We start from the raw sequence: 71,772 nt of genomic DNA, 5'->3' as shown, positions 1-71,772 counted from the left end.
CACAGAAAGAAGGAAGTGCAAAGGGGATTGGTAATTTATTCAAAAGTTGGGCTGGGGAGGGGGAGCTGCCCCTGATGGGGGTACTTACCGTTGGCTGTGAGGCCTTTGGCAGCACGCTGGGAGCCTGTGGGGAGAGAGAGGGTTCACAGGCTCCATCCCAGTCGAGAAGTGAAAGCTGGATGGGGCCACAGTGTGGGTGAGAGGTCTGACATGGACAGCTCAGAGTAGCACCTCAGGGAATACTTGGATTTTTTTTTTTTTTTTTTTTTAAACCATGTTGCTTTGTAGTCAGAGAGATATAGGACCAGATTGCTGTGGGAAGAGGGAACTGTAGGAAGTAGTTCTGCCGCCACCCCCTCCCCCAGGCTCCCACAGTTCTCTCTGCTACCTCTGCCATCACTGTACACTCATTGTTCTATCTTGGTATCCCCCACCAGACCGTGAGTGTCCCGGGAGCAGGCACTGTGTCTGATTCACCTCCTTCTGCCTCACAATGTGGCCCAGCATGGGGCTTGACACTTGGAAGTTTCTCAAAGAGTTACTTGTTGAATGAATGAACAAATGAATGCTTTCTCTGAACTGCCCTGAACTCTAGATGAGATTTACAAAGAAGGGAAGCCCTGCTTACAGTTCTCTGCTCCTTATACCCGCTTCCTAAAGGCATTCATGTGCCTCTAGGACTCAAGGAGGCTCCCTTCCCGCCTCAGCCTCCCCAGCAGCTGGGACTACAGAGACACCCCACTGTGCCTGACTTCATTTACACACATTTTCCCGGTGAATTTCTGGAGTCTATATCCTTCATCAGATTTTCCAAGAGGTGTCTGTCACCTCAAAAGATTGATTGTTATTATTTAAAAGACTAGTTCCAGACAGATATTTTATACAAATTTTCTCAGCATTGATATCCCTGAACCAAACTGTTTTTCTTCCCAACATTGCTGTTGTCTTCCTTTCCGCTGAGTTTGTTGTTTTGTAATGTCAGAATCTCCAGCTCACCTGAGTAAATGGTAACAAGTTGCCACCACCTTTGAATTCTCCCAGAATCCACCCCACCCTCCGTCAGAGCCACTGCCAAGGCACTCTTCCTGATTTCTCCCACACTGCTGGCTCACTGCAGGTGGGAAGACAGCTTGTGGAGTGGGTGTGGGGCTTATTAAAGTGGGAACTCAAGGGCAGAGGCAGAACCAGGAAGAGAGCAGTGAGATATCCTGCTACCTAATCCAATTCTCCTTTTTGTGCATTTAGCACCCTCCCCTCCGTCTGCATAACAATGGAAGGAAAGAGGAAGTGGGAAAAAATAAGGTCATGTAATTGAGTTAGAAGAGGTAATGACCAAGACCCTGGAGCAGAGGGAAAGCGGGTCACAAAAGGTGGGTTAAAGAAATCACATAAGTATGAAGAGCTGGAAAGTTACTAACAAATATTTGCTTTTGTGGGAAAGCAAAAAAGTAAAAACTTAAGCGCTGAATTGGGGCACTGAGCCACTGGGGGAATTTGAGATTGGCATCAAGGACTGTGTTGAAGCAGGGTGGGCAGAGAAGGAGGGAAAACTACCAGCCAGCCTGAGATTTTGCAGCTAGGCTGTGACCTGATACCGAGTATCGATGCCGCAAGGGAGGGATGAGTCAGTCCTAGCACATCCAAGTTTAGAATAAAAGAGTGTTTGCCACTGGGAAGGCAAACACCTTTCCTGTGAGAGGGCTTGCCAAGGGTTCCAATGTCCAAAGTCCAATGCCGACCCAGAAAACTGAGGAGGCCCTGGCCCCTGCAGGAAGGGCTCATTTACATGGAGACTGAGTAAAGAGCTGTTTTAAACCCTCCTTCCTTCCCCCACTGGGAGGTTTCAGCCAGATATGCCACCCTTTGTAGGATTTCATAGGGTTGTCTAAAGTGAGGGTTGGTACAGAGCAGAAGTCACAGGGCTAAGTACCAGATTATAATTGTCAATATTACACCTTACTGCAGAAGCCAGGGAAGGGAGCTAGGAAACTGAAGAGCTTTCTTGGTTATGGGCAGGGCTGTGAACGCGGAGTGTGCCCTGGTGACTCATGGGAGACAGTGAGAAGCAGTGTGGGGATCTGGTCAACCGGGGACTGATTCCTTTGAGGAAGGTATACTCCATCATGCCAACCTGATACTCATGGCTAGTGAAGCGATATCAGGATTGGGTTGCATCAGCCAGCCTAACTCTACTTGGAAACACAGAAAATGACCCAGAGCAGGTCTCAAGCATTGCCTAACCTTATTAGTTCATGGCGGCTGAGCAGTCATGTTTAGGGTCTGTTAGAGGAAAGAGTTCCTTTTTGGGAAGAAATTTGTGTCAGGTAACTTTGATCCATATAATTTTGTGTTCTGTTTTGTTTTGATTTTTGAGACAGGGCCTCACTGTCACTCAGGCTGGAGGGCAGTGGCGCCATCTGGACTCACTGCAACCTCCACCTTCCTGCCTCAAGAGATCCTACCATTTAAGCCTCCTGCAGAGCTGGGACTACAGGCACCCATCACCCAGCCCAGGCCCAGCAAAGATTTTTTTCTTTTTTTTTTTTTTTGGAGGTGGAGTCTCGCTCTGTCGCCCAGGCTTGAGTGCAATGGCGCTATCTCGGCTCACTGCAACCCCTGCCTCCCGGTCTCTGCCTCCCGAGTAGCTGGGATTACAGGCTCCTGCCACCATCCCTAGCTTGGCTGATTTTCTTTCTTTCTTTCTTCTGAGACAAAATTTCGCTCTTGTTGTCCAGGCTGGAGTGCAATGGCACGATCTCGGCTCACCGCAATGTCCGCCTCCCGGGTTCAAGCGATTCTCCTGCCTCAGCCTCCCAAGTAGCTGGGATTACAGGCATCTGGCACCACGCCCAGCTAATTTTTTGTATTTTTAGTAGAGATGGGGTTTCTCCATGTTGGTCAGGCTGATCTCGAACTCCCGACCTCAGGTGATCCTCCCGCCTCGGTCTCTCAAAGTGCTGGGATTACAGGCGTGAACCACCGTGCCCAGCCCGGCTCGGCTAATTTTCTTATTTTTAGTAGAGATGGGTTTTCACCATGTTGGTCAGGCTGGTCTTGAACTCTTGATCTCAAGTGATCCGCTCTCCTCAGCCTCCCAAAGTGCTGGGATTACAGGCGAGAGTCACAGCGCCCCAGCCTGGCTAATTTTTAAAGGTTTTTGTAGAGATGGGATCTCCCTGTATTCCCCAGGCTGGTCCCCAACTCCTGGGCTCAAGCAATCCTCCCACTTCAGCCTCCCAAAGTGCTGGGATTACAGGAATGAGCCATTGTGCCTGGCTCTATTTTCCCTACTGTTTAAACAACTTTTCTCTGCAATATATTTTTTCTGTGCTCGTACGTGGGACCATCGTAAGTCTTGCCTAGCCAAGAGGTCTCTTGCCTGAGTTTCATCACAGGCAAAGAGACTGCTGTGAGTTCTCTTTTGTGTAAACAGCAATGCTACTTTCCTTCTATATGTGCACACCTTTTTTTTTTTTTTTTTTTTTTTTTGAGACAGAATCTGACTCTGTCGCCCAGACTGGAGTGCAGTGGCACGATCTTGGCTGACCGCAACCTCTGCCTCCTGGCTTCAAGCGACTCTGCTGCCTCAGCCTCCTGAGTAGCTGGGATTACAGGTGCCCACCACCATGCCCGGCTAATTTTTGTATTTTAGTAGAGATGGAGTTTCACCATGTTGGTCAGGCTGGTCTTGAACTCCTGACATCAGGTGATCTGCCTGCCTCGGCTTCCCCAAGTGCTGGGATTGTGCACACCTATTTTAACAAAATAGAAACAACATCGAACTAGCCCCAAATGTAGTAGTGAAAACTACAACTATTTAACTTGCCATTCTGTGATGGCATCAGTTTGGGCTGGGCTCAACTGGGCATTTCTTTTGCCATTATAAACTAAGGTCATTCTGCTGTCTTCTGGTGCTGGATATGGGGTGGTGGTGTTCAGCATAGCATCTGGGCAGCTGGGTACCAAAAATAGGAATAGGGCTGGGCGCAGTGGCTTAGACCTGTAATCCAAGCACTTTGGGAGGCCAAGGCAGGAGAATTGCTTGAGCCCAGGAGTTGGAGACCAGCCTAGGCAACATGATGAAACCCCATCTCCACAAAAAAAAAAAAAAAAAAAAGATGAAAAAAATTAGCTAGGCATGGTGGCATGTCCCTGTAGTCCCAGCTACTTGGGAAGCTGAGGCAGGAAGATTGCTTGAGGCCAGGAGTTTGAGGCTGCAGTGAGCTGTGATCCTGCCACTGCATTCCAGCCTGGGCAATAGAACAAGACCCTATCTTGAAAAATTAAAAAAATAGGCCAGGTGCAGTAGCTCACACCTATAATCCTAGCACTTTGGGAAGCTGAGGTGGGAGGTCACTTGAGGTCAGGAATTTGAGACCAGCCTGGCCAACATGGTGAAACTTTCTGAAACTTGTCTCTACTAAAAATACAAAATAATTACCTGGGCATGGTGGTGCATGCCTATAATCCTAGCTACCTGGGAGGCTGAGGCATGAGAATTGCTTGAACCCTGGAGGCGGAGGTTGCAGTGAGCCTAGATCATGCCACTGCATTCCAGCCTCGGCAACAGAGCAAGACTGTCTCAAAAAAAAAAAAAAAAATGGAGAAAAGAAAAATTAAAAAATAAAATAAAGCGGCCTGGCATGATGGCTCACGCCTGTAATCTCAACACTTTGGGAGGCCGAAGCGGGCAGATCATGAGGTCAGGAGTTTGAGACCAGCCTGGCCAACATAGTGAAACTCCATCTCTACTAAAAATACAAAAAATTAGCTTGGCATGGTGGCGGGCACCTGTAATTCTAGCTACTCAGGTGGCTGAGGCAGGAGAATCACTTGAACTCAGGAGGTGGAGGTTACAGTGAGCCAAGATCGCGCCACTGCACATTAGCCCAGGTGACAGTGGGAGATTCTGTCTCAGAATAATAATAATAATAATAATAATAATAATAATAATAATAAATACTAAATAAATAAAGCAAACGTCTCTTTGACCAGCTTAATCTCACAGGACCATTTTCGTTTCTTTGTTTTTTTTCTTTTTAGGCAGGGGTCTCAATGTGTGTGCTAGGGTGTACAGTGGCACCATCATAGCTCACTGTAGCTTTGAACTCCTGGGCTCAAGCTATCCTCCCACCTCAGCCCCCGGAGTAGCTGTGACTACTGGCATGTGCCACCATGCCCAGCTAATCTTTAAAATTTCTTTCTTTTTTTTTTTTTTTTGAGATGGCGTCTCTCTCTTGTTGCCCAGGCTGGAGTACAGTGGAGCAATCTAGGCTCACTGCAAACTCTGCCCCCCAGATTCAAGCAATTCTCCTGCCTCAGCCTCCTGAGCAGCTGGGATTACAGGTACCTGCCACCACGCCTGGCTAATTTTTGTAGTTTTGGTAGGGATGGGGTTTCACCATGTTGGCCAGGCTGGTCTCGAACTCCTGGCCTCAAATGATCCGCCCAACTCAGCCTCCCAAAGTGCTGGGATTACAGGCATGAGCCACCACACCAGGGCTAAAATTTCTTTAATAGAGACAGGGTCTTGCTTTTTTGCCCAGGCTGGTCTCGAACTCCTGGCTTGAAGCAATCCTCTTCCCTTTGCTTTCCAAAGTGCTGGGATTACAGGCATGAGTTATTGCACCCAACCCACAAGACCATTCTCTATTTCTGTAGTTGTAGCTGTTACTTTTGGCAGAGGGATCAATGATAATTAGAAAGCCAAGTGCATGACCAGGGAAAAAACAAGGCAGCAGACCTGTAGCCGTGTTATTGGTATGGTATAAATTGGGATCATGGCAGTGTGCTGGCCAAACTTCTGGGTCTGCTCACAATCAACAAAAAAACTCTTGTTTTACCAACCAAAGACAGAATGTGCTGACTGAGCCTTCTTTTTCACTTGAGATGGAGTCTCACTCTTGTTGCCCAGGCTGGAGTGCAGTGGTGTGATCTCGGCTTGCTGCAACCTCCGCCTCCTGGGTTCAAGTGATTCTCCTGCCTCAGCCTCCCAAGTAGCTGGGATTACAGGGACCCGGCACCATGCCCAGCTAATTTTTGTATTTTTAGTAGAGACAGGGTTTCACCATGTTGGCCAGGGTGGTCTTGAGCCCCCGACCTCAGGCGATTCACCCGCCTTGGCCTCCCAAAGTATTGGGATTACCAGTGTGAGCCACCACACCCGGCCGACTAAGTCTTCTATACCAGGAAAACTGTATTACATTTCTCTCTGTGATACAAAGGTTAGAATAACAATATGTGACCTTACAGTCTGGGCACTAAGACTACACTATATTGGATATGAAAAAACAGATGTCCCTGCATTCAAGTGACACACTTTATTTGTCAAGTTTATGTATCTTTGTGTAAAAAGATGAAGGAGATTTTTTAAAAAACCAAACTCCAGACTTCCTGTCCTTAAGGAGTTTATAATCCAGTTGGAGAAATAATGCCAGTCCCACTACAGTTATGGATCATAGGACTAAGGAATGTTTTATTTTGAAGGTTGCCTAGAGACCCACCAGGTCTGAAATTTCCTACCACAGTGGAACTCCCCCTACAAAGTACTCTGCAGATAGTCTTTTCAACTTTATACCAACGTTTCTCTGGGGAAGAAGCCACCATTAATTTTTTTTTTTTAATTTAGAAAAGTAATATATACTTAATGTGACACATTTAAACAACATGGCAGAATGAGTATAAAAGTCAAACTTCACCTTGGAACTCTTGCTTCTGCTTCCCCACTATCTGTGAAGGACTATCACAGATTGGTGAGGATGACTATTTTCTATACTGTGCAAACACATACTTGAACATTTACACCCCACATTTTATTATTTATTTATTTATTTATTTATTGAGACAGAGTTTTGCTCTGTTGCCCAGGCTGGAGTGAAGTGGCACGATCTTGGCTCACCGCAAGCTCCACCTCCCAGGTTCACGCCATTCTCCTGCCTCAGCCTCCCGAGTGACTTAGGACTAAAGGCGCCCGCCACCATGCCTGGCTAAGTTTTTGTATTTTTAGTAGAGACGGAGTTTCACCGTGTTAGCCAGGAGGGTCTCAATCTCCTGACCTCGTGATCTGCCCGCCTTGGCCTCCCAAAGTGGTAGGATACAGGCCTGAGTCACCATGCCCAGCCCAATTTTAATCTATTTTTAAAATTAAATAACGTGTGTAATGTAAAAGTCAAATAGAATAAGAGAATATGGCCAAGACTCACACACACACACACACACACACACACACAAAAACAAAGCGATACCCCCTCTCAAAAAAAAAAAAAAAAGAGAGAGAGAATATACAATGAAGAGAAAGTCTCTTTCGTCTCCTTCCTTTCCCTCCTGCGCCTCGGTTCTCCTCCCCAACAGCAATCCCTGTTACTACTTGCATGTGTATCCTTCTGGAAATAGTCTATGCATTTACAATGCTTATAAGTTTATATATGTATACATATATAGTATGTGTGTGTGTATATATATATTTGAGACAGCATGTCACTCTGTCACCGTGTCACCCCAGCTGGAGTGCAGTGGCACGCTCTTGACTCACTGCAACCTTCGCCTCCTGGGTTCAAGCGATTCTCCTGCCTCAGGCTCCCTAGTAGCTGGGATTATAGGCCTTGTGCCACCATGCCTGGCTAATTTTTGTATTTTTAGTAGAGATTGGGTTTCACCATGTTGGCCAGGCTGGTCTCCAAATTCTGACCTCAGGTGATCCACCCACCTTCGCCTCCCAAAGTGCTGGGATTACATGAGTGAGCCATCACGCCGAGCCTTTTTTTTTTTTTTTTTTTTGTGGAAAGGGTCCCCCTCCGTCCCCCCGGCGGGGGGCGGGGGGTCTTGTTTCACTGCAACCTCCAACTCCCAGGTTCAAGTGATTCTCCTGCCTCAGCCTCCCGAGTAGCTGGAATTACAGGTGCATGCCACCACACCCGGCTAATTTTTGTATTTTTAGTAGAGACGGGATTTCACCGTGTTGACCAGGACGGTCTTGATCTCCTGACCTTGTGATCCGCCTGCCTTGGCCTCCTAAAGTGTTGGGATTATAGGTGTGAGCCACCGCGCCCGGCCCACACCGAGCCTATTTTTTAAATGCAAGTATTAGCATACAATATATAATATTTTCCCTTAATAATATATCTTAGGGCCCAGTGCAGTGGCCAATACATGTAATCCCAGCACTTTGGGAGGCAAAGGCAGGAAGATCAGTTGAGCCCAGGAATTTGAGACCAGCCTGGGCAACGTATCGAATCCCCATCTCTACAAAAACGAAAATTAGCTGGGTGTGGTGGCTGATGCCTGTAGTCCTAGCTACTCAGGAGGTTGAGGTGGGAGGATCACCTGAGCTGGTGAGGTTGAGGCTTCAGTGAGCTGTGATTGGGCCACTGTACTCTAGCCTGGGTGACAGAGTGAGACCCTGTCTCAAAATTAATAAATAAAATAAAATAAAATAAGAAAAACAAAGGCCGGGCGCAGTGGCTCACGCCTGTAATCCCAGCACTTTGGAAGGCTGAGGAAGATGGATCACTTGAGGTCATGAGTTTGAGATCAGTCTGGCCAATATGGTAAAACCCCATCTCTACTAAAAATACAAAAATTAGTCAGGCCTGATGGCCTGCGGCTGTAGTCCCAGCTACTTGGGAGGCTGAGGCAGGAAAATTACTTGAACCTGGGAGGTGAAGTTTCAGTGAGCCGAGATTGTGCCACTGCACTCCAGCCTGGGTGACAGAGCAAGACTCTGTCTCAAAACAAAAAAAAAAGAAAAAGGAATAAAAGAAAGAGAGAGAGAAAAAATATATCTTAGACACCAAGCCATTACATACAGTTGTTTTATTCATTTTAATAAGTGTATAGCATTTCATTGTATTGATATATCATAAGTTATTAAATTAATATCCTGTATATGAATATTTTGATGTTTCCAATTTTTTGCTATTACAAACAAGGCTGCAATGAATAACTGATTGTACATCTTTTGTTTTCCATGAGTGTATGCAAACTTGCAGGATGAATTACCTCAAGGCAGAATTGCTGGATCAAGGGGCATATTCATTTGTTATTTTGATAGACATTGCCAATTGCACTCAATAGAGGTTGTACCAATTTAAACTTCTTCCCTCATGAGATACTTTCTCCCTATTTCTATCAGATTGTTAATTACATTTGTTTTTAGTCTTTGCCAGTTTGGTAGGTCAAAAAATGTTACACCTAGCTGTTTTGATCTGCACTTCTTTTGTTTTTTTTTTTTTTTTTTTTTTTTTTTTTTTGAGACGGAGTCTTGCTCTGTCGCCCAGGCTGGAGTGCTGTGGCCGGATCTCAGCTCACTGCAAGCTCCGCCTCCCGGGTTCCCGCCATTCTCCTGCCTCAGCCTCCCGAGTAGCTGGGACTACAGGCGCCCGCCACCTCGCCCGGCTAGTTTTTTGTATTTTTTTTAGTAGAGACGGGGTTTCACCGTGTTAGCCAGGATGGTCTCGATCTCCTGACCTCGTGATCCGCCCGTCTCAGCCTCCCAAAATGCTGGGATTACAGGCTTGAGCCACCGCGCCCGGCCAACTTCTTTTGTTTTCAATGAAGCTGAACATTCTTTCATAGACATAAGGATTGCTCATGTTTATTTTTCTGTACATTATCTGTTCATATCCTTTACCTGTTTTTCTATTTGTTATTTTTCTTTTTAATATATTTGTTGCATTTCACTTAATTTAAATTTAAGGCCGGGCGCGTTGGCTCACATCTGTAATCCCAGCACTTTGGGAGGCTGAGGCTGCTGGATCATTTGAGGTTAGTCATAGCAGTCACTTGAGACCAGCCTGGCCAACATGACGAAACCCCGTCTCTACTAAAAATACAAAAATTAGCTCAATGTGGTGGTGGGTGCCTGTAATCCCAGCACTTTGGGAGGCCTAGGCAGTTGGATCACCTGAGGTGAGGTGTTTGAGACCAGCCTGGCCAACATGGTGAAACCCCGACTCTACTAAAAATATAAAAATTAGCAAGGCATGGTGGCGCATGCCTGTAATCCCAACCACTTGGAAGGCTGAAGTAGGAGACTAGCTTGAACCCAGGACGGGAGACGGAGGTTGCAGTGAGTTAAGATCACGCTGCTGCAACTCCAGCCTGGGTGACAGAGAGAGACTGTTTCTCAAATAAATAAATAAATAAATTTAAAACATTTCCCCCAGTTTGTTACTTTTCTTATGACTTTGTTCATTATATTTTTCTCCATGTGGGAATTAATTTTTTTCTTTTATTTTTTGAGACAGAGTCTCGCTCTGTCGCCCAGTCTGGAGTGCGATGGCACGATCTCAGTTCATTGCAACCTCCACCTCTGAGGCTCTAGCAATTCTCCTGCCTCAGCCTCTGTAGTAGCTGGGATTACAGGTACCTGCCACCATGCCAGGCTAATTTTTTGTATTTTTAGTAGAGGCAGGGTTTTACCCCATTGGCCAGGCTGATCTCAAACTCCTGACCTCAGGTAATCTACTTTCCTCAGCCTCCCAAAGTGTTGGGATTACAGGCATGAGCCACCACGCCCAGCCCAAATATATATATATAAATTTTTTTTTTTTTTTGAGATGGAGTTTCACTCTTGTCACCTAGGCTGGAGTGCAATGGCTCAATCTCGGCTCACTGAAACCTCCACCTCCCGGGTTCAAGTGATTCTCCTATCTCAGCCTCCTGAGTAGCTGGGATTACAGGTGCCCGCCACCACCCCCATCTAATTTTTTTTTGAGATGGAGTTTTGTTCTTATTGCCCAGGCTGGAGTGCAATGGCTCGATCTCGGCTCACTGCAACCTCCACTTCCTGGGTTCAAGGGATTCTCCTGCCTCATCTTCTCAAATAGCTGGGATTACAGGCCTGCACCACCATACCCAGCTAATTTTGTATTTTTATTAGATATGGGGTTTCTCCATGTTGGTCAGGCTGGTCTTGAACTCCTGACCTCAGGTGATCCACCTGCCTTAGCCTCCCAAAGTGTTAGGATTACAGGCATGAGCCACCACGCCTGGCCTAATCTTTGTGGAAATTTTTTAATTCCTGGATGGGGATTTCTCCATGATGGTCTCGAACTCCTGACATCAGGTGATCCACCCCTCTTTGCTAAGGTTACAGGCATGAGCCACTGCTTGAATTTCTTTATTTTCTTTCCTTCTTTTTCTTTCTTTCTTCCTTCCTTCCTTTCTTCCTTCCTTCCTTCCTTCCTTCCCTCCCTCCCTCCCTCCCTCCGCCTTTCTTTCTTTCTTTCTTTCTTTCTTTTCTTTCTTTCTTTCTTTCTTTCTTTCTTTCTTTCTTTCTTTCTTTCTTTCTTTCTTTTCTTTTCTTTCTTTCTTTCTCTTTCTTTTCTTTCTCTCTTTCTCTCTCTCTTTTCTTTTTTTTTCCTTTTTTTTTTTTAACAGAATCTCGCTCTGTTGCCCAGGCTAGAGTGCAGTAGCACCATCTCAGCTCACTGAAACCTCCACCTCCCAGGTTCAAGCAATCTTGTGCCTCAGCCTCCTGAGTAGCTGCGACTACAGGCGTGCCACCAAGCCTGGCTAATTTTTTGTATTTTTTGTAGAGACAGGGTTTCACCATGTTGGCTAGGCTGGTCTCGAACTCCTGAGCTCAGGCAACCTGCCTGTCTCGGGCCTCCCAAAGTGCTAGTATTACAGGTATGAGGCACTGTGCCTGGCCCTTTAACATTTTCTTTTATAGCTTCTTATTTTTTTTATTTATTTGTGTGTTTGCTTTACCATACTGAGGAAATCTTGTCCACAGCAAGATTGTTTATATATATATATATATATGTAAATTATTCGCCTGGCGTGGTGGCTCATGCCTCTAATCCCAGTAATTTGGGAGGCTGAGGTGGGTGCATCACCTACCTCGGAGTTCAAGACCAGCCTGAATGACATGGAGAAACCCCGTCTCTACTAAAAATACAAAATTAGCTGGGCGTGATGGCACATGCCTGTAATCCCAGCTACTCTGGGAGGCTGAGGCAGGAAAATCGTTTGAACTCGGGAGGTGGAGGTTGCAGTGAGCCGAGATCGCACCACTGCACTCCAGCCTGGGCAACAAACAAGAGCAAAACTCTGTCTCAAAAAAAAAAAAAAAAAAAATTCGCCCATGTTTTTGTCTAGTACTTTTGTGCTTTCACTTTTCATATTTCAATCTTTCCTCCATGTAGAAAGTAAAAAAGTTCCTCTTTAAACTTTCTCTTCTTGTTAAGGAATAAATCATAAGTGTTAGAAATAATAGTGTTTTTTTTTTTAAAGACTAACTTCCTTTAAGCCTCCTTACTTTATGCTAATAACTTTTTGTTAGGCTCTATCCTATGTAGCTGTTAAACATGCTCACAGGCACGTAGTACATTCTATGTCCTTGTACCTTAACCAAATTATTTGTGCTGAACATGCTCACAGGCACGTTCCAGCTCGCAGCCTGTGCCCCTTCCCTATCTGGCATAAGCAACTTCCTCTTTTCCTTTGTCTTTCCATTACTTTTACCTATTTAGAAAAGTTTTAAACTGGTAGCCAATCGGGTTTTAGTTTAGATTGTGTGGTCTGGCTCCAGCCAATGGAGACAGGACACAGTACAGGGACAAACTGCGTAAGGAATAAAAATTGCTTCCCTCCTTTGTTCAGGTGTGGTTTCGCCATTATTCCATCTGCAATGAACACCCTTTCTGCAGAAAGTAAAGATTGCCTTGCTAAGAGGATTAAATTTATGTTCAAGTGCTATTTCTTTGTGGCACCAGGGAACAAGCATTTACATATAACACTCTGTAAGTAGTTTATTTTGATACAAAGCATGAAGTGTTGATCTAATTTACTTTTTTTCTAGATGGCTTTCCAGATTTCCCAACACCTTTTATTGAATAATCCATCTTTTTCTGCTGAAATAAAATATCACCTTCATAATATATTAAATGTATTTATTTATTTATTTTTGAGTTGGAGTCTTGCTCTGTTGCCCAGGCTGGTGTGCAGTGGTGCAATCTCGGCTCACTGCAACCTCCACTTCCTGGGTTCAAGCAATTCTCCTGCCTCAGCCTCCGGAGTAGCTGGGATTACAGGCATGAGCCACCATGCCCAGCTATTTTTTATATTTTTAGTAGAGATAGGGTTTTGCCATGTTGGCCATGCTGGTCTTGCTTGAACTGCTGACCTCAGGTGATCTGCCCACCTTGGCCTCCCAAAGTGCTGGGATTATAGGCATGAGCCACTGTGCCCAGCCTATACCCTAGTATTTTAATAGGCAGGATAATTGCTTGAGGCCAGTAGTTCTAGACAAGCCTGTGCAATATAGTGAGACCCTGTCTCTACAAAAAAATTTTAAAAAGTTAGCTGGGTGTGGTGGTGTGAGCCCGTAGTTTCAGCTACTTGGGAGGCTGAGGTAGGAGGGTCACTGGAGCCCAGGAATTTGAGGCCACAGCGAGCTATGATTGCACCACTACACTCAGGCCATCTGTAGGATAATGGCTTATAGGAGATTTCAGCCTGGTCTATAGAGCAAAACTTAAAAAAATTTTTTAAATATTTTAATCTTGACTATATTAAATATATAATTTCTTGTGAATTGACATCTTTATAATATTGAGTCTTCTCAGCCAATATGCATATTTTCCTCCTTCTACCAATTTTTTTTTTTTTTTAAACGGAGTTTTGCTCTGTTTCCCAGACTGGAGCGCAGTGACGCTATCACAACTCACTGCAGCCTCGACCTCCTGGACTCAGGCAATTCTCCTGCCTCAGCCTACTGTGTAGCTAGGACCACAGGCGTGTGCCACCACACCCAGCTAATTTTTAAAATTTTTTGTTGAGGCGGGGTCTCACTTTGTTACCCAGGTTGTTCTTGAACTCCCAGGTTCCAGTGATCCTCCCACTTTGGCCTCCCAAAAAGTGCTGGGATTCCAGGAATGAGTCACTGTGCCCAGCCCAACTAGTTTCTTAAAAATTTATTTTTATTTTTAAATTAAACAATCTTTTTTTTGTGTGTGTATGTGTGGAGTCAAGTTCTCACTATGTTGCCCAGGCTGGTCTCAAACTCCTGGGCTCAAATGATCTGCCCACCTTGGCCTCCCAAAGTGTTGGGATCACAGACATGAGCCACTGTGCCCAGCCTGTTTTACTCTCTTTTTTTTCATTCTCTTCTATTCCCAGATCCTTTATACAATGCCCTGCACATTACATATAGGCACTTAATAAATATTTGTTTAATGAATAAGTGAATGGGCTCCCTACTCTAGCTCTTACGGTACTTTTTTTGTGACCTCAGTTCTCACGTTCTAAGGTAACGTATCTTCACTTATGTATATCTCACAACCAGACTTCTTAGTCCAATCAAAGGGATTCGGGAGCTGTTGCTTGGCCAGTTATGACTCCTGCTAACTGCCCTGTCTCCCACTTTTCCTCCTGGCCGCAGAGACACCATGGGACCTTATCTACCCTCTTGCAGAATTCAGATACACTGTGTCTCTAGTATTCTCGGAAACCATCCAGTTTAGTAACCCTATCAAAAACGGAAAAGAGTTTAGCCTGGCAGGAAATGAGGTCAGTTTGGCAACTGATAGTGAAACATTGAACAATGTAGGAGTTAGTGGTAGTTTGAGTTAATGCAAGTCATGTTGCAAGGAAGTGAAATAAGAAGATCAAATGGGCTGTGAGCTGTGCAGGGTAATTTGGGCTGAAAGAGGGAAGACCCCTGTAAACCGATGATTGCTTGCTTTGTGTGTACCTGGGGCAGGTGAGTGCATAGTGGAGGACTTCTGAGTCCTCCCAACCTAGATACAGATCTCCCAGGGCATCTATAGGAGAACAGCTTTGGCTAAAATCAATTAGCGCCATATATTGGGCCTTTCATGCCCTGTGTTAAACATTGGTTATCTCTAGTCCTCCCAGTATCCGCGCTAAATGGGTAATAGTATCCATTTCACAAAGAATGATACTGAAGTTTAAATTACTAAAGGATCTGCCCAAGGTCACAGAGTGCAGATCTACAGCTTTAATGAATTCCTTTCCAAGTAGACATTGGTGTGAATCTATCTACTGGGCTATACAATGTGTGATCAATTCTGAAATATTACATTTAAGTCTTTGGAATTATTCTTGTTAATGGACTACATAACAGAAATAGAAGGGGGTCAGGCGCAGTGGCTCATGCCTGTAATCCCAGCACTCTGGGAGGCTGAGATGGGCAGATCACCTGAGGTCAGGAGTTTGAAACTAGCCTGACCAACATGGAAAAACTCCATCTCTACTAAAAATACAAAATCAGCCGGGCATGGTGGCGCATGCCTGTAATCCCAGCCACTCAGGACACCAAGGTTGTGGTGAGCCGAGGTAGCGCCATTGCACTCCGGCCTGGGCAACAATAGTGAGACTCTGTCTCAAAAAAAAAAAAAAGAAGTAGAAGGGAAGAGTCAATGTAGAACTACAGAAAAAAATGTATGATGGATGTAGGATGGTTATCAAAGTTGATCGGCATGTTCAAATTTTCATGTGTCATTTTCCATCAAAAGCTAATAAGCATAAAAGCTAGTCAACAGAATATACCCACAAATGAAAATAATGATGCTGCTGATGTAGATGAGGGATACAGTTGTGCTCATTAACCTCCTGTTTTATCTACATCTTTCCTAAATTTATGGAAACAATGATGCATTTATAACCAGAAAGAACAGAAGCCAATTAGAATTATGATTCCACGTGGAAGACATTTAATATTTTAATTGCAGGCTCATGTCTTCTCATTTCTTCTGGACATTCCCTCCTGTCCCTCCCTAGACCCCCAGTTCTGCACCAGGATGTTTGAATTGATACTAAGGGAAAGAGTGCAGTTCTTCTTGGGTGGGGTAGTTGGGAGATGTGGTCTGAAAACTGCCAACAGTTATTCTTCCATTCACTTGTAGGAACTTGTCTGAGGGAGAGCAGAGTTGATATCTAGAGAGACTCACAGACAAGAAAAGAAAGTGGAGGGGGGGTGGGGAAGAGAGAGAGCCAGACTTAGCTCCAGTTGCCCTTGAGGCTCTTTCTGCGGTTTGTCTAAGCTAGTTGACTTGGATTTCTTTCACTTGCAGCCACCGGCCTTCTATGGGCTGTTTGTGGCTCACCCCCTTGATCTGCCTACTCTGTGTGTGTTGATATTGGTGTGTGAGTCTCCACTCATTCTTTCTTGGAGTCTCCCTCCTTGCCAGTTTCCTTTCCTACCAGCAATGTGTTCTTGGAAACTGTAAATTTTAATACTTACTTGGCTGAAATAAGGTTAATTCTACATTTTAAGTAGTTGATCTCTCTCTCTCTCTTTTTTTTTTTTTTTTTTTTTTGAGACAAGGTCTCACTCTGTTGCTCGGGCTGGAGTGTAGTAGAGTGATCGCTGCTCACTGCAGCCTCATCCTCCTGGGATCAAGTGATCCTCCCACTTCTGCCTCCCCAGTAGTTGGGACTACAGGAGCACGCCACTACACCTGGCTAATTTTTTAATTTCATTTTTTTGTGGAGATGGGGCTGTCATCATGTTGTCCAGGCTTGTCTCAAACTCCTGACCTCAAGTGATTCTCCCACCTCAGCCTTCCAAAGTGCTGGGATTACAGTCGTGAGCCACTGTGCCCGGCCAGGGAGAGTACATTTCTGTTGGAAGGATCCTCCAAGGACATCTGCAGTTTCTTTAATGTGAGGACAGATACCTCTATCAATTAATTTGGGCTCAGGAACTATTTTTTCACTAAAAGGCGAATATAAAAGTAATTTGCCATAAAATTATCACACAATGCACTTCAAAATCAAATATATTCATGGAGTCATTATTTTAGATTATTTGTGCCTTCTGTCCACTCCCTTGGTGGGAATGATCAGATTTGACTACAGAAACTCAATACCTTCGCCACCAACCATAAACATTGGTGGCACTCCTTGTATAGTAGGAGAACTGAGGGTGTAAGGAGGTGGCAGTTTCCTGGCCTCATAGAGACCTTGGCCATTCCAAAGATTAATCTTTTTTTAATTTTTTGAGATGATGTCTCGCTCTGCCGCCAGGCTGGAGTGCAGTGGCATAATCTGAGCTCACTGCAATCTCCACCTCCTGGGTTCAAGTGATTCTCCTGCCTCAGCCTCCCAAATATCTGGGATTATAGGCACAAGCCACCACACCCGGCTAACTCTTGTATTTTTAGTAGAAACGGAGTTTCACCATGTTGGCTAGGCTGGTCTCGAACTCCTGACCACAAGTGATCCATCTGCCTTGGCCTCCCAAATTGCTGGGATTACAGGCATGAGCCACAGTGCCCGGCCTCAAAGATGAATCTTATTGCCACAGTTTTTTATTTATAAGTCAGCATCTGTTTGCTAAAGGAGCTTTCTGGGGCTCAAGCAATCCTCCCACCTCAGCCCCTCGAGTAGCTGGGACTACAGGTACAGGCCACCATGCTTTATTATTATCATTATTTTTAAATGTTTTTGTAGAGATGGGGTTTCCTTATGTTGCCCAGGCTGGTCTCAAACTCCTGGGGTCAAGCAATACTTTCACCTGGGCCTTCCAAAGTGCTAGGATTATAGGTGTGAGCCACCACACTCAGCCTTCTTCTTGACTCTTATACACCAAATATTTTGCTTGCTCTGTTTTGAGATGCGATCTTGTTATGCTGCCCAGGCTGATCTCAAACTTCTGGGCTCAAGCAATCCTCCTCCCTTGGCCTCCCAAGTAGCTGGGATTATAGGCATATGCCACTGTGCCTGCTTTACACTCAATGTTATAATTTATCAATGGATTCTTTTTTATTTTTATTTTTTGAGGAGAGAGATGGAATCACACTAATTTGTGCAGACTGGTCTCAAACTCCTGGCCCTAAGCTATCCTCCTGCCTTGTCCCTCTCAAAGTGCAGGGATTACAGGTGTGAGTCACTGCACCTGGCCTATCAGTGGATTCTTATCCCATTCTATGCAGGATCCCGACTGGATTAAATTCAGATACTAATCCATCTGGTGGCTGTTGCCCTACATGCCAGAGCCCTGTCACCTATGCGTCAGGCTCTGCTCGTCAGTTGTGCTGGTGCTGTTCTGTGCAGGTGTGGCTGGGACCTGGGAGGATGCTGCAAGTAGATTTCAGATTGAGACCCATGCCCAAGCTTGACCTGCTCCTATTGCTCATTGTTCAAGTTTAAGGGAGCATTGTTTAAACTCCTTTCTAAACAAGCAGTGTGAATTTCGCCTTGGTGTCTAAGTCAACACTCTCGTATTGGACTAGGCTCAAGATATTCCTGACTGGGTTTCAGTTCCAGAACTCCCTCTTTCCAGCACAGACTGCCTTGCCACCCAGAGAGCGGGATCAAAGTTCAGTCGGTGTGACTGAACTAATTTGTGATTATATTTTAGAGATGGGGTTTCACCATATTGGCCAGGCTGGTCTCAAACTCCTGATCTTGTGATCCACCCACCTCGGCCTCCCAAAGTGCTGGGATTACAGGTGTGAGCCACTGCGCCCGGCCGTTACACCTGTCTAATTTTTGTATTTTTAGTTAAGATGGGGTTTCACCACATTGGCCAGGCTTGTGTCGAACTCCTGGCCTCAAGCTATCTGCCCACTTTGGCCTCCCAACATGCAGGGATTACAGGTATGAGCCACTGCACCTGGCCTCATTCTTTTTTTCACTATCTTCCTGACATTCAATAGCTCATTCTTTGAAATTGCTGCTTAGTGTTTTATAGCATGAATGTATTATAATTTGATTAAATTTCTTATTAATGAATATAGAGGTCATTCACAATCTTTTGTAATTACAATCTATTCTGCATTTGAAATTATTGCGTGTGCTTCTGGTATACATGTGTGTTTCTTCAGGACCAATTTAAAGAAGTAGAAGTTATGGGCCCAAGGTATATGCACTTAAATTCTGGATATAACCTGCTAAATTGTTTTTCCAAAGGCCCACCAATTTATTTTCTGCTCAACAATAAGAAACATTGATCATTCTTCCACAGCTTGCCAGTAATAAATATTACTATATTTTAAAATTCTTGATAATTCTACTTGCCCTGATGATATTATGTTGTTTTAATTCACATTTCTCTTTTTTTTCTTAGATGGAGCCTCACTCTGTGGCTAGGCTGGAGTGCAGTGGCACGATCTTGGCTCACTGCAACCTCAGCCTCCCAGGTTCAAGTGATTGTCCTGCCTCAGCCTCCCAAGTAGCTGGGATTACAAGTGTGTGCTACCACGCCCAACTATTTTTTTTATTTTTTTATTTTTTATATGGAGTTTCGCATTTTTTGCCCAGGCTGGAGTGAGCCACCGCAGCCAGCCTTTGCTTTTCTTTTTCTTTCAGACAGGGTCTCCCTGTGTTGCTCGGGCTGGAGTGTGGTGGTTTGATCATAGCTCACTGCAGCCTCAACCTCCTTGGCTCAAGCAATTCTACCTCAGTCTCCTGAATAGCTGAGACTACAGATGCATGTCACCATGTCTGGCTAATTTTTTTAATTTTTTATAGAGATAGGCGAGGTGGCAGTGGCTCAAGCCACCTAGCAATCCCAGCACTTTGGGAGGCGGGGCAGGCGGATCCGCGAGGTCAGGAGATCGAGACCATCCTGGCAGCTAACAGACAAAGTCTCTGCAAAATATACAAAAAAACTAGCGGAGGCGAGGGTGGCGAGAGCCTGTAGTCCCAGCTACCGGGAGGCTGAGGCAGGAGAATGGCGTGAACCGGAGGCGGAGGCTTTGCAGTGAGCTGAGATCCGGTACTGCACTCCAGCCTGGGCGGCAGGCGGGAGACTCCGTCTCAAAAAATTTTTATAGAGATAGAGTTTCATTATATTGCCCAGGCTGGAAAAATTCCATCTTTATTATAAACTAAAAATATTTTCATATATAAAGGAATATGTTTTTGGATTTTCTATTCATTTCCATTCATTTATTTATTCATGCAATGATATCATATTGTGTAGATTACTATTGCTTTTTACTATGATTTGCTATCTGCTAAGGCAATTTGCTTCGTTATTGATTATTTTCCAAAATGTTCTTTGCTGTGCACACACATTTTCAATTCAACCTTGAGAATCAGATAAGCTTGAGGATGACCATATGATAATTCCAAGAAATGTCAAAAAAGCATCTGATGAGCCGGGCGCAGTGGCTCACGCCTGTAATCCCAGCACTTTGGGAGGCTGAGGTGGGCGGATCACGAGGTCTGGAGTTTGAGACCATCTTGGCCAACATGGTGAAACCTCATCTCTACTAAAAATACAAAAAGTGAGCTGGGCGTGGTGGCACGCGCCTATAGTCCCAGCTACTTGGGAGGCTGAGGCAAGAGAATCGCTTGAACCTGGGAGGTGGAGGTTGCAGTAAGCCCAGATCGTGCCACTGCACTCTAGCCTAGTGACAGAGCAAGACTCTGTCTCAAAAAAAAAAAAAAAAAAAGCATCTGATAAAATTGAACATCTGTAATATGAAATATTATGCAATTGTTTTACTAAAAAAAAAGAACAAGAAAAAGAAACAAAAACACAGGTCTTGAAGGATACACATGTAACTCTGCTGATTTTTGTATCAGGAGAGAAATAGGAGTTTACGTTTACAGCTGTAGTAGCTACTGTGGTGTGTTGTCTAGGTGCCCCTCTTTAGTACAAACCACTTATTCCAGTTGCCAGGAATGTTGCCTGCTGACAGCTTACTGTATAGTGCCTCCCCAGACTGCAATTTTAGTTGTGTGTAGCTGCTTTGCCAAGTTTAAGTTCCTGCCTAAGGAGAGATTGCATCCAATGACTGATTATTATGGGATATAAATGCATCTCCCCTTTGCCTCAGTTTGGGACAATTCTGAATGGCCATCCTAGCTTCAGAGCTCCCTGAAGGATTGCTGAAGCCTCTGTCGCAACTGCATCACAGCCTAACTTCTCTCTGTGCCAGAGCTTGCTTTTCTCACTGCTTTACACATGTTTCTGAGAGCACTTGCCAATGAACCACCTGCACACAAGTTTGTTCCAGAGTCTACTTCCTGGGGTTCCTGGCCTACAATGGGCAATAAATGATTGGGTGGTGAGGAGAGATGAGTTTTTCACATTTTGCTGTCTTAAGTAAACTTGAATAATTTTTAATAATCTATTATATCGGCCGGGCACGGTGGCTCAAGCCTGTAATCCCAGCACTTTGGGAGGCCGAGACGGGCGGATCACGAGGTCAGGAGATCGAGACCATCCTGGCTAACACGGTGAAACCCCATCTCTACTAAAAATGCAAAAACTAGCGGTGGTGGCTGAGCCTGTAGTCCCAGCTACTTGGGAGGAGGCTGAGGCAGGAGGAGATAGTAAACCTGGGAGGCAGAGCACTGATGAGCAGTTAGCCACTGCACTCAGCCTGGTGACAGCGAGACTCCGTCTCAAAAAAAAAAAACCAAAAAAAATCTATTATATCACTTTATTTTATTTATTTATTTATTTATTTGAGACAAAGTTTCGCTCTTGTTGTCCAGGCTGGATGGAGTCTGTCGATCTCGGCTCACTGCAACTCTACCTTCCAATTCGGCTCATTCTCCTGCCTCCAGCTTCCCGAATAGCTGGGATTACAGGAGCCCCACCACCACGGCCGCAATTTTTTTTTTTTTGGAGCAGAGTCTTTGCTGGCGCCCAGTCTGGAGTGCAATGGTGAGATCTCAGCTCACTACAACCTCTGCCTTCCAGGTTCAAGCCCGATTCTCCGGCCTCAGCCTCCCGAGTAGCTGAGACTGCAGGCACGTGCCATCATGCCTGGCTAATTTTTGTATTTTTAGTAGAGATGGGAGTTTCACCATGTTGGCCAGGGTTGTCTCAAACTCCTGACCTTGGGTGATCCACCTGCTTCAGCCTCCCAAAGTACTGGGATTACAGACGTGAGCCACCATGCTTGGCCTTAATTTTTGTGTTTTTAGTAGAGATGGGGTTTCACCATGTTGGCCAGGCTGATATTGAATTCCTGACCTCCGGCGATATGCCTGCTTTGGCCTCCCAAAGGGCTGGGATTACAGGTGTGAGCCACTATGCCCAGCCTATTATATCTGTTATATCACTTTAAATTTGTGTTTATCTTTTTTTTGAGACGTTGTCTTGCTGTGTTGCCCAGGCTGAAGTCCAATGGCATGATCACAGTCACTGCAGCCTCAGCCTCCTGGGCTCATGTAATCCTCCTACCTCAGCCTCCCAAGCAGCTGGTGCTACAGGTGCCGCCACCATACCTGGCTAATTTTTGTATTTTTTTTTGTAGAGATGGGGTTTCGCTATGTTACCCAGCCTAGGTGCTTAAATATTACCAACAAGTAGAAAACATGACAATGTTGTAGTGACTTTTTAATTTTAATTTGAAATTTTTATTTTTAATTAATTTAAATTTAATTTAATTTTAATTTTAATTTTTTATTTTTAATTTAATTTAATTTTATTATTATTACTATATATATATATATATTTTTTTTTTGAGATGGAGTCTCACTCTGTCGCCAGGATGGAGTGCAGTGGCATGATCTAGGCTCACTGCAACCTCTGCCTCCCAGGTTCAAGCAGTTCTCCTGCCTCACCCTCCTGAGTAGCTGGGACTCCAGGCACGCGCCACCATGGCCAGTTAATTTTTGTATTTTTAGTAAAGACAGGGTTTAGCATGTTGGCCAGGATGGTCTCGATCTCTCTCTCTCTCTTTTTTTTTTTTTGAAATAGAGTCTCACTCTATCGCCTAGGCTTGAGTGCAATAGCACGATCTCAGCTCACTGCAACCTCTACCTCCTGGGTTCAAGTGATTCTCCTGACTCAGCCTCCTGAGTAGCTGGGATTACAGGTATGCACCACCATGCCTGGCTAATTTTTTGTATTTTTAGTAGAGACAGAGTTTCACCATGCTAGCCAGGCTGGTCTCAAACTCCTGACCTCGTGATCCGCCTGCCTCGGCCTCCGAAAGTGCTGGGATTACCAGTGTGAGCAACCACGCCCAGCTGGTCTTGATCTCTTGACCTCATGATCCACCTGCTTTGGCCTCCTAAAGTGTTGGGATTACAGGCATGAGCCACTGTATTTTTTTTTTTTTTTAGGAGACAGGATCTCCCTATGTTTTGCAGGCTGGTCTGGAACTCCTGGGCTCAAGGGATCCTCCTGCCTTGGCCTCCTAAAGTGCTAGCATTACAGGCTTGAGACACCATGCATGATGCATGATCTATGTTGCAGAAACTTTTAAAAAAGAAATCCTCATGTCCTGCCCACATTCCCGCTAGCAATTGCACTACTGCAGTACAAGAATCATTTTATTTCTACATACTTCCCTTGAGCAGGGATCATATACAGTCATATTTTTGCCTGGCTTGCTGTGGTGGAAAGTTTTACATGGTAATGCAATCATTTGTCATAAAGGTGAATTTTTCACTGCTCTATAAAGATAACTAAAGAAAGCAAGGTATAGCTGAACCAGAACGGACATTCAGAAAACTCTGACAGCTGTTGTCCCAGCCTTGGGTCTAAAACAGGTTAACTTAGTTGTATCTTCTGAAAAAGGAAATTATTGGAGGAAGTTTGGTTAACATAATACAGCCTCTTAGCCAAAGCACCAGAACTGAAAACCAGGGTTCTAAGCTCTGGATTCCCAGTGCAGTATTCGTTCTACCAATAGAGTCGCCCCCCACCCACCCCTTTAAAAAAAAAAAAAAGAGGGAGAATTGTGTTTAGTGGTTAAACTTAGCACATGCCAGCACCAGGAATGTTATGGAGTCATAGCACCTGGGGTGAGTAGGTGACCCCCCATGGAGCTTCACATGGCAAAGAGGATGAGGAAGGTGACTGTCAAACAGAAGAGCCCCATGGCCTCAGACAGGGCAAAGTCCAGAATGGCATAGAAGAGCTGCTCCTTGAGAGATGGGCTCATGGCATAGCGAATGATCAAGCTGCCAAACACCATTCCTCTGCCAGCCCTTGAGCCAGTTACAACCATGGGCTGGGTGTGGTGGCTCACACCTGTAATCCCAGCACTTTGGGAGGCCCAGGCCAGCAGATTGCTTGAGTTAAAGAGTTCATGACCAGCCTGGGAACATTGCAGCACCCAGTCTCTACAAAATATTAAAAAATTAGCTGGACGTGGTGGCATGCATCTGTAGTCCCAGCTACAAAGGCAGCTGAGGTGGGAGGATCGCTTGAGCCCGGGAGGTTGAGGCCGTAGTGAACTGTGATTGTGCCATTGCACTCCAGTCTGGATGACAAAGTGAGACCCTATCTCAAACCAACCAACCAACTGTGATTGCCCCAGCATCAATAAACTTGGCTGCTGTGTCAATGTCCCAGGAGACAACACTGGTCTGGAACCCGTATCTGGCCACGTGGAGTGGGGAGCTGCTGTAGGAAGGCTATTTGGATAAATTATTTGGCCTATTCAGAAAGGAGGCAGACACAGACCTGAGTAAACTCCTAGTACTACAGCAGATCAGAGCCTGAGAAATGAGTAGTGCCCCAGCGGTCTGCATTTTTTCAGTCTGCGCTCCCACTTCCCTGCATCTCCAGCTTGGCCCACAGCATTCACTCTCCCCAAGGTGACTTAGAAGTTGCAGTTTTCTAAATGCTGATGTGTTCTCTGATCAGAATCTTCCTCTGAGTGGGCACAGCAGGCTTCTGTTCCCTGGGGAGGGCAGAGGAATTCTTCTCCTTGGATGTAAAGAGACTGGAGAAATCTGCCCAAAGAATTAGCTGTGGTTCTTACTGCTCAGGAGTCTTCCTGCCAGTTTGATACAACCATCCCGGGAGTCTTCTTCTGCCTCTCCCTCCTTCCCTTCCCCACTTCCTTCCTTCCCTTCCCTTCCCTTCCTTCCACCTTCCTTCCCTTCCTTCCCTTCCTTCCTTCCTTTCTCTCTCTCTCTCTCTCTCTCTCTCTCTCTCTCTCTCTCTTTCTTTCTTTCTTCTTTCTTTCGTTTTGAGACAGAGTCTTACTCTGTTGCCCAGGCTGGAGTGCAGTAGTGCGATCTTGACTCACTGCAACCTCTGCCTCCAGGGTTCAAGAGATTCTCCTGCCTCTGCCTCCTGAGTAGCTAGGATTACAGGCAGCCACCACGCCCAGCTAATTTTTGTATTTTTAGTAGAGACAGTGTTTCGCCATGTGGGCCAGGCTGGTCTCGAACTGCTGACCTCAGGTGATCCACCTGCCTCGGCCTCCCAAGGTGCTAGGATTAAAGGTGTGAACCGCCGTGCCTGGTCCAGAGTTCTGTTTTCAAGTTTCTCTGTTCTCTGATCTTCATAAGCTGCTGGAGAACACGGTTCCACTAGTTATTCACACACATCCATAAAACTCCCCACTTAGGAGTCAGGATCTCAAGTTGGCCAATGAACAATGAACCACAAGTGGGGTGTTTGGAAACTTTCCTCAAAAATGAGGAACTTAAAAATTGAAGAGCCTGCGTTGGTTGTTCCAGGGCAATTGTCCTTTATTCTGACCCAAACAAACCTCATGCAGCTCTAAATTCAGAAAATAACACGTGTTGGTGAGAATGTGGAGAAATTGGAAACTTTATGCATTGTTGATGGGACTGTAAAATGGCACAGATCACTGTGGAAAATAGCATGGAAATTCCTTTTAAAAATTAAAACAAGAACAACTCTATGACCCAGCAATCTCACTTCTGGGTATATATCCAAAAGAATGGGAAGCAGGGCCTCAAAGAAATATTTGCACACCCTTGTTTACAGCAGCATTATTCACAATGGCCAAGAGGTGGAAGCAAACCAAGCGTCCATCAAAGGAAGAATGGATAAACAAAATGTAGTGTGTACATACAGTGAAATATGATTCAGCCTTAAAAAGGAAGGAAATCCTGTCACATGCCACAACATGAGTAAACCTTGAGTCATTTTGCTAAATGAAATAAGCCAGTCATGGCCGGGCACGGTGGCTCACGCCTGTAATCCCAGCACTTTGGGAGGCCGAGGTGGGCAGATCACGAGGTCAGGAGTTTGCAACCAGCCTGGCCAACATGGTGAAATCCCATCTTTATTAAAATACAAAAAAAGGCCGGGCGCGGTGGCTCACGCCTGTAATCCCAGCACTTTGGGAGGCCGAGGCGGGCGGATCCCGAGGTCAGGAGATCGAGACCATCCTGGCTAACACGGTGAAACTCCGTCTCTACTAAAAATGCAAAAAATTAGCCGGGCGAGGCGGCGGGCGCCTGTAGTCCCAGCTACTCGGGAGGCTGAGGCAGGAGAATGGCGTGAACCTGGGAGGCGGAGCTTGCAGTGAGCCGAGATCGCGCCACTGCACTCCAGCCTGGGCGACTAAGCGAGACTCTGTCTCAAAAAAAAAAAAAAAAAAAAAAAAAAAAAAAATTAGCCAGGCTTGGTGGCAGGTGACTATAATCCCAGCTACTCGGGAGGCTGAGGCAGGAGAATCGCTTGAACCAGGGAGGTAGAGGCTGCAGTGAGCCAAGATCATGCCACTACATTCCACCCTGGGCAACAGGGCAAGACTCTGTCTCAAAAAGAAAAAAAAAAAAAGAAATAAGTTAGTCACAAAAAGGCAAATATTGCATGATTTCGCTATCTAAAATACAATTTTGTTAAATTTTATTTATTTGTTTATTTATTTAATTAAATTTATAGAAACAGAAAGTTGAACAGTAGTTGCCGTCGGGTGGAGGAAGGAGGAACTGGGGAGTTGTTTAATGGGTACAGCGTTTTAGTTTTGCAATATGAAAAAGTTCTGGAGGCTGGGCATGGTGGCTCATACCTGTAATCACAGCACTTTGGAAGGCTGAGGAGGGCAGATCCCTTGAGCCCGGAAACAAGACCAGCCTGGGCCCCATGGTGAAACTCTGTCTCTACAAAAAATAAAAAATTACCTGGGTGTGGTGGTATGAGCCTGTAGTCCCAGCTACTCCGGAGGTTGAGGTAAGAGGATCACCTGAGCCCAGGGAGGAACAGCAGTGAGCCATGATAGCACCACTGCACTCCAACCTGGGCAACAGAGTGAGACCCTGTCTCAAAAAAAAAAAAAAAAAAGGTTCTGGAGATAAGTTGCACAACAATGTGAATACACTTAACAGCCTTAAACTGTATGTACACTTAAAAATGGATAAGATGATAAATTTTATGTTATGTGTTTTTTACAATTAAAATAAATCATTAAAAAACTAAATGAAAAGGTTAGCAAACAAATTAGATATAATTGAAGGGAAAATTAATAAACTAGAAGAACTACCAAAATTATTCAGAATATAACACAGAGAAACAAAGAGATTTCAGGAAATATGCATGATACGATAATGATACAAGGAGAAGATCTAGCATTTGGCTAACTAGGGTTCCAGAAGAAAAGAATAGAGAAAATGGACAGGTAACATTCAAAGAGAAAATGCCTGATAAATTTTCCAGAATTGCTGAAAAATATAAATCCTGTTTCTTTTTTTCTTTTTCTTTTTCCAATAAACCTTTTGCACTCCTAAAATCCTGTTTCAGAAATCACAATGGATCTCAAGAATGATAAAAATAATCCACACTTAGACTCCTCATAGAGAAGCTGCAGATCAAAGACAGGAAGATTACATTAAAAGCATCCAGAAAGCAATCAAGACGTATTTCAAGCCGGGTGTGGCAGCTCATGGCTGTAATCTGCTGAGGTGGGCAGATCACTTGAAGTCAGGAGTTCAACACCAGCCTGCCCAAGGTGTTGAAACCCTGTCTCTACTAAATATACAAAAAATTAGTCAGACATGGTGGTGCATGCCTGTAATCCCAGCTACCTGGGAGGCTGAGGCAGGAGAATTGCTTGAACCCAGGAGGCGGAGGTTGCAGTGAGCCAAGATGGCGCCATTGCACTCCAGCCTGGGCAACAAGAGCAAAAGTCTATCTCAAAAAAGACAAGAAAAGAAAATGGAGGAGGCTGTGTGTTTGCAGGAGCCAGGGGGTAAATGGAAACTTTCTGCTCAACTTTGCTGTAAACCTAAAACCGCTCTAAAAAATTAAATTTGGCCGGCTGCAGTGGCTCATGCCTGTAATCCCAGCACTTTGGGAGGCCAAGGCAGATGGATCACCTGTGGTTAGCAGTTCGAGACCAGCCTGGGCAACATGGTGAAACTCCGTCTCTACTAAAAATACAAAAATTACCTGGGTGTGGTGGCAGGCTCCTGTAATCCCAGCTACTCCGGAGGCTAAGGCAGGAAAATCGCTTGAACCTGGGAGGTGGAGGTTGCAGTGAGCGGAGATCATGCCACTGCACTCTAGCCTGGGCAACAAGAGCAAAACTCTGTCTCAAAAAAAAAAAAAAAATTAAATTTATTTGGAAAAAACAAAAAACCTCAAGGCAAAAAAAGACATCTAGAGAAAAAAATATAATGAACAAAAATAAGCAACAAAGTAATAATAATTACATGGACAGGAAACATCTTAATTGAAACAAAACAAGACATTTTTCAAAAAAAAAATACACTTCATGAGGAATTTGAAGTTAGCTATTGCTAGGTATGGTCATGCCCTATTTCCTACTCTCTTTCTCCCTACCCTCTGTTTGTCTTCATTAATTTTTTTTTTTTTTTTTTTTTTTGAGATGCAGTCTAGCTATGTCACCCAGGCTGGAGTGCAGTGGTGTGATCTCAGTTCACTGCACCTCTGCCTCCCAGCTTCAAGCAATTCTCCTGCCTCAGCCTCCAGATTAGCTGGGATTACAGATGTGCACCACCGTGCCCGTCTATTTTTTGTAGAGATGGGATTTTATCATGTTGGCCAGGCTGGTCTTGAACCCCTGACCTCAAGTGATCTGCCCAACTTGGCCTCCCAAAATGCTGGGATTCCAGGCATGAGCCACTGCCCCCCCGGCTGTTTGTCTTCATCAATATGAATGACAGCTTTTATTCTGTAACTAGGAGAAGAGAGAGACTGAGATGAAGAAAGAGAGGGGAAAGGAATTTTGTTGAATGAAGAAAGGGTATTTGGCTTTTAATACTGATATTGACCTGGAGAGGAAAGGAGTCTAGAAAGGCCCCTGCTTCATTATCATTTGGGGTTGGAGTGGGGGTGGAGGGAGTATGGTAAAATTGTTCCCACAGCAAGCCTCTATGGGGCAGAAGACCACCAGAGACACTTTCAATGATGGTGCCCATCTGTAAAAGATCTTAGAAGCTCTAAAGTGCTGAGCACGGTGGCTCAAGCCAGTAATCCCAGCACTTTGGGAGGCGAGGCAGGCGGATCACGAGGTCAGGAGATGAGACCATCATGCTAACTTCGGTGAAACCCGTCTCTACTAAAAAATACAAAAAGCGGCGGTAGCGGTGGCTCAAGCCTGTAATCCCAGCACTTTGGGAGGCGGCCCGGGTGGATCCGCGAGGTCAGGAGATCGAGACCATCCTGGCTAACATGGTGAAACCCGTCTCTACTAAAAATACAAAAACTAGCCAGGCGTGGTGGCGTGAGGCCTGTAGTCCCAGCTTCGGAGGCTGAAGGAGAATGGCGTGAACCAGGGAGGTGGAGCTTGCAGTGAGCGAGATGGCGCCACTGCACTCAGCCTGGGCGACAAGAGCAAGACTCCGTCTCAAAAAAAACAAAACAAAAAAAAAAAAATACAAAAAACCCAGCAGGCGGTGGCGGGCACCGGTAGTCCCAGCTGCTTTCCGGGAGGCTGAGGGAGAATAAGCGTGAACCAGGGAAGTGGCGAGGAGCTTGTAGTAGTGAGATCAAGCCCTGCACTCCAGCCTGACTGACAAACCAGACTCTGTCTCAAAAAAAAAAAAAAAAAAAAAGAAGCTCTAAAGTATACTTAGATATGTCATCTCATTTAATCTCTGAGAGAGAGGTCACTTGCCTACTTTGTCAGGTAATGCCAACAACAATATTTCTAGACATCTTGGTTAGACTTTTTTTCCTTCTTCTTTTAGAGATAAGGTCTCACCCTGTTGCCCAGGCTGGAGTGCAGTGGTGTGATCATATATCTCACTGTAATCTAGAATTCCTGGGCTCAAACGATCCTTCTGTTTCAGCCTCCCCAATAATAGGGACTAACAGGTGGTGCCACCACACCCAGCTAATTGTCTTTTTTTTGAGACAGAGTCTCCCTCTGTAGCCCAGGCTGGAGTGCTAGTGGTGTCCTCTCAGCTCACTGCAACCTCCTGGGCTCAAGCAATCCTCCTGCCTCAGCCTCCCAAGTAGCAGGACTACAGGCCCATGCCACCAACCTTGGCTTTTTATTTTTCTTTTTTTGAGATGGAGTCTCGCTCTGTCTCCCAGGCTGGAGTTCACTGCAATCTCCGCCTCCCAGGTTCAAGCAATTCTCTTGCCTCAACCTCATGAGTAGCCGGGACTACAGGCACATACCACCGTACCCTGCTAAGTTTTGTATTTTTAGTAGAGACAGAGTTTCCCCATGTTTGCTAGGCTGGTCTCGAACTCCTGATCTCAAGTGATTCGCCCACCTTGGCCTCCCAAAATGTTGGGATTACAGGTGTGAGCCACCACACCTGGCCTCTGGATAATTTTTTGTATTTTCAGTAGAGAGAGGTGTTTTCCATGTTGCCCAGGCTGGTCTCCAACTCTTGGGCTCAAATGATCTGCCCGCTCAGCCTCTCTGGGATTACAGGCATGAGCCACCGTGCCTGGCCTAATTTTTGTTTTTTGATTTTTTTGTAGAGATGGGATCTTGCTCTGTTGCCTGGCTGGTCTTGCACTCCTGGCCGCAAGTCAGGCATCTGCTTGGCCTCCCTAGTAGCTGGGATTACAGGCATGAACTACCACCCTCAGCCCTCTTGGTTAGCCTTATACTTCCTGATATTTGTTAGTTGCAATTTTGCAGGCTCCCTCTAATTTCAACATTTGTTTTTGCTTATTAACAGAGAAAGGAAGGCTAAGAATTTGAAAATTTTTATCTCCAGCCTGGACCTTTCTCAGGAACTCTGGACTGCTACTGATTATCAACGCTGGAATATCTAAACAAGCACTTCAGGTCGGGTGCGGTGGGTCACGCCTGTAATCCCAGCACTTTGGAAGGCTAAGGCGGGCGGATCACTTGAGGTCAGGAGTTTGAGACCAGCCTGGACAATATGGTGAAATCCTGTCTTTACTAAAAATACAAAGCTTAGCCAGGCGTGGTGGTGCACACCTGTATTCCCAGCTACTGGGGAAGCTGAGGCAGGAGAATCGCTTGAAACTGGGGTGGCAGAGGCTGCAGTTAGCCAAGATCGCACCACTGCACTCCAGCTTGGTGACAGAGTGAGACTGTCTCAAAAAAATAAAATAAAATAAATAGGCCAGGCACGGTGGTTCATGCCTATAATCCCAGCACTTTAGGAGGCCAAAGCGGGCAGATCTCCTGAGGTCAGAGGTTCGAGACTAGCCTGACCAACATGGAGAAACCCCATCTCTACTAAAAATACAAAATGAGCCGGGCATGGTGGTGCATTCCTGTAATTCCACCTACTCAGGAGGCTGAGGCAGGAGAATTGCTTGAAACTGGGGTGGCAGAGGCTGCAGTTAGCCAAGACCGCACCACTGCACTCCAGACTGGGTGACATAGAGAGACCCTGTCTCAAAAAAATAAAATAGGCCGGGTGCGGTGGCTCAAGCCTGTAATCCCAGCACTTTGGGAGGCCGAGACGGGCGGATCACGAGGTCAGGAGATTGAGACCATCCCGGCTAACACGGTGAAACCCCGTCTCTACTAAAAAAAATACAAAAAATTAGCTGGGCGTAGTGGCGGGCGCCTGTGGTCCCAGCTACTCGGGAGGCTGAGGCAGGAGAATGGCGTGAACCCGGGAGGCTGGAGCTTGCAGTGAGCGCAAGATCTTGCGCTCACTGCAAGCTCCAGCCTGGGCGACAGAGTGAGACTCCTTCTAAAAAAAAAAAAAATTAAAAAAATAAAATAAAATAAAATATATAGGCCGGGCACAGTGGCTCATGCCTGTAATCCCAGCACTTTAGGAGGCTGAGGTTGGTGGATCACCTGAGGTCAGAGGTTCGAGACTAGCCTGACCAACATGGAGAAACCCCGTCTCTACTAAAAATACAAAATTAGCGGGGCGTGGAGGTGCATTCCCGTAATTCCACCTACTCGGAAGGCTGAGGCAGGAGAATCACTTGAATCTGGGAGGCAGGGGTTGCAGTGAGCAGAGATCGTGCCATTGCACTCCAGCCTGGGCAACAAGAGCAAAACTCCGTCTCAAAAAAATAAATAAAAGGCCGGGCGCGGTGGCTCACGCCTGTAATCCCAGCACTTTGGGAGGCTGAGGTGGATGGATCACTTGAGGTCAGGAGTTTGAGACCAGCCTGGCCAACATGGTGAAATCTCATCTCTACTAAAAATACAAAAATTAGCTGGCCATGGTGGCAGATGCCTGTAATCCCAGCTACTCGGGAGACTGAGGCTGGTGAATTGCTTGAACCCGGGAGGCGGAGGTGGCGGTGAGCCAAGATCGCGCCACTGCACTCCAGCTTGGGCAACAGAGTGAGACTCCATCACACACACACACACACACACACACACACACACACAAATAAAATAAGCACTTCAAATTTATGATGTCCAAAAGGTCAATCTGCTGAATTAGTTCTTTCTTTTTTTTTTTTCTTTTTTCTTTTTTTTTGAGACGGAGTCTGGCTCTGTTGCCCAGGCTGGAGTGCAGTGGCGCGATCTCGGCTCACTGCAAGCTCCTGAAGCTATTTTTCAGTAGGCACCTAAGGCCTGTTTCCTTCCTCTTGGTCACTCAGGAACTCTTCTCCAGACTGGCTAATGGAGTACGGTTTGGGAAAAGCACTTGGCTAGGTCTCCTACATGTTGAGTTCAATTTCCTCCTTTGGGTGTGTTTTAGCTTCCAGCTGGGATTTTTGCCATAGTAATTATAACAACCACACTCTGCAAGGAGACTCTAAAAGCTATACAGGCAAACACATAAATAGAAAGGAATTCCTCAGGCAAGCCAAGTAGTTATCAGAATCTCCACCCCTACCAGAGTCGGAAGCTCTGTACTTGCCTCCCGGTAACTGCTTAGAGAGAATTATTTAGCCAGCTTGGATTCTTTCTACAACCACACTGAAATCGGATATCCTGAGGGAAAGGGAAGTTTTTCCCCACCCCAACCCTGTTCCTCTCCAAGCCTTTCTCATCTAGCCAACAGCACTATCATTCACATGTCTGCTTGAGACAAAAACCTAGAGGTTTGCTTTTATTCTTTTTTGTCCCGCACCTCTCATCAGCAAAGCTTATTGCTTCTACAAAATGTGCCTGGAGTCTATCTTCTCCTCACTATTGGGTGTCAATTGTGTTCATCTTGGACAATTGCTAACTGATCTTGCTTCCACTGTTGGTTTTTCTTTTCTCTATTTCCCTCCCCTTCCTTCCTCCCTCCCTCCCTCCTTTCTTCCTTCCTTCCTTCCTTTCTCTCTCTTTCTTTCTCTTTCTTTCTTTCTCTCTCTCTTTCTTTCTTTCCTTCCTTCCTTCCTTCTTTTTCCTTCCTTCCTTCTTTCCTTTTTCTTTCTTGCTCTCTTTCTCTTTCTTCCTTTCTTTGTTTCCTTTCCTTTCTTTCTTCCTTTCTTCTTTTCTTTCCTTTTTTTTTTTTCTTTTGATACAGTCTTGCTCTGCCACCCAGGCTGAAGTGCAGTGGTGTGATCTCAGCTCACTACAACCTCCGCCTCCCCAGCTCAAGTGATCCTCCCACCTCAGCCTCCTGAGGAGTTGGGACTACAGGTGCACACCACAATGCCCAGCTAATTTTTGTATTTTTTGTAGAGACGAAGTTTCGCCATGTTGCCCAGGCTGGTCTTGAACTCCTGGGCTCAAGCTCTTCACCCGCCTCGGCCTCCCAAAGTGTTGGGATTACAGGCATGAGCCACCGTGCCCACCATCTGCTTCCACTCTTATACTGCTATGTATCATTCTCCCCATAGCTGCTAGAGCCATCTTTTAATACAATAAATCCCATCATTGCCTTGCTCACAACCCTTGTTGGCTCTTGCGGCTATGGGGAGAATGAACTCCTACTGAACTTTTGATCATTTCAGACTTCTTCACGGCCCAAGAGGCTTTGCATAATGTGGCTCAGCCTTCCTCTCCAACCACACTTCTTAGTGCTCTCCCCGTCAGCTACCTGACCATCTCTGTTCCTCAGTGTGCCAAGCTTGTTCCTGTCTTCAAGCCATGGGATTTTTTGTTGGCTATGCTTACAATGCTCTATGAATATTTCCTCATGGCTGACTCCTTGGTATTTAGGCCTGAGTTCATTTACTATTGCTCCATAGTGAAACACTCCAAAACTCAGTGGCTTCAAAATGACAATCATTTATTTTGCTCATATATCTGTATTTTGGGCAGGGCTTCATGGGAAAGGCTCATTTTGCTCTACGCAGCATCAGCTGGGGCAAATCAGCTGAGAATTCGCCTCTGAGTTGGCTCACTCACATGGCAGTCATCTACGAGTTAAGCCAGAGTTGAAGGCTGGGGCTTTAGCTGTTCTCCACGTAGCTAGGCTCCTGGGAATGTGTCCCGAAAGAGTCAGGTAGAGGCTGGGCACGGTGGCTCACGCTTGTAATCCCAACACTTTGGGAGGCTGAGGAGAGTGGATGGCTTCAGCTCAGGTGTTTGCGAGCAGCCTGGGCAACATGGTGAAACCCTGTCTCTACAAAAAAAAATACATAAATTAGCTGGGAATGGTGGCGTGTGCCTGTAATCCCAACTGCTTGGGAGGCTGAGGCACGAGAACTGATTAAGCCCAGGAAGCGGAGGTTGCAGTGAGCTGAGATCATGCCACTGCATGGCATGGCATGTCATCCAGCCTGGACAACAGAGTGTGACTCTGTCTCAAAAAAACAAAACAAAAGTCAGGTTGAAGCTGTAATGTCTTTTCTGACCCAGACTTGGGAGTTCTGTTGTATTTTATTAGTTGAGAAGGACAAAAGATCCACTGAAGTTCAACTGAAGGGAACACAGAGTCTGCCACTTGATGAGGGAGTGGCAGGGTTCTGAAACAGCATTGGAAATTGAAATATTGTTTTTCTGGATAATTTTTGGATAATACTATCTGCCACAGCTACCGCCACAGTGCGGTCTTCACTGACTGCTCTCTACTTACTAACCCCTCCTCTCCGCCCCAGCTATCTCTACCATTTCAACATCTGCTTCCGCATAGAACCTGCCATTCTCTTGTTCCTTTATGTATTTGCTCACTTGCAGCCTCAGAGAAGAAAATAAACTCCCTGAGAGCGAAAACCTTGCATGAAGGGAGACCAGGTGGAAGGCTGTTGCACAAAGCTCTGCCAGTTGCAGACAGAAAGGCAGTGGCTATTTGGAGACATGTGTAAGGGTGGAGAGGTTGCTATTTAGTGATTGACTGACTCTGGGGGATGACAGCAGGAAGGCAGACGCTAGGTTGCCAGTCCATCTCACATCGAGGACTGGCATGGGACTGAGGGTATGCATAGTTTAGGGTTGCCTGGCAGAGACCACGCTGAGACCTCTCCTACTGGAGGGGTAAGTGGTGCTTACCATATGTGTGGAGAGACCGACTAGATGCTCACCAAAACCCTTTCCTCTCCTTCCTAAGCTTCTAGCCAGGTCGCACTTCCTAGCTCTCTTGCAGCTAGATAGGAAGCCTTATAAAGTTATGGCCAAAAAAAATGTAAGTAGGAGCTGACATATAGCCCTTTGAGGCTTCGCCTATTAAAAGCCATCATGTAATACTCTTTTTTTTTGAGACTAAGTTTCACTGTTGTTGCCCAGGAGGGAGTGTAATGGCTTGGTCTTGGCTCACTGCAACCTCCACCTCCCAGGTTCAAGCAATTCTCCTGCCTCAGTCTCCTGAGTAGCTAGGATTACAGGCGCACACCACCATGCCTGGCTCATTTTTTGTATGTTTAGTAGAGACAGGGTTTCACCATGTTGCCCAGGGTGGTCTTGAACTCCTGACATCCGGCCCATCCTGTAAGATTCTGTGTGGTGGCTGGGTGTGGTTGCTCATGCCTATAATCCAAGCACTTTGGGAGGCTGAGGAGGGTGGATCACCTGAGGTCAGGAGTTCCAGACCAGCCTGGTTAACACGGTAAAACCCCATTTCTACTAAAAATACAAAAAATTAGCTGGGTGTGGTGGCGGGCACCTGTAGTGCCTGTAATCCCAGCTACTTGGGGGGCTGAGGCAGGAGAATTGCTTGAACCCCAGAGGCAGAGGTTGCAATGAGCCGAGATCATGCCATTGCACTCCAGCTTGGGCAACAAGAGTGAAACTCCGTCTCAAAAAAAAAAAAAAGATTCTGCATGATCCCTTCCTGTTTCTGGGTGGCCTTGTAGGAAGTGTGTTAACCATGACAGCATCACAGATGGTAGAAGTCTATGTTACTGAATTTGTGGAATAGAGAACTGCTCCCCAATCCCCTCATCTTTTTTATTTCACACAGAGTTTTTGAAAAGACAAGAACAATTGTAGAATGTCCCCACATTTAGGACTTGTCTGATGGTTTCTTCACGTTGTTATTTAACTTCTTCCTCTGCTTCTTGTACTTCCTGTAAAATAAAAGTCAACTCTGTAGCTTCAGTTGGATTTGAGTTTGCTTTTATGGTAAGAAGTTTTTCAAAGGTGACATTGTAGGCTGGGCGTGGTGGCTCACACCTGCAATACCAGCACTTTGGGAGGCCGAGGCAGGTGAATCACTTGAGGCCAGCCTGGCCAACTTGGCGAAGCCCCATCTCTACTAAAAATACAAAAACTAGCTGGGTGATGCATGCCTGTAATCCCAGCTACTCAGGAGGCTGAAACACAAAAATTGCTTGAACCTGGGAAGCAGATGTTGCAGTGAGCGAAGATCATGCCACTGCACTCCAGCCTGGGTGACAGAGTAAGATTCTGTCTCAAAAAAAAAATAAATAAAATAAAAAAAATTGTACTTTATATTGCATCATACCAGCAAGACATCATGTCAGGTTGCCCCACCATTGGTGATCTTACATCTGCAGATTGTGTTCAGATAGTAATTGCCAAGTCCCTCCATTGTAAAGGCTCTTTCCTCCTTTTGCTATTAATATGCACAGTAATGGGGTAGTATGGGGTAACCCTTGGTCATCATACTAATATATATATTTTATATATATATATATTTTTTGAGATAGGATCTCACTCTGTTGTCCTGGAGTGAGGGAGTGAGACCCTAGAGTGAGGCTGGAGTACAGTGGCTCAATCTCAGCTCACTGCAGCCCCAACTTCCTGGGCTCAGGTGATCCTCCCGCCTTGGCCTCCCAAGTAGCTGGGACTACAGGTGCATGCCACCACGCCCAGCTAATTTTTGTATTATTATTATTATTATTATTTTGTAGAGACAGGATTTCACCAAATTGGCCAGGCTGGTCTCAAACTCCTGGGTTCAAGTGATCTGCCTACCTCAACCTCTGAAAGTGCTGGGATTACAGGCGTGAGCCACCGCGCCTGGCCAATAAAAATGTTTACTTGGCAAATATTATGTGTTAGTGGGATTATTACTATTTCCGTATTTTCCTGAAGGGTCACCTGGCCAGATTGGTTTTCTGGCCTCTTACAGGTTTGGTTCTGGCTTCTACATCTGCCCGTGGAGCTCAGTCAGACCAGCCTTCTATAGGTATATAGGCTCTGGGCAAAAGGGACAGAACTAAGGGTTTTAATTTGTAAAAATGGATTCTAGGTCTTAAGTCATGGTGAGCCCACTCAGATGCAGCCTTTCTGTGGGGTCTTGTTCAGGAAAGCTGAGGGCCTCCCTGAAGGACATGTCTATTATGAAGCTCTTCACCTGCAGCCCACTGCAAACCATCCTTCAGGGAATAATGACATGACTGCATACCCTCATCTTCAACCAAGATCATCAAGTGAGGCATTCACATAGGAAACAGTTCTGCCACAAAGAACGCAGAACTACAATGGAAAAAAAAAGTTCATTATGATGACAACCAGCAATGATATGAAGATCAAATGGCAAATTTTCTTAGAGTAAGCACCATAATAAATTTGTTCTCTTAAAAAAAGTTAACTTTTATAGTATTTTGGAGGAATATTGACATCTTTGTAGCACTGGCTTTTCTTTCATCTTACAAAATTTTGAAGCTGAGCTCGGTGGTTCATACCTGTAATCCCAGCACTTTGGGAGGCCGAGGTGGGTGGATTGCCTGAGGTCAGGAGTTCAAGACCAGCCTGGCCAACATGATGAAACCTCATCTCTACTAAAAATACAAAAATTAGCCGGGCATGGTGGCATATGCCTGTAATCCCAGCTACTCGGGAGGATGAGGCAGGAGAATTGCTTGATCCCGGGAGACGGAGGTTGCAGTGGCCAAGATTGCACCACTGCACTCCAGCCTGGCCGACAGAGCAAGACTCTGTCTCAAAAAAAAAAAAAAAATTTTTTTTGAAATAGATTTTATTTTATGGAACAGTTTTAGACTTATATAAAAATTGAAGATATAGGCCAGGCTGGAAACACACTCAGTCTCATATCTTTTGGGAGGCTGAGGCAGGTGGATCACTTGAGAAAGTCAGAAGAGATTCGGCCAACATGGTGAAACTCCTTCTCAACTTAAAAATACGTGTAATTGGCTGGGCATGGTCTCGCACCTGTAGTTCAAGATGTTTAGGAGGCCGGGAGACAGGAGAATCGAATCTGGGAGGATAGTGAAAGTTTGAGATCACGCCCACTACACTCCAGCCCATAGGACAGGAGTGAGACTCCAGCTCACTAAAAAAAAAAAGAAGAAAAACAAACATATAGTTCCCCCTATACTCCACTCTCTTTCTCCTATTATTCCTATGATTTTTTTTTTTTGAGACGGAGTCTCGCTTCTGTCGCCCAGGGCTGAGTGCAGTGGATGCCGATCTCTGCTCACTGCAAGTTCGGCCTCCCCGGTTCACGCCATTCTCCACCAGCCTCCGGAGAAGGCTGGGATCTACAGGCGCCCACCACGCCCGGGTTGCTTTTTGTATTTTTAGGCACGGGTTTCACCATGTTAGCCAGGATGTCTCATCTCCTGACCTCGTGATCCACCCGCCTCGGCCTCCCAAAGTGCTGGGATTACAGGCTTGAGCCACCGCGCCCGGCCTATTATTCCTATGATTAATCTTATGTTAGTATGGCCCATTTGTTCCAGTTAATTAACCAATATGGATCAATGATTATAAATGAAGTCCACAGTTTATTCAGATTTATTTATTTATTTTTAAATTAAATTTAGGGACAAGATCTTCCTCTGTCACCCAGGCTGGAGTGCAGTGACATGATCATGGCTGATTGTAAATTCAAATTCCTGGGCTCAAGCAATCCTCCTGCCTTGGCCTTCCAAAGTTCTGGGATTATAAGTGTGAGCCACCATACCTGGCCCAGATTTTCTTAATTTTTTTTTTTTTTTTTTGAGCTAGAGTCTTGCTCTGTCACCCATGCAGGAGTGCAGTGGTGCGAGGTTGGCTCACTGTTACCTCTGCCTCCCAGCTTCAAGAGATTTTCCTGCCTCAGCCTCCCGAGTAGCTGGGATTACAGATGCTTGCCACTGTGCGCAGCTAATTTTTGTATTTTTAATAGAAACGGGTTTCACCATGTTGGCCAGATTGATCTCCAACTCCTAACCTCGTGATCCGCCCGCCTTGGCCTCCCAAAGTGCTGGGATTACAGGTGTGAGCCACTGCACCCAGCCGATTTCCTTAATTTTTACCTAATGTCCTTTTTGTAATCCAGGATACCATTCAGTATATCACACTGCATCTAGTTATCATGTCTCCTTAGGCTCCTGTTGGCTTGGGGTGGTTTCTCAGATTTTCCTTCGTTTTGATAACCTTGACAGTTTTGATTAGTATTGGTCTGGTATTTTGTAGAATGCTCTTCCATTGGAATCTGTCCAGTGTTTTCAATGTTTTTCCCACAGTTAGACTGGGGTTATAGGGTGTTTTTTTTTTTTTTTTGAGATGGAGTTTCGTGTTTCACTGTCACTCAGACTGGAGGGCAGTCGTGTGATCTCGGCTCACTGCAACCTCTGCCTCCTAGGTTCAAGTGATTCTCCTGCCTCAGCCTCCCAAGTAGCTGGGATTACAGGTGCCCCCCACCACACCTGGCTAATTTTTTTTTTATTTTTTTTGAGATGGAGTCTCGCTCTGTCACCCAGGCTGGAGTGCAGTGGCGGGATCTTGGCTCACTGCAACCTCCGTCTTCTGGGTTCAAGCAATTCTCCTATCTCAGCCTCCCGAGTAGCTGGGGTTACAGGCTCCTGCCACCACACCCAGCTAAATTTTGCATTTTTAGTAGAGATGGGGTTTCACCATGTTGGCCAGGTTGGTCTCGAACTCCTGACCTTAGGTGATCCATCCACCTCGGCCTCCCAAAGTGCTGGGGTTACAGGGCATGAGCCACAATGCCTGGCTGGTGGTTACAGGTTTTTGGGAGGAAGACCACATATTCATTACATCATATCAAGGTACATACAATCAACATGAGTCATCGCCATTGATGTTGAGCTTGGTCACCTGGCTTCATCAGGTTTCACCAATGTAAAGTTACTTTTTTTAGCCCTTTTCCACTGTGTTCTTTTTGGAAGGAAGTCACTGTGCCCACTCCTTAAGTGTGGGAGTTATGTTCCACCTCCTCGAGGAGTATGTCAGTTTCCTAAGGCAATGGTGACAAAGTACCACAAACTGGTGGCGTAAAAGAACAGAAATGTGTTATCTTATGGTTCTAGAGTGGCAGTCCTCAACCTTTCTGGCACCAGGGACCAGTTTCATGGAAGACAGTTTTCCCACAGATGTGGGGGTGGGGGGATGGTTTTGGGATGAAACTGTTCCACCTCAGATCATCAGGCATTAGTTAGATTCTCACGAGGTATGTGCAACCTAGATCCCTCACATGCGCAGTTCACAATAGGGTTCATGGTCCCATAAGAATCAAATGCCGGCCGGGCGCGGTGGCTCAAGCCTGTAATCCCAGCACTTTGGGAGGCCGAGACGGGCGGATCACGAGGTCAGGAGATCGAGACCATCCTGGCTAACACAGTGAAACCTCGTCTCTACTAAAAATACAAAAACTTAGCCGGGCGAGGTCGCAGGCGCCTGTAGTCCCAGCTACTCGGGAGGCTGAGGCAGGAGAATGGCGGGAACCCGGGAGGCGGAGCTTGCAGTGAGCTGAGATCCGGCCACTGCACTCCAGCCTGGGTGACAGAGCGAGACTCCGTCTCAAAAAAAAAAAAAAAAAAAAAAAAAAAAGAATCAAATGCCATCACTGATCTGACAGGATGCAGAGCTCAGGCAATGCTCATTCGCCTGCTACTTACCTCCTGCTGTGCAGGTCGGTTCCTAACAAGCCACAGACTGGTATTGGTCCTCAGCCCAGGGGTTGGAACCCCTGTTCTAGAGGCTAGAAGTCTGAAATCAAAATGTCAGCAGGGCCATGCTCTCTCTGAAGGTCCTAGGGGAGAATTCGATCCATGTCTTCGGTCTTAGTTCATTTCATGTTGCTATAACAGAATACCTGAGACTGGGTCATCTATGAAGAACAGAGACTTATTTCTTAAAAGTTCTGGAGGCTGGGAAGGCCACATTCAAGGGCACTGCATCTGGTGAAGGCCTTCTTGCTGCTCATTCCATTGTGTAAGGCAGAAAGACAAGAGAACATACTTGTGAGAGAGAAGGGAATGGGGGTCAAATTCATTCTTTTATCTGGAACCCACTTCCAAGATACCTAACCAACTCCCACAATATGGTATTAATTTATTGATGACGGCAGAGCCCTCATGACCTATTCATCTCTTAAAGACCTCATCTTTCAACACTGGTATACTAGAGATTAAGTTTCCAACACATGAACTTCGGGGACACATTCAAACCATAGCACCTTTCTCTTAATTTCTGGTGCTGCTGGCAACCCTTGGCCTTATAGACACATGACTCCACTCTCTGCCTCTGTGTGCACAAGATGTTCTCCTTCTGGTTCTCTTTGTCTTTGTCTGTGGCTCTCCTCTTCTTTTTATAATGACATCGGTCGTACTTGGTTAGGGCTCACACTAAATACCTCATTTTAACTTGATTCTACTTGCAAGGACCCTATCCAAATAAGGTCACAGGTACCAGGGTTTAGGCTTCAACATATTTTTTTTTCTTTTTTTTTTTTTAAGACGGAGTCTTGCTCAGTCGCCCAGGCTGGAGTGCAGTGGCACGATCTCCATTCACTGCAAGCTCCGCCTCGTGGGTCCATGCCATTCTCCTGCCTCAGCCTCCCAAGTAGCTGGGACCACAGGCACCACGCCCGGCTAATTTTTTGTATTTTTAGTAGGGACAGGGTTTCACTGTGTTAGCCAGGATCTCCTGACCTCGTGATCTGCCCGTCTTGGCCTCCCAAAGTGCTGGGATTACAGGCTGAGCCACCATGCCCAGTTAACATATCTTTTTATGGAACACAGTTAAACCTATAACAATGGGGGAGTATCTATATACATTGATTTTTAAATTATTATTATTTTTTTTTGAGACAGGGTCTTTCTCTGTTGCCCAGGCTGGAGTGCAGTGGTATGATCTTGACTCACTGCAGCCTCAACCTCCTGGGCTCAAGCAATCCTCCCACCTCAGCCTCCTGAGTAGCTGGGACTACAGGTGTGTGGCACTATGCTAGCTAATTTTGTTTATTTTTTGTAGAGACGAGGTCTCACTATGTTGCCCAGGCTGATCTCAAACTCCTGTACTTCTCCTGCCTCAGCCTCCCAAAGTGCTGGGATTACAGATATGAGCCACTGTGCCTGAACTATATATATTAGAATCCTTCTGCAAAGAAGATTTATCACTTCTCTCTCATTTAATTGTTTATTTATATCATTGTGAACTGCGACCTTGCTATATTTATGTATTAGTTCCTGAAGTTGTTTTGCCAATTATTTGGGATTTTCTGCATAGACAATCATGTCATCTGTAGCTCCTTCACAATCTGCATTTGGTTCCTCTTCTTGGCCTATCACAGTAGCCGAGACGTCTAGTACGGTGTTGAGTAACAGTGGTAAGAGAGAAAATCCTTGCCTTGTTCCCAATTTTAGGGTGAAGGCATCCAATTTTTTACTACTAACTGTAATACTAGCTGTAGGTTATTTTGCCCATTCTGACAATATCTTTTATTTTGTGTATTTAGGCTAGTCACATTTCAAAAATATTTTAAAAATAGACTTCATTTGTTAGAGTAGTTTTAGGATTTTAGTAAAATTGAGCTGAAAGTACAGAATTTCAAATATTTCCTGCCAGTCTGTGGCTTGTCATCTCATTCTCTTGAGACTATTCACCTTTAAAGTGATTATTGATATAGGCCACGACTGCTTCCATCCTTTAGTTCCCAGGCCCAGGAGGACTTTCCGGCCCACTGCAGCTTAATATTCACCATGTTTGTAACTGTTTTCTACTTGTTATATCCTCTTCCTTCTTTTTCTACCTTTTCTGATTTTAAATTGAGCATTTTATATGATTCCATTGTAAACTTGATCTTATTTATTTATTTGAGACAGGGTCTGGTTCTGTCATGCAGGCTGAAGTACAGTGGCACTGTCTTGGCTCACTGGACCCTTCACCTCCTCAGCTCAAGCAATTCTCCCACCTCAGCCTTCCAAGTAGCTGGGACTACAGACACGCACCACCATGCCTGGCTAATTTTTTTTTTTTTTTTTTTTTGAGACAGAGTTTCTCTCTTGTTGCCGAGGCTGGAGTGCAATGGCGCTATCTCGGCTCACCACAACCTCTGCCTCCCAGGTTCCAGTGATTCTCCTGCCTCAGCCTTCTGAGTAGCTGGGATTACAGGCATGTGCCACCACGCCTGGCAAATGTTGTATTTTTAGTAGAGAAGGGGTTTCTCCATGTTGGTCAGGCTGGTCTCGAACTCCCGACCTCAGGTGATCCGCCCGCCTTGGCCTCCCAAAGTGCTGGGATTATAGGTGTGAGCCACTGTGCCCAGCCACCTTTTTGTAGACAGGGTTTCACCATGTTGCCCAGGCTGGTCTTGAACTCCTGGCCTCAAGCAATCCTCCTGCCTTAGCCTCCCAAAGTGCTGGAATTACAGGTGTGAGTCACTGGGCCCGGCCCCTTGATCTCTTTTTGAAGAAAGGTTTTACTGCTCTTCATTACATGAGTAGTTCTTAACTGGTGGCGATTTTGTCCCGCAGTGGGTATTTTGCAATGTCTGAAGACATTTTTGGTTGTCACAACTGTGAAAATCTTACTACTGTTATCTAGTGGGTAGAGGCCGGGGATGTTGCTAAAACATCCTACGTGCATAGTACAGTCCCTACAGCAAAGAATTATGATTCAAAATGTCGATAGCATTGCTATTGGCAAACACTGAATTAGATAATTAGATAATAGGAACCAATGTATATTAGTCAGGAAAGTCTGGGTTATGGTTACAAAAATGATTTCCCCTCGCCTTTTTTTTTTTTTTTTTTTGAGGCAGAAGCCCATTCTGTCACCCAGGCTGGAGTGCAGTGGCGCAATCTTGGCTCACTGCAACCTCTGCCTCCTGGGTTCAAATGATTATTGTGCCTCAGCCTCCTGAGTAGCTGGGATTACAGGCTTGTGCCACTAGGCCTGGCTAATTTCTTTTTTTATTTTTTTTTTTTCTTCTTTTTTTTTTTTTTTTTTTTTTTGAGATGGAGTCTTGCTCTGTCGCCCCGGCTGGAGTGCAGTGGCACGATCTTGGCTCACTGCAACCTCTGCCTCCCGGGTTCAGGTAATTCTCCTGCTTCAGCCTCCTGGATAACTGGGACTACAGACGTACGCTGCCACGCCCAGCTAATTTTTTGTATTTTAGTAGAGACAGGGTTTCACCATGTTGCCCAGGCTGGTCTTGAACTCCTGAGTTCAGGCAATCCACCTTCTTTGGCCTCCCAAAGTACTGGGATTACAGGCATGAGCCACCGTGCTTGGCCCATGCCTAGCTAATTTCTTTGTGTTTTTAGTAGAGACAGGGTTTTGCCATGTTGGCCAGGCTGGTCTCGAACTCCTGGGCTCAAGTGATCTGCCTACCTTGGCCTCCTAAAGTGCTGGGAATACAGGTGTGAGCTGCTGTGCCTGGCCTCCCCAAATCTTATTAACTTAAAGCAACATATCTAGTCACATGGCCCTATCCAATTCAAGGAATCAGTCGTACCAAGGTGCCTGGAAGTAGGGGAGCTAGAAGTGTTTCATGAAGAGCACTAATGAATACTATACAGTAATATAATATTTTTCCTTTGACTTCCGGGAAGCTTGGAACTCACTTTTATACACAATAGCAATAGTTTTTGTGTTAGTGCAGGACTTCCAAAAAGTAGATGCCAAGATTGGGTTAGATCTGAAGAGATTTATTGAGAAAAGGCCTGAAAGGGAAAATAGAAGTGAAGCTGGTAAAGGCTGGGAGAGCATCAGGCTGTGATGGAGAAGAGAGGGGAGGAAGGAAGGAAGGCAAGTTAGATGGGAAGAATCTTGCAGTGCAGTGCAATTATAAGAAAGTTTTGGCATCACTTTTGAGGAGGGAGTCTTTGAGCCAAAACTGCCTCTGAGAGGAGTCCTATATCTCCTGGGTACAGTGTTCCCACAATGCTCAGACATTGACTGGGAGCAGCCTGTGCTCTGACAGATTTCAGAGCACACACATGGGACCATTGGTCAAATATACTCCCTGCAGGTGAGATCTGAGACACACATTCTCATGGTTGCTTCAGTTCACCTCCTGGTATTGCACAAACATGCTTTTCCACACAGGTCCAGGGAGAAGTTCCCCTGTGGTTCCTCGAGGCCTCTTTTTCTAACTAGTTGGACAGCTACAGCTCCTATTGCTACAGCTGATCTCACGGTTGTAACTGGTACTTACCTTCTCCCTCCTCCACTATCTACTCAATCCCCCTCACCCTCATGTATCGCTTTTGCTGGTTGTAGTTTATGCAATGGAGTGACCCTTGGTAATTATACCCTTCTTAGACTGGGGTTACTACACATGTCCATTCACAATTACAGTGTAGGGGAAGGGCGCGGTGGCTCACACCTGTAATCTCAGCACTTTGGGAGCCCAAAGGGGGGCAGATGGCTTGAGCCCAAGAGTTGGAGACCAGCCTGGGCAGCATAGCAAGAACCCCGTCTCTACAAAAAACACGAAAATTAGCCAGACGTGGTGGTGTGCCCCTGTAGTCCCAGCAACTTGGGAGGCTGAGACAGGAGAATCGCTTGAACCCAAGATGGAGTGGGTGGCGCGGTCAGGCGAGTTGGGGGTGGAGGCTGCAGTGATCTGATTGCCATCAATTACTCCTGCTGTTATGGGGACTCTTCCTCTCATCAGCTAGACACTGGTGAGTAGCTATAGCTTGTAATTCAATGGGACCCTTGTTATGTCCCCTGGCAAGGGTGCAGCGCCTTTGGGGACTAGGGTCTCTAACTTTGCAGAGCTTAGAGTCACAGGGACAGGAAGCACAGAGTGGGTCATTGGGACTGATAGTAATGGGGCCACTCCTTTGGTTCTTGGCCCACTGCAGATCGCCTTCTTCCCTGGCTTAGGTGAGCTATGGCCTTGTGGCAGTCTCCCTCTACCCCACTTGGATTAGTTTTGCCTCCTCAGGTTGCCTCTAAGCTCCAGGTTCCTGGCTTTCCACTCTAGAAAGCCTCATTGTTTCCTCAGGTGTGCTTTGTTTGCTGTTGGTTTTGACTGGGCAATTATTCCGAGGATTCAAAATTCAAGAGGCACAAAACAGCAATTTAATGAAAAGTTTCCCTCCTACTTCTATTTTCCAGCTATCCAAGTTCCCCTCTACAACACATGTTTTCAATTTTTTAGACACCATAACACACTTTTTCTACCCAGATGGTAACATACTATACACATTGTTCTGTACCTTGTGTGCGTGTTTTTAAAAATTTGCATAGAGATGAGATTAGATCTTAGAGAGCATTTCAAATCAGTACCTAAAGAGATTTCTTTTTTCTTTTTTGAGACAGAGTCTTGCTCTGTTGTCCAGGCTGGAGTGCAGTGGTGCCATCTCGGCTCACTGCAACCTCCACCTCAAGTAATTCTAGTGTCTCAGCCTCCTGAGTAGCTGGGATTACAGGGGTACCCCACCATGCTAGGCTAGTTTTTTGTATTTTCAGTAGAAATGGTGTTTCACCATATTGGCCAGGCTGATATTGGATCAGGTGATCTGCCTGCCTTGGCTTCCCAAAGTGCTGGGATTATAGGCTTGAGCCACCGTGCCTGGCCCCTAAAGAGATTTCTTATTTAATTTTTACTGATAATTTGTTTTGTTTTGTTTTGTTTTATGTGTGTGTGTAAGAGAGAGAGAGAGAGAGAGAGAGAGAGAGAGAGAATGTACTATAATTTATTTAACCAGTCCACTAATTGATGAGTATTTGGTTTTTTCTTATTCTCTGCGATTACAAACAATGTTGTGATTAATAACTGTGTACATTCCAGGTATGTGAGTATATCTGTAGAATAACGTTCTACCAGTGGAATAGCTGGGCCAAAGGGTATTGAGATTTGTTATTTAACAGTTAATTGCCAAAATCACCTTTCATAGGGATGGTACAAGTTTGTCTTTTGCCCTTAATGTGCCTGTTTCTCCAAAGTTTTGTTGATTCAAGATGTCAGTAAACCTTTTTAATCTTTGCCAATATGAAAGGATAAAAATAATATCTCAAAGTTGTTTTAATTACTTAAGATTAGCCGTATAAAGCTGCCATTTTTAAAGTGACAATAATCATTGAATACTAGCAATTTCATATTCTTTTATTTCTTTGTGAGATTGTAGCTCTCAGGTTTTTTTTTTCAGATTTCTTCTGTTTTTAATTTAATTTTTTTTATTTTTAAAATTTCAGTAGCTTTCGGGGTCCAAGGGATTTTTGCTTGCATCGAGATGGACTGGGGGCCAAGACTTACAGGATCCAGATAAGACGCCTGAAAGGGTATGGTTAGATGGGGCAAGGCTGGGAAACTCTTGGGCTCAGCTGGGCCTGATAGGGTCAGTGTGTGTTGCTCTGCCTCCTTGAGGCGCTTGTGTGTTCCAAATCTAGCAGAAGAAGCTGCTTCAGCCCAGCCCACAGCACTAGCAGGGATGAAAATGATGGGAAACTTAGGCTCTGCACATCCTGAAGTCTTGTAGCTCTGCTGAGCTCAGACTTGGAGTTACTCCAAGGGGCTGTCCCATCACATTTTGTTTGTTGTGAGCCTCAGAGGACCGAGAGCCTGTCCGATCTTCTCTCTCTCTCTGTGGTGCTCAATAAGTACTTGTCCCGTCCTGTCCTGTCCTAGGCACTGAGGGTGGAGAGAAGAAACGAAGCGGAATGAGGGGGCATTCTGCCTTCAGGACTCATCATTATCCGAGGCTATCTCCTTGGGGGTCCCCAGAGCAGCTGCCTGCCCTCTCAAAAGTTTTCATGACTCTTATTGTGAGTACTTGAACTTTTCTTTGTCTTTTTTTTTTTCGTAATTGAAGACTATTTTACATGTAATTTTTCTACATCCACACATCTAGACCTGCTTTGATAACTTTAAAGGCTACATAAGCTTTCACTGGATGGCTACATCATAATTTTTTAACACTTCCTCTGTTGATGGACATTTAGGTTGTTCTTGCCTTTGACAGCATTTCTGCAAACCTTTTTTATGATTCTTAGTGCAAATATGCAAGTGTATCTGTTGAATAAGCTCCTAAAAGTAGAACTGTTGGGTTAAAAGATGTGTGCATTTAAAAAATTTGATTAGTATTGACTGACAGTTCAGATAACAGCTCAATTGTCTCTCATTGGAGAAACAGAGGCCCCCAGAGGCCAAGTCCCCTCCAGGCCTCCCTATGTCACACAACCCCATGTTTCACAGGACTCACTGCTTTTTCACATTTGGTCTGACTTGCTGATATGGGTCTCAAATTGTCTCCCATTAGCACAATCTTCTTAAAATTACATTTTCTTCTATAGTACGGATAGACTGTAATCAAATTTATTTCCCTATTGATGGAACTTTATTGAGGTTGCCTCCGTATAGAGCTATGCAGATAATTTTGCAGAGAGCATTTGGGGCAGTCACGGTGGCTCATGCCTGTAATCCCAGCACTTTGGGAGGTTGAGGTGGGCGGATTACTTGAGGTCAGGAGTTTGAGACCAGCCTGGCCAACATGGTGAAACTCCATCTCTACCAAAAGATACAAAAATTAGTCGGGTGTGGTGGCAGGCACCTGTAGTCCCAGCTACTGGGGAGGCAGAGGTGGGAGAATCTCTTGAACCTGGGAGATGGAGGTAGCAGTGAGGCAAGATGGCGCCACTGCACTCCAGCCTGGACAACAGAGTAAGACCCTGTCTCAAGAGAGAAAAAAAAAAAGACAAATTGCACTTCTGCTCAAACCCTTGCCTGAGCTAATAATAATAGCTAACATGTATTGAACACTTCCTATGTGTCTGCCCTGCCCTTTGCAATGTATTAGCTCAAAACTCGGATTAATTAGATATTTTTATTAGCTTAATTTTACAGATGTGAAAGCTGAGGCAGACAGATAAATGGCATGTTCAGGGTTTTAGAGCTGATAAGAGATGGGGTTGGAGTTAAAATCCACAGTCTAGTTCCAGTCAGTGGGCCTGACTGACCTCTGTGAAATGCCTGGCTGCCAGTCCCAGACTGGGGCTTTGGGTGCAAACGGTGGCCATATTCAAAAGTGAGAAGCTGTCCAATTACTCTCTGAAAGGGCTATGCCATTCTCTGGTACCACCAGAGTAAAAGTGAGGCCCTTTTTCCCTTCAAGGAGTATGTCTTTTTCTTTTCTTTTTTCTTTTTTTTTTTTTTTTGAGATGGAGTCTCGCTCTGTTGCCCGGACTGAAGTGCAGTGGCACAATCTTGGCTTACTGCGACGTCTGCCTCCCGGATTCCAGCGATTCTCCTGCTTCAGCCTCCCGAGTAGCTGGGATTACAGGCACGCGCCACCACGCCCGGCTAATTTTTGTATTTTTAGTAAAGATGGGGTTTCCCCATGTTGGTCACGCTGGTCTCGAACTCCCGACGTTGTGATCTTCCCGCCTCGGCCTCCCAAAGTGTTGGAATTACAGGCGTGAGCCACCGCGCCTGGCAGGAGTATGTCTTTTTCATTTCTATATCCTTGCATGTAGGGGATATGGCAATGAAATATACTCCACATAAAGTCCAGCATGGAGCAGGTAGGTGCCTGTGGGATGGCTGGATGGATGAATGGATGGATGAAGGGGAGCAGACAGGTGTGGAGAGAGGGAGGACAGGTCACACCAGAGGGGCCATTGCTCAGTGTGGCATCCTGCCTCTAAAACTCATTCACTTAACACGTTTGAAGTGTTCCTTATTTTTCGGTTCCTAGCTGACTCGCCCCTTCCTAGAAGGATCTGCTGAAGTGTCCCTCTCCCATCAGAGCCTTGCCTGACCTTTCTGTCTCCACCGCACCATGCACTGCTTACTCTCCTTATCCCGCTTAGTTTTTCTCCACAGCATCTATTCCCATCTTACATGCATTTACACTTCTGTTTTGCTTATCGCCTTCCCCATCCCCGCAGGGGAGAATATGAACCTCACTAGGGCAGAGGCTTTGTTTGTTCACTGATTCATCACCGGGACTTAGGACATTTCCTGGTGTTAGTTGCCACTCAGTCAGTATTTGGTGAATATGGCACCTATTCACTGTGCCAGGTGCTGGGAGTGCAGCGGCGGGAGGGACAGAGACCCCGCCTTCAGGGCTCGACATTAATCCTGTCTGATGGTGGGAGCCCGAAGAGGCTCTCCCAGCCTTGGGCTCCAGATCACTTTGTCCCTTCCTAAAGAAATCTAAGGCTTGCAGCGACTGCTCTCCCTCGGGCGCAAAAGCCGCGTCCCCGGCAGCAGGCCCGCCCCCACAGCGCCCCCTGGCGGCCCCACGCGCGCCGCACCGGAGCCCCGCGCTCCGCAGGCGAGTTGGAAACCCCGGGAGCTCCCGGGCCATTTCCTCTCAACTTTCGGACAGTTCTGCTTTCGGCCGGGGCGGGAAGAGGAAGGAGGGTTGGGGGAGGGCGCAGCGCAGTGCGAGGCCGGCGCGGGCGGGGCAGGAAGGCTGGGGCTCTGGCGCCTTCTGCCACGGCGTCATCTGGAAGACCCGCTTTTTCAAGGGCGAAGACCCCACATTCTTGGAGGGCCTTGCTTTCTTCCGGGCCCAGCTCGGCTCCCACCTTACGCCCCTTCTCCCCGCGAGAGGTGAGAGGTTGCGTGGTCACAGGCGGAGGCGAGGGCGGGGCCAATGTCCGTCCCGCCGCCCTACGTCCCCTAGGTCCTGCACCAGGGTTTTGGGGCCAAAGCAAGCAGTACCTCTGTGTTTGGGGTCGAGCTTCTTCACGGTCTGTGAAATCAACGCGCGAGCCCTCGGGCGCGGTATGGGCGAGCGCCCTGCCCGGGGCAGTCCCAGGGATCCGCAGGGAGGGGAAGGCCGGAGGCGACCGAACAGAAGTCGGGACGCCACCTGGCGGCCGCAGCCCGCAGCCCACAGCCCACAGCCCACAGCCCGCAGCCCGCAGCCCGTAGCCCTCTGCCCTCAGCCCTCAGAACCCAGACGCGCCTTAGGGGCTGCTTGGCCAGCGGGATCTGCAGACCCTACCCCTCCTGCAGGATCCTGGGTCCATTTCCCGTAGTGGTTGCGGGCCTGAGTCACTGACATACATAAGGTATGACAACCCTACGCTAAGGTAGGATTGGACTTTGAAGAGCTGAGCAATGGCTGGGCATGGTGGCTCCCTCCTGTAATCCCAGCACTTTGGGATGACGAGGCAGTAGGATCGCTTGAGCCTAACAGCTCGAGACCAAGCCTGGGCAACATAGGGAGACCCTGCCTCTACAATAAATAAATAAATAAATAAATAGCCGGGTGGGCATGGTGGCGCGCTCCTGTACTCTCAGCTACACGAGAGGCTGAGGTGGGAGGATCTCTTGAGCCTGGCAGGTCCAGGCTGCAGTAAGCTGTGATTGCACCACTGCATTCCAGATTGAGCGATAAAGCAAGACCCTGTCACAAAAAAAAAAAAAAAAAAAAAAAATGGCCGGGCGCGATGGCTCACGAGGTCAGGAGATGGAGACCATCCTGGCTAACATGGTGAAACCCCGTCTCTACTAAAAATACAAAAATTTAGCCGGGCATGCTGGCGGGCACCTGTAGTCCCAGCTACTCGGGAGGCTGAGGCAGGAGAATGGCGTGAACCCGGGAGGCGGAGCTTGCAGTGAGCAGAGATCACGCCACTGCACTCCAGCCTGGGCGACAGAGCGAGACTCCGTCTCAAAAAAAAAAAAAGCAAAACAATATATAAAAGAGCTGAGCACTGACCAGTCCAAGCATGAAAATGGCTTCTGTTAACTCAAGTTTCCTGACTTCATGGATGCCCTGAGGGCTCAAAATGGCTCTCCCTCCTCTCTATACTTCTCTTCCCCGCCCCCCCCCCCCCCCCCCCCCCCGGTCTCTATTGTTCCTTTTATTCAGTCTTGATAACGTGTGTGTGTGACTATAAAATGAATACATAGTCGCTGTTTTTAAAAATGGAGACAGTTCCTGTGGTTCCTGTTGGAAGTTTTCCCCCTTCTTGAGAACATGGGTCTGTGCTCACTGGAAATGCAAGTTTGTTGGTTGTCCTTCCTTAACCCTGTCAGGACTCTTGGCCAGGCGTCAACTCCACTCCCTTCCTGGTGTGGGCAGGAATGGCCCATTTGTCTCCAGGACTGGAAGCACCTTGGAGGCAGCTCTGGAATTGGTGAGACTTTGGGGGTGGGAGGTAGGGCATGTCAGAAGGGAGGCACCGGGCATCCTCAAATGTTTCTCACTTTTTTTCCTTTTGCATAACTTGATTAATTTTTTGTTCTTGCCCATTCGAAAACAGTTTTAATTTATTATTATTATTTTTGTGAGACAAGGTCTCACTCTATCACCCAGACTGGAGTGCGGTGGCACAATCACGGCTCACTACAGCCTCCACCTCCCCGGGGTCAGGTGATCCTTCCACCTCAGCCTCCTGAATAGCTGGGACTACAGGCATGCACCACCATGCCTGGCTAATTTTTTTTTTCTTTTCTTTTTTTTTTTTTTTCTTTTGTAGAGATGGGGTTTCACCATGGCTGGTCTTGAACTCCTGGGCTCAAGCGATCCACTCTGCTCTGCTTCCCAAGGTGCTGGGATTATAGGCGTGAGCCACAGTGCCTAGCCAGTTTTATTTCATTGTAGTAGATTTGCCTTTTTTTTTTTTTTTTTTTTCCAGGCAGGGTCTCACTCTGTTGCCCAGGCTGGGGTGCAGTGGTATAATCTCGGCTCACTGCAACCTTCACCTCCTGGGTTCAGGTGATCCTCCCACCTCAGCCTCCCAAATAGCTGGGACCACAGGTGAGCACCACCGCACCCAGCTAATTTTGTTGTTGTTGTATTTTTTGTAGGGATGAGGTTTTGCCATGTTCCTCAGGCTGATCTTGAACTCCTGGGCTCAAGTGAACCCTGCCTTGGCCTCCCAAAGTGCTGGGATTACAGGTGTGACCCACCACACCTGGCCAGTTTTATTTTCTTGTATTAGGTATACCTTGTTTTATTAGTAGCCACTCATACCACGTTTGCCCCCTTCTCAGTTGATCTGATTTTCTTACAAAGGGTCACATCAGTGATGGGCCAGTATCCCAGATCTGGGGTGGCAGAAACCAAGGTTGGTGGTCCACTTTCCCACTTTAGCCAGGGGTGTCCAGTCCGAGAAGTCCAGATTCCAATAATAGGAAAGTTATGCTGTCTTCTTGTTCTTTTTCTTCTTCTTTTTTTTTATTCTGAGACAGTTTCCTCTGTAGCCCCGGCTGGAGTGCAGTGCCAAGATCTTGGCTCACTGCAACCTCCACCTCCTGAGTATAGCCTCCCAAGTAGCTGGGATTACAGATGTGTGCCATCACACCAGACTAATTTTTGTATTTTTAATAGAAACGGGGTTTCCTCATGTTAGCCAGGCTGGTCTTGAATTCCTGACTTCAAGTGATCTGACTGCCTCGGCCTCCCAAAGTGCTGGGATTACAGGCGGGAGCTACTGCGCCCAGCCCTGTTGTCTTTATTTTCTACCTTACGTAGTACAAAATCGTGTTTGTTCATTTTTTGTTACTTAAGAATTTTTTTATTAGAACATTTCATTTCATAAAATAGAATGTATTTCCTATTTGTTCCTAATAAACACCTGAAAATGCCCACTTCAATAATTCTGCTGATATTATGCTCAAACATATAGGTGTCTTCTTTCAAATAGCTGACAATCCTATCCTGGCTAACACGGTGACACTCCGTCTCTATTAAGAATACAGAAAATTAGCCGGGTGTGGTGGCACGCGTCTGTGATTCCAGCTACTCGGGAGGCTGAGGCAGGAGAATTGCTTGAACCTGGGAGGCAGAGGTTGCAGTGAGTCGAGATCACACCACTGCACTCCAGCCTGGAAGACAGAGTGAGACTCTGTCTCAAGAAAAAAAAAGAAAAAGAGCTGACAATCTATATCTTGTGGTTTATTCAGGCAGCTCAGGGGTGGACAGAGTGAGGACAGGTTTTTGCTCATAAACCAAGGATCACAGAGGTTCCTGCTCTTGTGAGGCCCCAGGCCATTGTCTAGTGTGGTGCTTCCCAGGTTTTTGGAGTTCATGAGCCCGTGAAGTATTGGGCAAACCACATAGACTTGTCAATTGTTGATTTGGCACATCAGGATATTATTAGCAAAGCCAAATTCTATTATCAATTCAGAAAAGAAGGGCTATTTTAACACCAAGAGTTTCTAAATGGAAGCTCCTTTCATTTCACCAAGGACTGGTAGAATAGGTAAGGACCTGGTGGTACACCGGGCCGGTTCCTTTCACGGTTGGGTGGCTGCCTCGAGTACTCAAGGCCTCGATAACAAAGGGAGGGATATTCATTGTGGTTGTGAATCTCTCGAAATACAGGCTTCACAGTGTCGAACGCAGTGTTTCACCTGCCCAGCCAGTTGCGGTCACCATCTCTGTACTCTGGCACCTTTGGGACAAATTTCTGTCATTGCAGTCCCCACATTGTTTCATGAGCTTTACTGCCCCCCTCCGGGGTTTGCTGGCTAAAGACAGGAACCACATTAGATCTGACTGCTGGCTGTCCAACACTCAGCAAGTGCTCACCAAATGCCTGTTGCCCACATGAATTAAACTCAGTTTCACTCTTTTGTATCTCCAAATAATAAAAGAAATACTCACTGTACACTGCTTGAAATATGAGAGGGGAAATGGCTAACATCATGCTGAGAAAGGAAATATATTTGCTAGTTTTTCCCACAGGCTATTTTATAGCTACTTGATTTCATTTAGGTTGTGGTTATTTTCTGCTGGGCAATGTATACTCCAAAGAGATGAGGGACCCATGCTTTGCATTGTCCCACCTTCTATAACCGTGGTTCTCAGCCTTGCTGCACATTAGAAGCACCTGGGAGAGATTAAAATACTGATGCTCAGGGGCCCATCTCTGACCAGCTCGATCAGGCTCTCTGGGGGTAGGGTCTGAACATTGGTTTTTGTTTGTTGGTTTGCTTCGTCTCTGAGACGTGATTGTAATGTGCATCAGTGGCTGAGAACCTGTGGCCTAGACACACTTTCTGGGCTCTTGCAACCAACTGAGAGCCAGTGGTGAGATGGGGGAAGTCATGGACAAGGAAGGAGGAGACTGGGATTCCAGATATAGTCCGCAACTTCCTGTGGACTTAAGCCCTTGGTTTTGTCTTCTGTAAGATAGGGATAATGACAGCTGTCTCAAAATACTGTTGAGATGATCTGAATGCCTGGCACAGAGGAAATGTTTGTGATGGTTTTACGTGTCAATTAGGGTAAGCGATGGTATCCAGATTTTTGGTTAAACAACTAGCCTAAATGTTAGTGTGAAGGTATTTTTTTTTTTTTTTTGAGATGGAGTTTTGCTCTTGTTGCCCAGGGTGGAGTGCAATGGCGCGATCTCAGCTCACTGCAACCTCCGTCTCCCATGTTCAAGTGATTCTCCTGCCTCAGCCTTCCCAGTAGTTGGGATTACAGGCTCCTGCCACCATGCCCTGCTAATTTTTGTATTTTTAGTGGAGACAGGGTTTCGTCATGTTGGCCAGGCTGGTCTTGAACTCCTGACCTCAGGTGATCCACCCGCCTCAGCCTCCCAAAGTGCTGGGCTTACAGGTGTGAGCCACTGCACCTGGCTGGTATGTTTTTAAAGATAAGATTAACACTTAAATCAGTAGACTTTTTAAAATTTTAATTAAAACATTTTTTTTTTCGAGACAGAATCTCACTCTGTTGCCCAGGCTGGAGTGCCATGGTACAATCTTGGCTCACCCCACCGCCTTCTGGGTTTAAGCAATTCTCCTGCCTCAGCCTCCCAAGTAGCTGGGATCACAGGCATACACCACCACACCCGGCTAATTTTTTTTTTTTTTTGTATTTTCAGGAGAGATGGAGTTTTACCATGTAGGCCAGGCTGGTCTCGAACTCCTGACCTCAATTGATCTCCCTCCTCAGCTTCCCAAAGTGCTGGGCTTACAGGTGTTAGCCACCGTGCCTGGCCTTTAATCAGTAGACTTTGAGTAAAGCAGATTACCCTCCTTAATAGAAAAGACTGATGTCCCTAAAGAGGTAGGAGTTTTGCTTCCAAACTGCCTTTGGACTCAAGTTTGCAGTGTGGGCCCTTGCCGAAATTTACTGTTTGTTGGCACGCCTTATAGATTTTGGATTTTGGCCATCTTGTCAGAAGGAAAAAAAAAAAAAAAGATTTTGGACTTGCCAGTCGCTGCAATCACAGGAGTTAATTCCTTAAAATAAGCCCTTCTCTAACTCCTGTTGGTTCTGTTTCTTTGGAGAACGCTGATGAATACAATGCTCAATAAGTGATTGCTACTGTCGTTACCATCTAACTCAGTAGTGGCTGGGACTGGTTTGGGGCAATAAGTAAGACTGCAGCTTTATGGGTCAGGGCAATGGGCATTATCCCAAGGAAATAACAGTGATGGGCTCTCACTATTAAATTCCAGAGTGTGAAGTCCAGGTGTGAAGATAAACGCAGGGTGCAGAAATATTTTCCGTTTCCTGGTCTGGAACATGGAGATTTTCATCAGGAGAGAGGGCCGCAGCACAGGGTACAGAGCTCCAGACTTGTGGTCAGGAGGCCTGGCTTTGGCTCCTGGCTGAGTTACCAATTCACTATGCCACCTTGGGCAAGGCCCCAGCCTCTTTTGTTTTATTTTATTTTGTTTTAATTTGGTTTTTGGCTCCCTGAGGGGGTTGAGCTGGATGATGTGTGAGGTGCTTTCCATCTTGCTGGGATTTGATTTCTGCTTCTTAAGTGGTTCCAAGTTGGGTTGCTTGTATTTATGCTCAGGAGAGAGGTCACATGGCTGAATGGGGGCTGTCCCATCCAGGGCTTGAGAAAATGCCTCAGACCTTACCCCGTATGCTCTGGGATAGAGACTCCAGGACATGGAGAAGCTGGGCTCCTGCAGGTCTCTGCTACTGGGATTCCCTTTCCAAGTCCCCTCAGGCACACCAGGCGGCCTGTCCCTTTCCTGACAGCTTGCCCTGGAGAGGGCAGAGACCACATATACAGCAGTGGTCCCCAACCTTTTTGACACCAGGGACCAGTTTCATGGAAGACAATTTTTTATGGGGGTGGGGGGTGGTTTTGGGATGATTCAAGTGCATTACATTTATTGTGCACTTTATTCCTATTATTATTACATTGCAACATATAATGAAATAATTATACAACTCGCTGTGATGTGGAATCAATGGGAGCCCTGAGGTTGTTTTGCTGGAACTAGACGGTCCCATCTAGGGGTGATGGGAGACAGTGACAGATCATCAGGCATTAGATTCTTATAAGGAGCATGCAACCTAGATCCCTCACATGCACAGTTCACAATAGGGTTCACACTCCTGTGGGAATCTAATGCCGCCGCTGATCTGACAGGAAGCGGAGCTCAGGTGGTAATTTGGAGCAGCTGTAAATACAGATGAAACTTAACTCGCTCACCCGCCACACTCATCTCCTGCTGTGCGGCCTGGTTCCTAACAGGCCATGGACTGGTACTGCTTGGTGGCCCGGGGGTTCGGGACCCCTGATATAGAGAATTTACTATTTACCCCGATATAGAGAATTTACTATTGCTTTACAAACTCAAGTGTGAAACAAAGAGCATTAGCTGTGCTCCCCTTTTTCATTTATTTATTTTTTAGAGACAGGCTCTTGCTCTGTTGCCCAGGCTGGAGTAGGGTGGTACAATTGTAGCTCACTGTAGCCTCAACCTCCTGGGCTCAAGTAATCCTCCTGCCTCAGCCTCCCAAGTAGCTGGGACTACAGATGTGTGCTACCAAACCCAGCTATGTGGCCTTCTTTAAATGATCCAATTTCTGACTCTAAGCTCCCATCCTGCCTACTGTCAGGGGTCTTGGGACATCAGTCTTCGGATATTATTACCACGTTATTTGCTCCCAGGGCTGCATGTCCTTGGGGCCTGGCGTCTCTTCAATTTCATGCCATGATGGTGTGCCTGGGTCACAGGTGCAGCCTATGTTCATCTCCTCTGAACACCTGCCATCTTCCCAGGGCATCTTCAGGAAAAGTTATTAAAACAAGTAACTATTGAGCTTCTCTTGTCTGTGGGGGCTAGGGGCCCCCAGCCCTAACCCAGGCATCAGCGGCTTCATTTCCATCTACAGAATGCAAGATCTCAGCTCACTGCAAAACTGCTCTTCCTCCAGGTGCTTCCAGGAGTCCATAGGGGATGTTTCATGAGTAACAGACATTTCTCTCACCTACTTCCACTCTGGACCACACTGCCCCCTTGTGGAGGGTGGTGACTCTGCCATTGCTTTATAGGCCTGTGATGGCTGTGAGTTCCGTTCTTGTCCAGGGTGCATCTGACAGCCGCTCAAAGCTGCAGTCTTCGAGGATCCAGAGGGTCCACACAGTTGTACGGTCCCTTGCAGCCAGGCTGTCACCCCAGCACTCCTCCCCGGATCTGAGTTGCACCTTGTGACCTGGGCATGGAGGCAGTGCTGCCTGTGGTCCTGGGGCTCTTGGGGTCCTCCTTGAGGAGGATTCTTCTGCCTTGGCCTGTGGCTTTTTTCTCCGTAACACAGGCCGAGTGTATTAGTCAGGAGTATTCTGATTGCAGATGATGGAAACTCAGCTTAAGTTGTTTACAATTCCAATAAATAAATTAATTAATTAAAAAGAAAGAAAATGTATTGGTTTGTCACTGAAAACTCATGGCAAGTCTTCAGGTATAACTGGATCCAGGAGCTTGAATAGTGTGGTCAGAGTGGTCTTTCTCCTGTCTGGTCTGCTTTCCTTTGTGCTGGCTTTACTCCCACGCAGGCTTTCTCCACTTGGGTGCTCTCTAGAGTTTTGGCCTTATTTCTTCCCCATAGCTATCAATCTTAGTGGAAAGAGGCTTCTCTTTGCCTTCAGTCCCTACAAAAGTTCTGCAATTGGGTCTCTTTGGCTCAATTCACTTGCTTGCCATTGAAACAATGCCTATGAAAGACAGGGTGAAATATACAAATACACTTCCCCTCTGGCTGGGTGCAGCGGCTCACGCCTGTAATCCTAGCACTTTGGGAGACTGAGGTGGGTGGATCTCCTGAGGTCAGGAGTTCGGGACCACTCTGGCCAACATGGTGAAACCCCGTCTGTATTAAAAATACAAAAATTAGCTGGGCGTGGTGGCATATGCCTGTAGCCCCAGCTACTTGGGAGGCTAAGGCAGGAGAATCACTTGAACCCAGGAGGTGTTCAGCAGTAAGGTTTTCTGACAAGTGACCCTGTCCCCTTCCTTGGACCTAGGCTGCCCTGTGACCCTAGGGCTGCCATTCCAGGTACTGGGTAGGCCAGCAACCTCTGAGGTGACTTGTCTTGATAGGATAAGTAGCCTCAAGTAGTTTGTCCCTTGGAGGTTGGAATTAAGGATTTCCAAGAAAGGTTTTCTTTTTTTTTTTTTTTTTGAGACGGAGTCTCACTCTGTCGCCCAGGCTGGAGTGCAGTGGCCAGATCTCAGCTCGCTGCAAGCTCCGCCTCCCGGGTTCCTGCCATTCTCCTGCCTCAGCCTCCCGAGTAGCTGGGACTACAGGCGCCCGCCACCTTGCCCGGCTAGTTTTTTGTATTTTTTTTTAGTAGAGACGGGGTTTCACCATGTTAGCCAGGATGGTCTCGATCTCCTGACCTCGTGATCCGCCTGTCTCGGCCTCCCAAAGTGCTGGGATTACAGGCGTGAGCCACCGCTCCCGGCCTTCCAAGAGAGGTTTTCAATTTGTAGAAGGAGTAGGGGCTGAAGGGTCCTCAGTGGCCATATGTATACCAAATCCAGGAGGGAGTGGTCAGTTCAGCAGAGAACAGGGGGACATGCAAAAGAAGCAGGGAGGTCTTGGGAAAGATCATGCAGTCCAGTAGAGAGAGACAGGGCTGCTGAGAGACAGAGAGATCTCTGATCCCATTGGCAGTCCAGTCTCAAGACTATACATTGAATCCCTTTTCTTTACCCTGCAAAACTTCGTAGTTTAAAACACAAACACCCAGTTAAATCTAGCTGATTTATTTACAACTACAGACTGATTTAAAGATAAGCAATAGGCTGAGTGCGGTGGGTCACACCTGTAATCCCAGCACTTTGGGAGGCTGAGACAGGCAGATCACCTGAGGTCAGGAGTTCGAGACCAGTCTACATGGTGAAACCCTGTCTCTACTAAAAATACAAAAATTAGCCAGGTATGGTGGCGGGCACCTGTAATCCCAGCTACTCTGGAGGCTGAGGCAGAAGAATCACTTGAATCCAGGAGGCGGAGGTTGCAGTGGGCCAAGGTAGCGCCCCTGCACTCCAACCTGGGTGGCAGAGCGAGACTCCGTCTCATAAATAAATAAATAAATAAAGATGAGTAATAATATTCCAAGTGAGGGAAGGAAATATTCAGACTGCTTAACTTGACTTGTAGCTCACATATATTCATTATTTCTGTACTTTTTTTTTTTTTTTTTGACAGCGTCTCTGTCTCTGAGGCTGGAGTGCAGTGGCGGTGAGGTCTCAGTTCACTTCAACTTTCGCCTCCCAGGCTCAGGTGATCTTCCCACCTCAGCCTTCCAAATAGTTGGGACCACAGGCATGCACCACCACGGCCAGTTAATTTTTTTTGTAGAGATGGGGTTTTGCCACGTTGCCCAGGCTGGTCTCTAACTCCTGGACTCAAGTGATCCTCCCACTTTGTCTTCCCCAAGTGCTGGGATTACAGGCGTGAGCCACTGTGCCCAGCTGGCACTTTTTTTTCTGTTTTATAAGATTATAGTATTATCTGTCTCCCTATCAGCCATTTCATCCTCTCTTCCTTGTCAGGGAACTCTGCTTTTGTTCAAGGATATAAGTGACTCAAATATTACATTGGGCCACGTGCAGTGGCTCACATCTGTAGTCGTAGCATTTTGGGGGGCCAAGGCAGGAGTATCACTTGAGCTTAGAAGTTCGAGGCTGCAGTGAGCTATTATTGTGCCACTGCATTCCAGCCTGGGCAACAGAGTGAGACCCTGTCTCAAAAAAGAAAAAAATTACATAAGCAGAATATGCAACAACAACAACAAAATCGTAGAGACCTTGGCCTCTACTCTTAGGCAGATCCCAGTTAGTCTGAGTCAGCCATGGTGGTCTCATTCTTTCGCCAGCAGCTGGTTTAGGAACCAGCATGTGACAGACTTAGTCCAGGCCCATGAGATGAATAGGGAACTCTACTGAGGGGTTCAGGGAAAGTGGATCAGGCTTCTAAGAAAGAGTCTGGAAGAAATGGCTCATTTTCCCATCAGAATCTTCCTTCTTTCCTTCCTTCCTTCCTTCCTTCCTTCCTTCCTTCCTTCCTTCCTTCCTTCCTTCCTTCCTTCCTTCCTTTTCTTTCTTTTTCTTTCTTTCTTTTCTTTCTTTTTCTTTCTTTCTTTTCTTTCCTTCCTTCCTTCCTTTCTTTCTTTTCTTTTCTTTTCTTTTTAATTAAATTCTGAACATGAGCCAGGTGCAGTGGCTCACACCTGTAATCCCAGCACTTTGGGAGGCCGAGGCAGGTGGATCACTTGAAGTCAGGAGTTCGAGAGCAGCCTGGACAACATGGTGTGACCCCATTGCTACTAAACACACACACACACACACACACACACACACACACGAAAACTTAGCTAGGCATGGTGGCACATGCCTGTAATCTCCAAATCCCAACTACTTGGGAGGCTGAGACACGAGAATGGCTTGAACTCAGTAGGCGGAGGTTGCAATGAGCCAATATTTGGGCGCTGCACTCCAGCCTGGGTCTTACTCTAGCGAGACTCTGTCTCAAAAAAAAGGGGGCTGGGCGCGGTGGCTCAAGCCTGTAATCCCAGCACTTTGGGAGGCCGAGACGGGCGGATCACGAGGTCAGCAGATCGAGACCATCCTGGCTAACCCGGTGAAACCCCGTCTCTACTAAAAAATACAAAAAACTAGCCGGGTGAGGTGGCGGGCGCCTGTAATCCCAGCTACTCGGGAGGCTGAGGCAGGAGAATGGCGTAAACCCGGGAGGCGGAGCTTGCAGTGAGCTGAGATCTGGCCACTGCATTCCAGCCTGGGCGACAGAGCGAGACTCCGTCTCAAAAAAAAAAAGGAAAAAAAAAATTCTGAATGCGATGTCTATTACAGTCTACAGAGGTAAAAGATGACAAGTAGCAGGACTTGTGCCCAAGTTTTAGAGTGACTGTAACTATAGCCTAGAGCCAGTAATCTCTGTCTTCTTTACTGTGAGATAATAAAGCCCTCATTGTTTACATTCTTTTTAAAATAAAATCCCACAATATTGTATTGTAATTGATGCAGATATAGCAGGTTATTAAATCACAGCTAGATTAATATCATCATGAATCACAGGAGACTTTAGAGGTCATCTGTCTAATACAGTTCTACTCTACATCCCTACAGTGGCAAGATCCCAGTTAGAATGTGGAGTTGGCCTCTGTCCCCATGCTATTTACTGGCTGGGGGCCCTGCACAAGTTATTTAATCTTGCTCAGTCTCACTTTCCTCACATGTTAAAAGGAAATAAATATAGTCTGTGGGAACTAAGTGAGATAATGTATCATGGCTGGCATAGAATAGGCACCAAATAAAAGCTAGCTATCATGGTTATTTCCAGATGAAAAAGGCATGGTTTTTGCCTTCAATACTATTACAATTAAGGAGTATGGAAAAGACAAACAGCCATGAAACACGAAGTGAGACCTGATGAAAACAACTGAGTCGAATCATGGGGGTAAAGAGAACATATGCTGTAAGAGTTCAGAGGTGAGAAAAGCTTTATTTATTTATTTTTAGAGACAAGGTCTTGCTCTGTCACCCAGGTTAGAGTACAGTGGCACGATTATAGCCCACTGCAGCCTTGACCTCCTGGGCTTAGGGAATCCTATGTGCCACCATGCCCGACTAATTAATTTTTTTTTTTTTTCTGTAGAGACAGGTCTTGCTATGTTGCCCAGGCTACTTGTGAATTCGTGGCCTCAAGCGATCCTTCTGCCTTGGCCTCCCAAAGCTCTGGGATTATAGGCATGAGCCACTGTGCCCAGCCCAGAGGTGAGAAAAGCTTAATGAGCAAAAGGACATTTGAGATTATGGCTGATTTTTATGATCTGAATTTTTCAAATTCCCTACAAAAAATATCTATTGCCTATTTCATCACATAAAAGTTATTAAAATAATGTGCATTCCTCAATAAATAAAGGAAAGAAGCAAATCTCAAAAAAGGCCATTGCAATGTTTTCCTTTGATAATAGTGAACAACTTGGAAACATCCTAAACGTTGGAATTAAATAAATTGGACCACATCCACGTGGCTGAATATCATACAGTTGTTAAACAGCTGGGAATTGTGTACCAGTATGGAAAAATGAAAATAATTGCTTTGTTAGTGGTTAGATGTTGGATGATTACTGGCTTTCAATCTTAATTCTGAGTTTCCATGATTACTACAATATTGTTTGTGCAATCAAACATTTAATGAAATCAAAGAAAATAAGTGTGAAATTTGACCTGAACAATGGGGACTTTTGTGTAACATTCTTTGCTCTGGTGGTTGCAGGAGTCTGCCTATTTCTCCACACCCTGGCAGGCCCCCAGCACAGATCCTTTGTCACCTGTAAGAAGGTGTGAGTGGAAGCCATGTGGCCTTGATTTGGCCAGGACTGAGGACGCCATCCCCTTACCCAGTGGGTGGTGGGGGCTACTTTCAGTGCCTCTCTGTCTGCAGGGGATATTAAGGCAGGAGGCCTGGCTATAGCTTTTTGTTTTTGATATTCTCTTCATTAGATGTTCTATACTGTTTGTAAAATGGATGCTAAACCAGGAGAAAAACAGGTCTACGGTGTTTCCTTGAGCATCTGTGAGGGGCCCCTCACCCTTTCGGGGAAACCCTGCCATGCTTTCCTCCTTAGGAGTCACTTTTGGCAGGCCCGGGTCCTAAAGGCTAAGGGCCTGTGAATTTACTTCCCCTGGAGAGATAAAGGCCTGTAGCCCTCTTTTGGGGTCAGTGTTTGACACTAAAGAGAGTCACTCATGGCCGTGACTTCCAGGCAGTGGACACGAGCTCTTCGGACTGCCAAGGCTGGCTCCAGCCACCCAGTTCCGCTTTTCTCTGGGGCCATCTATAACAGTGCCGGGGGAGGCGGGGTGGTCCCTGGGTGTCGCGGCACAGAGCCGGGTCAGATGCGTCCCGTTAATGGAGACAAGCTCTGCACGGAGCTGGTGGCCTAATGGGGACCACGCTCGCTCTAATGCGAAGCAGCCGCCGCACCGTGGCCGAGCCTCTTCCCACTGGGCCCGAGAGCTGCCGAGATAAAACGGAAGAGCCGCGAAAGGCGCTTTGATTCCAATACAAAACATTATTACTCCCAGAATGGAACAAAGTAAGTCAGAGAGGAATCTCACGGTCACCATTCCTCTCTGCGAGGCTGCAGCCGGCGGCCCCGGGCCTGCCCATCCTGCGATCTTTGGCGGAGACACGGGGACACACGGCACTGAGGGGCTCTGGGCGACTGGGCCGGGGAAGTCGGAGTTCCTGGCCAACGGCCCGCGGGGGCCTGAATCCTTTGTTTGTTGGGGCACCCCAAGGCCAGAGGTCCTCAACTTGCGTGAGGGAGCCTCCGCATCTCGCGGAGGGCTTGTTACAGCACGAATTCCTGGGCCCCACCTCCAGAGTTTCTGATTTTGCAGGTGGAGTGGAGGTTGAGAATTTGCATTTTTTCAGGGAACGCTGGTGCTGTCGGTCGGTGAAAACTCTTTGAGAACCAGCTAGTAAATATGGAGACGGAAGCAACTTGGCCTTGAGTCTCCCACCACCACTATCCTGGCTTTCAGATGGCTGAGTCCCAGAGAGGTCTGCAGTGGGTAAACGATCCAATAGAGCTCTCCCACCCGCCACCTCCGAACTCAACAACTGATGCCTGTGCCTAGCTTCTTTCATCCCCTTTGGAGCCTGTTTTTGATTGGTCACTCCTGTCCTATAGTGAATCAACCAAGTCCCGCCCCAAAACTCAGGGACTGGAATTTCCCAGCAGCCTGGGCAGGTAAATGGGCAGCTGCCAAAAGCCTGTGAAAAAGCTTCAGGACTCCAGGCAGTCTCTCTACGGGATGCTTCTGCTCAAGTTGCCTAGCCTCTAGAGAAGGCTCCTGGCTCTCTGTCACTGGCCTGGGCCACCAGTCATTCCTGGCAAGAGGAGTTTGGGGGTGAGGGGTAGGGAGTAGAGAGTAGGAAGGGGAGACTGGTGACTGGGAGGACAGTGGCAACAATTCTTGTTGGGGTAACCTCACAATTCCTGCCTGGTTTCTTGGAACCCATTCAGGGATCTAAAAGCCTGAAAGTGTTTCTTTTTTTGTTTGTTTGTTTTTTAGAGACAAGGTCTTGCTACTGCCCAGGCTGGAGTGCAGTGGCACAATCATAGCTCTGTAGCCTCATACTACTGGGCTCCAGGGATCCTCCCAAGTAGTTGGGATTATAGGCATGAGCCACCTATGCCTGGCTAATTAAAAAAAAAAATTTTTTTTAGATAAGGTCTCACTCAGCCACCCAGGCTGGAGTGCAGTGGCACGATCTCGGCTCACTGCAACCTCTGCCTCCCGGGTTCAAGCAATTCTCCTGCCTCAGCCTCCGGAGTAGCTGGGACTACAGGCACGCACCACCACCCCCAACTAATTTTTGTATTTTTAGTAGAGACAGGGTTTCACCATGTTGGCCAGGATGGTCTCGATCTCTTGACCTCGTGATCTGCTCACCTCCGCCTCCCAAAGTGTTGAGATTATAGGCGTGAGCCACCGTGCCCGGCCAGTACCTGACTAATTTTAAAATTCTTTGTAGAGATGGTGGGGGTGGTCTCACTATGTTGCCCAGGCTGGTCTCAAACTCCTGGCCTCAAGCTATCCTCCCATTTCAGCCGCTCAAAGTGCTGGGATAACAGGCATGAGCCACCGCACCCAGCCTTGTGTTTTAGGTGCAGGATGTCTGGGATGAGGGCCTCCCTAGAGTAAGCCATTTGTTTTCAAACTTGAGTGTGCATCCGGATCACCTGGAGGCCTTGGTAAGACAGATTGCTGGCCCCACCCCAGAATTACTGATTCAGTGGGGCTGAGGTGGGGTTGAGAGTTTGCATTTCTAACAAGGTCCCAGGTGCTGCTGCTGATTTGGCTTCCACACTTTGAAAATCACAGCCCTAGACTTCATTTGGGATCTCCAAGCCCTCTCTATAGCCTCAAATGTCATGGTATCTGTCCCCAGCCCCACTCTCTGGACATCCTCCACCAGTCACTGGTTTTCATGTTGATCGCCTTTCTCAGCTTTTGAACAGGCAGTTTGGTCTTGTCTTGTGCTGCCTGTGCTCTCTGGTTCTGGAAGCAGGAAACAGCTGTTAGGGTGATTCAGCAATGGAAAGAGCAGCAACCCTCATACCCCACCCTCATTCTTGCACCCAGCCAGGCAGGACAGCTCCCTTCTCCTTGCTGCCATCCTTCACCCTCTGTAATTGCTTGAGTCCTAGCCCTGGTTTAGTCTAAAAAGAACAGGCAGCTAAGGAAGGATACCTTTAATAGGCACCTTAGTATCCACTCAAGGCCAAGCCTAGAGGGGTCGCTGTTGCATTTCTCCCAGTGACAAGAGCTCTGGAGTGATCCTTTTTTTTTTTTTTTTTTTTTTTTTTTACCTTGTGCTTTGCACATCATAGCTATTTATGAAATATTTGTTGATTGACTAGTTGCTTAGGGAAAACTATAAGGAAGGAAAACGAAGCAAAATGAAGATATTATTCAAGGCTGCCATGCACTAGGACAAAGTTTTGTTTGTTTTTTTTTGAGAAGGAGTCTCGCTCTGTCACCCAGGCTGGAGTGCAGTGGTGCCATCTTGGCTCACTGCAACCTCCACCTCCCAGGCTCAAGCCATTCTCCTGCTTCAGCATCCCAAGTAGCTGGGACTAGAGGCATACACCACCATGCCTCACTATTTTCTTTCTTTTTCTTTTTTTTTTTTTTTTTGTATTTTTAGTAGAGACTAGGTTTCACCATGTTGACCAGGCTGGTCTTGAACTCCTGACCTCAGATGATCTGTCTGCCTCAGTCTCCCAAAATGCTGGGATTATAGGCATGAGCCACTGCACCTGGACTAGGACAAAGTTTTGATCAGTGTTTGCCAGCTTGGCTGAAGGGGTAGAGTTTATCCTCTTTGACCTCCAGAAAAGGTGTCAGAAGCTCCTGGGTGGGCACCCTGAAGCACAGGCATGTGGGTGGGGGCAAAAAACAGCAAGATCAGTGTAATTCAGGGTTTTCTTTGGGGAGCTTTGAGACTGCCCTGGCAAGCTGGAGACCCTGGAAAAGAAAGAGCAGGTGGTCTATAGGGGTCTGGGGGTCAGCTGAGGCCATGGGGAGCCATCCTTTGTTCTGGTGCCTCAGGATTTCCAGAAAGGCAAGTTTTTTACAAAAGGAACTTAACATAATATTTATGTTAAGAAGTTTAGAAAATGTCAATGTAAATAATCATGGCATTTGAAATTTGGACTAGGGTATGTCCAATTTAGATGAAAGTAAGCCATGTGCAAACCATTAGATTTTAATAATTTTCCTCTTAATTGGTTATTTTTCAACTATATCTTTAGCAAATGGCTAAATGGTTCTTTTTTTGCGGGGGATGGAGTCTCGCTCTGTTGCCCAGGCTGGAGTGCAGTGGCGTGATCTTGGCTCACTGCATTCTCCGCCTCCCGAGTTCAAGCAATTCTCCTGTCTCAGCCTTCTGAGGATCTGGGACTACAGACATGTGCCACCATGCCCGGCTAATTTTTGTATTTTTAGTAGACACACGGTTTCACCATGTTGGCCAGGCTGGTCTCAAACTCCTGACCTCAGGTGATCTGCCTGCCTTGGCCTCACAAAGTGCTGTGATTACAGGCATGAACCACTGCTCCCGGCCATGGTTCTTAACCTTAGGTGTACATTGGAATCACCAGTGTTGCTTAAAAAAAAATAATCCCAATACCTTGGCTACACCCAAGATATGAAGGTAAGGCACAATAGTTTTTTAAAGCCCCCGAGGCAATTTTGTAGTGCAGCTAGGATAAAAAATCCTTGCGCTATTGCTTGAGTGGTTGGACAGGCTAGACTGAAACAAGTAAGACTTTCTGGAGTGCCTGCTTAGCCTCTCATGAGTGCCATGACTGCCCTCTTCCCACAAGGAGGGACCATCAGAAGCTACAGCAGACCCTCTTCCTCAGCTCCAGTTGACAGGACTGGGGTGTATCTCCAGGACAGTACCTGACCCAGGATACCAATCAGGTGTCTCACACAGGAAGATTGAACTGGCACTCAGAAATTACAGCTATCACTGGCGCTCCTCTCTCAAATGGAGCAGAGGAGAGACCTGACCAGAGCAGCAGGAAAAGTTGGTTCTTGCCATCACCTCAGCCCCTGTTGCAGCACAGCCCTTCAGGGAGTCTGGCTATCACCCTGCCTGGGGTTCCAGGGGTTACTCATGAATCCTTATAAAAACACCCCCCACCCCAGCCACCTGTTTGGTTTAAAGCCAGCTCTAGTGGGTTTATGTTACTTGTGACCAAAGAGGCCTGCCGTGTGCACAGACAACAGCACATCAAAAGCACACAAAAACAAATATGTATTCCCTTCCCCCACCACAGTTACACCCAAGCTCTTTCTAATTCCATGTGGTCCCAGCGGAAGACTGGACTCTGTATTTTCTGGAGTCCACCCGGAGAAACCTGTTTTCAATTCAATTGAGAACTGCAGTGATTCCCTAATGTGGCTCCATAGGCTTATTGAGAATCACCTGGAGGAACTACAGATAAACACATAGATTGCCAAGCACCATCTCCAGAGGCAGAAGCTGTTTAGTTTGAAGAGGATCTTGAAATCTGTGTTTTAAAAACTTTTTTCCATGAAATTTTGATGTGCAGTTGAGTCTACTGGGATCAGGCTGGTAGGGTTAATTAAAAAAAAATTAAATTCCTCTTTAACTGCCTCCTAGATGGAGGCGGCGTTGCTATCAACCTATCATTTCTGGGAGATGGATTTTGGAGGCATTTTGTCTGGGAGATGGATAAGGGCCTAGTCTGCGGATGGACTAAACAGAGCCCAGTGAGGTTCAGGCTCGTTGGAGTACATATAAACATCAATCAGGCCAAAGGACCTTTTCAGGTTGGCTGCTTGAGCTGGTCAAATGAACCAGATCATTTACTTTGCCTTCTGAGCTCTGTAGACACAACCAAAGGAATAAAAAAAAAGTGTGTGTGTGTGTGTGTAAGGCAGCAAATGTACCTTTTACTCTAGAAACAAAAATATCATTTCTGACCCAACAATAGCCGGATCCCTGTGAATGAAGGGTTTGCATATTTTCCTGTTTTAACGGTTCTAGTATAAACAGCCCAAGCCCAGGCCTGATTGTCAGAAGGTCCTGAGCAGCCCAACCAGAATGCTGGAAATGACTCCTTCAGCCCTGAGGACCTGGATCCGGCTTAGTGCCAGGATTTGGGCTTGTGTTTAACAGTAGCAATGGGGTCAGAAGTTGAGGGAGAGGGCAATTGCAGTGATCCCCAAGACCACAGCTAATGCCAGAACAACAGCGATAGTAGCTGCAGAGGCAAAAGAAGCAGTAGCTACTGTGTATTGATGATTTATTTGTACAGGCTGAGTGTGTCATTTATTTGAATACTTACAATAGCTTGATGTGGTAGGCATTATTATTCCAATTTTTAGAATGAGGTTCAGGGAAGTTGAGCAGCTTTTCTGAGGTCACACACCTTTTAAGGGGAAGACTCAGGATTACATGAAGGCATGTTTGACTCCTAACCATTACAAGACACTGCACACAGTACCCCAGGTGACAAACATCATCTTGTGTGCCATTTGGGAATACAGGGCTTTGGTCCTAGAAGCAGGCTGGGACAGCTCTTCAGACACATTGCTGGTTCCTGCTTTCTTTCATCCCTCTCACCACTCTAGATACACTGGTCTCCAGCAGAGGGAGATGGCTGGCAGCAGGGGCTAGAAGGCCCTCTTCTAGGTCAAGGCAGTCCCTAATATCTGGGTAGTTTTTTTGTGTCCTGAGAATGGGACCATGACTCTCTTTGTTAGGCTAGCAAAAGACTCAGCAATGGCCAGGCATACTGGCTCATGTCTGTAATCCCAGCACTTTGGGAGGCTGAGGTGGGTGGATCTCTCTCTCTTTTTTTTTTTTTTTTTTTTTTTGAGACAGAGTTTCACTCTTGTTGCCCAGGCTGGAGTGCAGTGGCACGATCCTGGCTCACTGCAACCTCCGTCTTCCGGTTTCAAGCGATTCTCCTGCCTCAGCCTCCTGAGTAGCTGGGACTACAGGCACACACCACCACGCCCAGCTAATTTTTTTGTATTTTTTAGTAGAGACAGGGTTTCACCATGTTGACCAGGATGGTTTCGATTTCTTGACCTCGTGATCGGCCCGCCTTGGCCTCCCAAAGTGCTGGGATTACAGGTGTGAGCCACTGCACCTGGCTGGTGGATCTCTTGAGGTTAGGAGTTTGAGACCAGCCTGGCCAACATAGTGAAACCCCATCTCTACTAAAAACACATAAATTAGCTAGGCGTAGCGGTGGGTGCCTGTAACCCCGGCTTCCCAGGGAGAGTGAGGCAGGAGAATGGCTTGAACCTGGGAGGCAGAAATTGCAGTGAGCTGAGCTGGTGCCACTGTTGTCCAGGCTGGACAACAGAATGAGACTTCATCTCAAAACAAACAAGAAAAGAACGCAACAACAAAAAAATTAAAAAGAAAGGCTCAACACTGATTGATCAACTACTGATTATATATTAACTGATCAAGACTGATTCAGAGGGTGTGGCTTAGGGAAACTTTCCTGGGCCTAAAACAGATACTTGGTGCTGATGTATAACAAAATTATGGTTCATCCAAAGGATGGATTATTAAGCAATAATTGAAAATCATTTTTCAAATAATAAGATATGGAGAAAAACCCTATGGCGAAAGGTTAAAACAAGCAGGATGCAAAACTGCACATTTTATGTACATTTATTAATTATTGGAAATTAGACTTATTTTAACTGAAATATATAAATAAAAGACTGGAAGGATGCCATCAAAATGTTAACCATGGTTACCTTGTGACCTCGAGGAGGGATGGGATTATTGTAGCGTTGGTGTTTTTTGTGCATTTTAATGTTTTATTTTCCCAATTTTCTTCAGTTTGAATTATCTTTGTGATGGGAAAAGTGAAAATGTGAAAGTCCTAATACATAGCACTGGAAATGCATAGATACGATGACTGAGTAATTTTTACCCCACTCTGTCTAGAATGGATGCAGCAGGCAGAAGTGTCTGCCTAAGGTTTA

General features: G+C 46.3%; 1 long non-coding RNA gene and 1 pseudogene across 1 annotated transcript; one reads left to right on the top strand and one right to left on the bottom strand.

Moving 5' to 3' along the window:
* The first annotated feature begins 14,021 nt into the window (after positions 1–14,021).
* On the top strand, positions 14,022–48,272 carry LOC116273827. Its single transcript, XR_004182275.1, has 3 exons — positions 14,022–14,707; positions 47,709–47,795; positions 48,142–48,272. It is a non-coding gene; the product is annotated as an uncharacterized LOC116273827 (long non-coding RNA).
* Positions 23,021–24,655, bottom strand: LOC101007986 (annotated as a pseudogene).
* Positions 48,273–71,772: the final 23,500 nt, after the last annotated feature.

This window comes from Papio anubis, chromosome 2 (assembly GCF_008728515.1).
Source record: "Papio anubis isolate 15944 chromosome 2, Panubis1.0, whole genome shotgun sequence".
Lineage (NCBI taxonomy): Eukaryota > Metazoa > Chordata > Mammalia > Primates > Cercopithecidae > Papio > Papio anubis.
The sequence above is the reverse complement of the archived record's forward strand: the minus strand, read 5'-3'. Positions and strand labels throughout refer to the sequence as shown.